Here is a 54,817-nt window from a genome sequence, read left to right as displayed (position 1 = left end):
CTATCCATGTTTTTTTTTCTTATGATAAGGGTGCCTGTTATGACATCTTCCTGGTATATTAAGAAAGAGAAGTGGCTAACAGCCACGACAGAGTGAAAGTTGACTGTCTCTGGTTATGTTCTCCTAGAACCTCAGACTCGTTGCCCCTAGCTGGCTGTAGGGAAAGCCTGGTAGGGAGAAGGCTGAACTATCTTCTCCCTGCACTAGCCGGAAGGTAACCTGACACTGGTTATCATTCTTACCTCATTGTCATTAACTAATTTCATATCTCCAGTTGAGTGTGTGAAAGACTGAGCCAGGTGAATCCAGCTTCTGAAGGTTTCCCCAGCAAAAGTCTATGCTGGGAGACAGAGGACAGGAATCTTGAGGGTGCTCCTGTCACCTGGCCACTGACTCTTCATGGACTAGGGCTCCTGTCTAGCCACCTACCTTCCTGATAGACCCCACACAGTATCCATTGATTATCCCTACTGTGATCCTGAAAGATGAAGAAGACACCAGTAGAAAGACTAGGCAGGTGTTTATTGGGAAAGGGTTATGAAGGTCACAGAAGAAGATACCCCAGTTGTCTCACAGTTCAGTAATAAATGTGCTCAGCACCTGGCAAAGGTGGTTACTCCAAACATTGGACTGCAGGATACAGAGGTTGAGAATATAATTCTATGGTCACAGGTTTTTCTCAACTATCAGTTGTCCATCTTACATGATGTGTTCTCTTGGGTGATTCCTCAACCACACTGATATGACATTCACTAACATGAATCTTGGGGTTATTCTGAGTGCTGAAACCTTGAGCACAGGGTTTAACATACTATATCCTCAAGAAATATTTACAAATGAATGCAAAGATGAATTTTTCTGGACATTTTATATAAATAGAGTCACACGCAATTTTTGGTTTTGGTGTCTAGGTTCTTCAACGTGTTTTTAGTTTTCTACACTGTAGCATGTTGTTATGGCTCAATAGTACTGTACTGTGGACTCTCAACTTATTGATTCCTTCTTTGGTTAATAGACTTAGAGTGTTTCCTTTTTGGCTATAAGGAATAAGGCTGTTATTTGTGTACCAGTTTTTGTATGACCCATATTTCCAATTCTCTAGAACTGGAATTGCCGAGTCACGTTGGAATCTATGCTTATCTTCAATGAAACTGACAAAAAAATTCTCCTAAAGCAACCACAACATTGGCATTGGACAGATTTCTATCTTCTAGTGTCTTTTCCAGCATCATTCTTTAGTGTCTTAAAAAGAGGTCCTTTTGCCTTCTTAGTAGATATGCTTAGAAGCTGTATCAGAAAACTCCTAGATCTAATAAATACTTTTATCAAAGTTGTAGGACATGAGACCAACATATACAGTTCAGTAATTTTCTTTATAACAATTCTAACTCACTTCAATGGGGTCAGGAAAAATGTCCCATCTATTCTTAGTTTCTCCAGGACTTACAGTCTTTAAATTTGTTTTTCTTTGTTTGCTTGTTTGTTTTATTGTTTGCACCTGTCTTTAATTTATTTACATAATGTGTTACATTTATTGGTTTGATATGATGATCTAACCTTACATCCCTGAGATCAATCAGCTTGGTCAATTTAAACCTTTTAAACTGTGTTTTAAAAGCTTATCTTTGAAATTTTTATTTCCTTCATACCATGTATTTTGATGTCTTTTCCTCTTTGAGCAACTCTTAGGTCCTCTTCACCTTTTTATTCACCCAATCTCATGATCTCTCTCTCTCTCTCTCTCTCTCTCTCTCTCTCTCTCTCTCTCTCTCTCTCTCTCTCTCCACACACACACACACATACACACACATCACACACACAATATTTTGTGAGGCCTTTTGAACCCAGGTTAGTTGGTTATGTGGGTTTTCTTGTGGTTTCCTTAACTCCATTGGGTCCTACAATCTTTCTCCATCTTTGGCAGGATTCCCTGAGGTCTGTTTAATGTTTGACTTAGGGTCTCTGTATCTGTTTCCATAAGTTGCTGGGTGAAGCCTCTCTGGTGACAGTGGGGTAGCATATCAATTTCTCTGGGTTTAGAGTTGGTCTTGGTGGAAGAGATTTGGGAGTGGGCAGGAGCTTCTCTTAAAGGCGCCTTTGCACACGTGTGGCAGCCATAGGCCCCTGGGCTGGCTAGGGTACTGACTGGGTTCATCCTGCCAGGTGACAGGGAAGGCCAGCATAATCCTAACACCTTCCCCACTGGGTTACTGGGAGGGTGCCTTAGGTGGTTCCTTCTATAGTACTTAAGGTGGGCCTAGGCTAGAGGAGGTATGTGAGAGGGTTAGATAAACCAGGGATTTGATTTGAAATGAAGTGTATCAGGGCTGAGGAGCTGGCTCCCATGGTAAAGCCCTTGCTGTGCAAACATCCCCAGAACCCACATGAAACCAGCGGTGGTAGTACGCATCTGCAATCCAGTACTCTTCATCCAAGATGAGATGTGGAAACAGGAGAATCCCTGGAAGCTCATTGGCCAGCTAGCTTACTGTATACCACAACAAACAACAAAGGGACCATGTTTCATACAGGGTAGTGGATGAGAAACAATGCATAAGGTGTTCCTCTGACCCCCATATGTGCACCACAGCACACACACACACCTTCACTTATACACACACACAAATGTGCACATCCATGCACACACATCATACATACACACATACTACAATTATACTGCGATAAAATTATACTAAGATAAAACGTTAATAGGAAATTGGAGGTGTGGTCAGGTCATCACAGGTAGTAGGTGCAGCATGTGGATGGTAGCCCAAGAGGTGAGACATGAATGAAAGAGGTGGATGGTTCTGGATTTTATGCACCCTAGGGAACACAGTTCCCATAGGGGCATGAAAGCCATGTATGTCAAAGCATCAAATGAACGGATTAAATTCCTGATTGATACAAGACTTTATTGGATCTCAGTGTTTATCTGTGATGTCTTCTTACCAGCTGAGAAATTGAGATTCACAGGGTCATGAGTACTCCTAACATCACCTTAGTCTATCTGGGGCTCCTGAATCCAGAGCTGGTGTTTGGCTACCAGCTCTCTGACAGCCTAGAATCTGTTTAGATTTTATCTTCTCTCTATACACATGATACTGTCAGAAGCCAAGAGCTGAGTGCAAAGCAGAGGAGGAGCCAGATTTAAAGTAGAGCATGTTTTGCTGCTGGTCACCCCATTCCCATCTTAGGAGGATTACATAAGCTGTTGGCAAGTTCGTGTTGTTCTTCTGTTACAATCACCTAGTAAAATTCGTTTGAGAAACAATTTTTTTCTGTCTCTTTTTTTTTCCGTTTATTTATTTATTAAAGATTTCTGTCTCTTCCCCGCCACCTCCTCCCATTTCCCTCCCCCTTCCCCAATCAAATTCCCCTCCCTTGTCAGCCCATAGAGCTACCAGGGTTCCCTGCCCAGTGGGAAGTCCAAGGACCACCCACCTCCATCCAGGTCTAGTAAGGCGAGCATCCAAACTGCCTAGGCTCCCACAAAGCCAGTATACGCAGTAGGATAAAAAAAACCACTGCCGTTGTTCTTGAGTTTGAGAAACAATTTAAAGGAATGTGACGCACCTCCAGCACACAGTGATTGCTCAAGACGCTGATATGTGCGCATTCCACACGATCTAAGTGGGAACTACTGTAGGTGGCCTTGGTCATAGCTCCCGCCTTAGCCAAACTTTTTGTGTTGAGTTTGGTTTCTACCCATTCTATCTCGGGGCAGGATTGGTGCTGGCTTCATGGAGGCCAAAACCAAGATCTGTTCAGACTCCCTCCACTTCCCTGAAGCTCTCAGCGTCGTTACCAACCTGTTCCGCTTCTCCCTGCACTTCTTCAGGGCTGAACCCTCGTCCTGATGCCCTAACAGAAATTCTTAGCCCCAGATGCGGCCATCTGCGCTTTCACAGCCCTTCCTCCTGTCACCTCACAGGGGCCCCTGCAGAGTAATCACAGGCGCAGGTCCCACCACATGCGCTGACCTTCACTTACCTCGTAGTGATTTCCATTTTCATAGCTTCTGACTTATGACATTGTCTTAGGACAGCTTACCTGCTTCTTCACAGCACCTGCCTTGAACTGATACCACGTCTTCTTCGTTTCCTGTGACTTCCACGGGGATCAGTCCTTCCTTTCTCGTTTGTATCTCTGCATTTATTTATAATGTTTCCTCCTCGTTATAAAAGTAGTCACACTACCATCATCCACAGGCATCCTTATATGTAAGTCATCCAGAGAATACCTCTCTAGGTGGCTTGATGATAGTTAACAACCAGGACAGGAAGGGAGCATTGGATTTAATCACCTGAATCATAGCTTTGTAGCCAAATTTACATAAAGATTTCCCAGTGTTAATGGCTGTTCTTCTTCATATAAATATATGTTTGACTTACAATGGGGTTATGTCCTGATAACCCAATAATCATAAAGCATGTCACTAAAACATAATTTAAGTATATATAAATGTCTTCCAAAAATTAAGTTAGTATTTTCTGATAATTAAGAGAAAACAACAGCAAGAGACAATTTCGATTTCCACAGTATTCTACTTCTCAATGCCATGTGCCCCAGATCCTGTTCTGGTTACTGTTTTCAGTACAGAGATTTAATAAAATGGGTTATTCTTCTGTTAGAAGGAATCCTGGAATCGTTTTCTATTCTGTCACACAATCACGTGAAGATGGAATTGATCATGAGAAGGTGTGTAAAGATATCCTGCCTCTTGACGGAGAGACACGGCTGATCATGAGAAGATGTGTAAAGATACCCTGCCTCTTGACGGAGAGACATGGCTGATCATGAGAAGATGTGTAAAGATACCCTGCCTCTTGACGGAGAGACATGGCTGATCATGAGAAGATGTGTAAAGATACCCTGCCTCTTGACGGAGAGACATGGCTGATCATGAGAAGGTGTGTAAGGGTGCCCAGCCTCCTGAAGGAGGGTCCAGCTGATTCCCTCAGTTCCCCACAGTAACTGAAGTGGGACAACAGAAGAAGCAGAGAGATGAGAAAGGCTTGCCCACTGTAAAAATGAGGGTAGTGGGGTGTATAGAAGGTCCTACTCTGGATGATCCAGCTCGCGTCCATGAAGGAATGTCTAGTACTTGTTTCCTTCACTCTACAATTGTTCTGCTTATTTGTCCCCTGGGTAAGAGGCAAGCCTGGAGCATGCAGCCCTCCTTTACAGCCACCTGCTCACTCCCGTGCATGATGAGACACAAAGCTGGAGGGGGGAGTTCGGAAGTCTTGCTGTTTTCATAACTGGCTCACTAGGGAACTAGCCTTAGCCCAGTGAGCTCAACACCCCCAAGGGCAGTGGACCCAGTGTCTTAATGCCATTTCACAGGACCTCACATTTTACAGGATCTGTTGCTCCATGATCCTTTTACATGTGCACATCCAAACTGTAACATCTTCCAGGTCAAAGATGCCAGGACCCCGCTCCAGTAATGGCTTGCATCTTAGAGGCCTCTGCTAGGCTCCTTCTCAGTGCATCCTGGTCCTTCAGTAATGGACCTCACCTGTCAATGTATTCTTCACTTGCTACACTTGCTTCTGGGCAGATTTGTGCGTTGTTCTCTCTGCTGTCCCAAACTTATGTAACAGTTTCAAAGTCTGTTTTGGGGAGTGCTCACAGTGCTCTCAGAGGTAGACTGAGTCACGCCAAGCTTCTCCTATTCCAGGCAGAGAGAACAGAACAAAACCTCCCTCCTTTTCCTGCAACTGCTGAGCAGGTGCTGGCCATTCCACTTCCTGTTTGCTCAACATAAAAGCCGTGGGAACATTTGGGACTCCTATTTTTTTTAACACTCAACATCTAATCAACCAACCAGTCCTTTTGACCCCACCTTCCAAACAAACTCTGTCCTCTCTTCATCTACGCCCTGCTCCACTCTAACCAGTCTTACAGTTTGGACTGGATTATTGTTATAGCCACTGTACATCTGCTTTGTTTTTAGTAAACCTTGTTACTTTTAAGTCATGTATTTTCTACAGAGCGGCCAGAGCGCTGTGAGAGACACAGGCTGAATCATATCTTGTTTCTGCAGACAGCTCCCACTCACTTTTAACGATAAAGAACTTACCAAGGCTCGCAGCACCTGCTCTGCCTGTGTCTGATACTAGCTACCCTCACACTTCTGTTCCCAGAGGTCTTTACACCTGCTGCTTCTTTGAACAGGAATAATATTTTATGATATTCATAAGCCTACATGCTCATTTATTTAGGTCCCTATTAATGACCTCAACTTCGAAAAAGCATCTCTTGGTCCTGCAATAGGAAAATATCACCCGCGGTCCCCATCCCTGCATCTTTTGTAAGCTGGTTTTGTCTTCAAATCCCTTTCATCTCTTGATACTAAAATTTCTTCGCTCCTGTTTCCTGTGTTCTGCTGTGTGAACTGAATACACTCAGAAGTTGAAGGGTTTGTCTGTCGTGTTTCCTCACTAACTCTTAGGCTACGCAGTTTCTAGAAGATGAGCGGAGAGTCCCAGATAGAGCGTTTCTAGAGAGACATAAGGTAGTGAAGACATGTGTCGGGAATTCAGGGCTCAGCTTGTTTCACTAAGAGCCCCCGCCTCTCCCTCGCTCTGAGAGTTCAGCCAGGATGCATCTACCTTCGCTCTGTTTCCTTGCAGCACAGGAGATAAACACAGCCTGGGGAACTGGGGTCATTTGGACCAGATGGCTGCACCACACTGGGTCCAGGACAACATTGCCAACTTTGGAGGAGACCCAGGCTCTGTGACAGTCTTCGAGAGTCAGCAGGAGGTGAAAGTGTCTCTGTTCTTATAAGTGTCCCGGTACCAGGCCTTATCCAGGCATGATAGCACTGCTAAGGTCCCTTGGAGATCAGTCAATATAGCCATGGGAACTTAACTTTTAGTATCTGGATTCAGGTTGATTTTTTTTATTTCTAAGCATTAGACAGTGGACAACTAAGAGCCAAACCCTCCTTGGCTCCTAGGAGGTACTTGTATGCCCTACCCTAAAAAGTTCCTGATGTGTATTTTCTCTTTTTTCACTTAACTGAATTCTCTTTCTCTTTGCTCATCACGCTAGTATAGAATCCACGGTTGGCAAGGAGTGTCGGGAATAAACCGCAGGTGGTAAGGGGAGGGGTGTGCATGCTGCAGAGCAGGTTCACTGTTTGGCCCAAGGCTAGACCTTCACAGAGGGAACTGGAGCAGTGGGAGCTGTCAGGGGGTCTTCTGAGATGGTCTCATGGCTCTGAAAACCCAACAAGAAGGTCAGCAGTATCTGGGACTGAGGGTCCAGCTGGGAAAGGAGAGATGGCTGTGAGGAAGGATGGACAGACATTGCCACAGGGAGAGTCAGGACAGAGAATGTGGGTCACAGACATGTTCTGATGGCCTGGGGAGTCTTCTTGGTGTGGAGATGAGGAGCAGAAGGCACCGAGGGAATCTATGGAGACTTCTGGGCGTCACGAGTGGTCCTCCAGCTCCCTGAAATTGGTCAGAGTGTCACCTCATCACCATATTTTCAGATGCGTTTGCTTACGAGCTCAATATTTTCCTTAGAGATAGGGAAAAAAGCAGATAAACCCAAGGAGGACATTGTGACATATACTTCCGTAGTATTCCCGCAAATGTTTATCAGTCTCTGCATGCTTCTATGATCTGGCTTCTGTCTACCTGCTATCTACCACCTCTCCTTTCACTGTGTGTGTGTGTGTGTGTGTGTGTGTGTGTTCTTGTTTCTCTTTTTCTTAGGTGTGTCCTATAACTCTTTTCAACTTTCCAATTTAGTTTGATTCTATTATGATTTTCCATACATAACAATTATAGAGTTATAACTTCTTTCTTCTACTGTAACTCTACAGCAAGCCTAAAATTGCCTTGAGCTTATGCATTCTCTAGTTGGATACTCCTGCAGATAGTGTATCTTTGGACACTTCTGCACATAGGGTCCTTTTGGATACGTCTGTATGTAAGGCTATTTTGTTCATTAACTGAAATGTTTTGCTTCTAAGAAAAGAACCCAAGGCCTCTTTCATGCTAGCTTCTTAATGAAATAACTAAATAATACAAATAATCTCATAATTTATACAAAAAAGTCATTGCAATTCATTTTCTTCCCTTGGTTCCTTGGTTTCAATGTTTTTCATATGATACATTGATTTCATGCTTACAATCTAACAACTTCAATTTCCTCCATATATGAGTTATAGCCTGATAATAAATTTAAATGGGTTTATGGACAAATTTAATTAACTTTACTATATTTGCATGCTTATTGATTTTGTAATATTTCTGTGCTCCTTAGGTTGAGATAATAACTTTAAATATTTATCATCGATTTCTACTTTTATTTCATTGATAACTCATTAGATCATATAGATAATTTCAATTTCTTTGCACTTTTTAAGGTTTGATTTGTGTACTATAGTGTGGTTGGTTTGGAGAAGGTTACAATTGCAGCAAAAAGGCATTTGTATTTCCTCTCTTTTGGATGTTTTGTTCTATATAAATTTGTTAAGTCCATATTAATCCATCCTATATTTTAACTCTGAAATTTCTTTGCTTATTTTTAGTTTGGAAGATATTTCTAAACATAAGAGGTGGGTGTGGAAGTCCTCCGATATTATTATATTATGTGCTAGATGGCTTTTTAAGCCTTTTAGCAATTGTTTCAGGCAATTGTGAGGCTCCATGATGACAATTAAGGTAGTCATCAATCTCATTACAGGGCAAGGCCAGTTCAGGCATCTTCTTCACTAGTGCTTAGGATCTTAGCTAGGGTCATCCTTGTGGATTCCTGGGAATTTCTCTGGTGCCAGGTTTCATGATAACCCCATAATGGCTCCCACAATCAAGATATCTCTTTCTTTGCTATCTTAATGGTCATCATAGCACCTTCATCCAGCAAATGATGAAAGCAGATGCAGAGATCCACAGCTAAGCACTGGGCTGAGATTCCAGAGACCAGTCCAAGAGAGGGAGGGGTGATAATATGAGCAAAGGGGTCAAGACCAGGATAGAGATACTCATGCAAACAACTGACCCGAGCTACTGGGAGCTCACTGACTCTGGACTGACTGTGGATGAACCTGCATAGGACCAAATTAGGCCTGAATGTGGGTGATGGATGTGTGGTTGGGGCAGTCTTCGTAGCCACTGGTGGTGGGACCAGAATTTACCCCTACTGCTTGAACTGGCTTTCTTGCGGTCATTCTTTTTGGAGGGATACCATACTCAGCATAACTGAGTACAGAGGGGAGGGCCTTGGTCCAGCCTCAAAGTGATGTGTCAGACTTTGTTAACTCCCCATGGGAAGCAGTACCCACTCTGAGGAGTGGATGAGGGTTAGAGTGCAGGGAAGGTGGAGGGAGCAGGAGGAGGGGAGGGAGTGGGAGTGAGAGAAGTATGTAAAATGAGAAAAGATCGTTTTAAAAAATAAATTAATTGATTTAATAAAAAAGAAATTATGAGACTCCAAATATTTGCTTCATAATTGCTGTATCTTCTAGATGAACTGCCCCCTTTATTAATATGCAGTGTTCTGCTATCTCTTCTCATTAGTTTTAGTTGAAGTATACTTCATCAGCTGTAAGGACAGCTATGCTTGATTGCTTACAGTTTCCATTTGCTTAGTGGTCTCTTTTCTCTGCTTTGACACTCAGTGTGCACACACCTGTCTGTTGGAATGGACTTGTCTTTGAGTTTTGTCTTCTTCTATTTAGATTTGTGACTCTTTCCAGAGGGAAGTCCAAATGAAGTTCAGCTATAGAGACAGAAACTATTTGGGCCACTGAAGTCATGCCATGATGGTTAGGAGCCAGCAGAACCAAGGTTGAGGCTTCATGCTGGTTATCAAGGTGATCAAATGGAGTTCAAACCTTGGTCCCAGAGAAGTCTATGAGTCGCTATGAGTCCTCTACTTTCCTCTACCAGGTGCTGTCTCCCTTGGCCAAGAATCTTTTCTGAAAGTGGAGTGGCCCTCACTGCAGGCCTGGTCAAGAAGAACACCAGGCCCTTGGCTGAGGTAAATTCCATGCTGGGCAGTTCCTGTGCCTGTTTGTCTTCTCTCTTCATGGATCTTTCTTGCCATGGGGAAGCAGTTGACAAGGTCAATAGATAGAATTTATTTGGGGCTCACATCTAGGCCAAGCTCTGGAAGTTCTGGAGTGATTTCATATGAATCGTGTTCTTTAGACACACTGCACTCTTGTGTAAGTTTTGGTGTGACATCAAGGGTCACTTTCCTGAGCACATCACATGTATAACTTCTCCTCATGGGATGGATACAATCCATACGTCGGTGGTAAAACTACCTGGCCAGAGCATGGGGAAGCGGCTCTACACCAGACGATAGAATTCTCTGGGTTTTCTTCACCATACTGCACTAGGCATCTTTTAACCTACCCACATTCACAAATCATTACCAAATGATTTGTTTCTGTTTTTTATGACAGGGTCTCGCTATGTAACCCTGGCTGTCCTGCAACTCACTCTGTAGACCCGACTGGCATAAAACTCACAGAGATCCAACTGCCTCTGCCTCTCATGTTCTGGGATTAAAGGTGCGCGCCACCATGCCCTGCTCCATTTGACAAATTATAAAGTTAACACAGGCTCCAATATTTAAATAGTCAGAATCAAATGCCAATTAGAAGCAGATGCAACACTCTGAGGAACCCAGAACCTACACCTTTTTTGGTATTGCATGTTTGGGCAACCATGTACCATCATTAGAAAGTGGGTATTGGATAGAACTCTGGGCTATATTGACAGAGGTATAAATACTACTGTTGACCTTTGCTGTGGTCTGTGATCTATTGAAGAAAATTGCTATTACAGCTGGTTATAAAAACACCACATCAGCTGCCATGGTTCACTGCCTTTGCCAGAAGACAGAAGAAGAGCTCTGGGAGACTGTACTGAAATTGGTAGGTATGTCTGTCCTAGTGGTCCCCAACATTACTTTACCCTAAATTTCATCTCTTCTATAGTTTTGAAGAAGCTCTCTGGGGCATTTTCTTGACTCTTGGAAACAGTATTAGCCTTCTAATATTATTGAGATTGTTTTTATCTCTCTCTTTTACAATGAAAAGTCAAGTGTCACAAAACATACAATAAAAGTATGATAAAAGTTGTATAATAATGCCCTAGTTCCTTCAAAATTTAATATGTGGTAGTCTTGTTTCCAAATGTATTTCAATAATTTAAAATTATACACTCACACATTACTGTTCTGAACATTGAGGATGGAGACAGTATATACAGAGATTTTATTTTTAACTTTTATTTTTAACTTACCTTGGATGATTACGGGCTATCTAAATTATAACAGTTACTATCTACTTTTCTGTTTTCAGAGACAAATTCTGTGAAGAGTCAAAGATAATTAACTACCTATCCATTTATTGCCTTCCGTCTATCCATCCCTCCATCCAATTCATTGAAACCATTCTCTTGGTCTAGTATAGAGCCACCAGAACTTGTTAATAACTTTCAATTTGATTATAATCTATGAGCCAGTCAGTCAGCATCTGTAACTTTTCACCCAATCATCTAAGTAGTTGTTGGTGAATCTTTACAACTCACCGATAACTCATATATCGGCCACATGCATCCACTAATTTTGGAAACACGGTGTCTGGGTAGGAGATGCAAGAATAAACTAAACATTCTCTCTGCTTACCAAGACAATCCAAAGAGAAAAACAACCACATACCAAGTGGGTTATGTATGTTGGAAATACAGAGAAGAGATGTATTCATTAGAGTCAGCCTGCTCAGAAAAAGTGATATTTGAGGACTGACTGAGCTTTTAGTAGTTTATTATCACATGTAACCTCATAAGGCATATACTTGAAAAATAGAGGATATAGGGATGTGGTAACTATTCCCTTTGTAAGGATAAGTACAGATGATTTATCAGGATTCAGCTGACAGTCTTTTCTCTTCATAAGGACGTTGTACACTAGAGTACACCCCTGGATCCCCATAGACTACCTCTACCATTCTGTTCTTGTATATTCAGAAGTTGAGTCTAACATGACCTTGGGTATCATATTATAGTTCATCAAAATATAATGAAGTTCAAACATTTCAGAGGTAAGAACAGCTGTTTTCTTTTCTCTTTGGATTTATGAGATGGCCTCACTATGTGCCTGTCTGACTCCTCAATTCTCTTGTTTCACCATCTTCAGTGGTGGGATTATAGGTTTTCTCCTTGATATCTGTTTCACAGATGTGTTCGTATGTATACCCAGAATGGAAAAATATTTCCTCCATCCATAGGAATACCCATCACATACAAGATTACTTTCTATCTTTAGGAAACTCCAGAGAACCTAAGATCATATCACATATTCCTAAGAGTTTTGAAGACGATGTTAGAAGAAGAAGAAGAAGAAGAAGAAGAAGAAGAAGAGGAGGAGGAGGAGGAGGAGGAGGAGGAGGAGGAGGAGGAGGAGGAGGAGGAGGAGAGAGCCTGAGAAAGTGCGTAAGATCCTTGGATGGTAGAGCTATAATTTATTTTTTCTTTCTTTTTCTTTTTTTATTTATTAAAGATTTCTGTTTCTTCCCTACCACTGCCTCCCATTTCCCTCCCTCCCCCCCAATCAAGTCCCCCTCCCTTGTCAGCCCAAAGAGCAATCAGGGTTCCCTGCCCTGTGGGAAGTCCAAAGACCACCCACCTCCATCCAGGTCTAGTAAGGTGAGCATCCAAACTGCCTAGGCTCCCACAAAGCCAGTACGTGCAGTAGGATCAAAAACCCATTGCCATTGTTCTTGAGTTCTCAGTAGTCCTCATTGTCCGCTATGTTCAGCGAGTGATCCTAGAAAAGCTAAATAAGAAGGAGAACCCAAAGAAAAACATATAGGCATCCTCCTGAATATTAACCTTCATCAGGCGATGAAAAGAGACAGAGACAGAGACCCACGTTGGAGCACCGGACAGAAATCTCAAGGTCCAAATCAGGAGCAGAAGGAGAGAGAGCACGAGCAAGGAACTCAGGACCGCGAGGGGTGCACCCACACACTGAGACAATGGGGATGTTCTATCGGGAACCCCCCAGGCCAGCTGGCCTGGGTCTGAAACAAGCATGGGATAAAACCGGACTCGCTGAACATAGAGCTATAATTTATAACAGAGTTGCTTTCCATACATGGGTCAGATCCATTAGCTAAGTTGTCACATGTAATCGCTTTAAAGATGATGAATGTACAGCACAGGGAAGTATGGGGTAGAATGACTTACGTGAGCACAGGCTTCAGAGCTATACTTATGGACGATATGGTGTATTTGCTATTGGATTGTCCTTATAATGTCTTTGTCTTATTTTAGTTTGAAGGTAATGCTGTCCTGGAACTACTCTCACTTTCTTGATTTTTAAAGAAATTTGGGGAGATTGTTTGGCTGACACTAGCTTTTCTCTGTGGTGTCATCTGTGAAGTCATCAGAAAGTGGGCTGTTTATTCATAGATAGGAGGCTTACATCATCACTGTGAAATTATCAGAATTTGGGTTGTTTGTTCATAATTAGATCATAGATAAAAGGCTTATGTCATCACTGTGAAGTCTTCAGAATGTGGGCTGTTTATTCATAGATAGGAGGCTTACGTCATCCCTAAATTAGCCTATTTGTAGTGTTAGGGTGTGTGCACGCACACATATGTTACAAGTGCTGTAAAGGTCAGAAATGTGTACTGGATCTCTTGAAGCTGTGGTTGCTGATGGTTGTGAGCTTCCGATGCTATGAAAAAACTCTGGTCCTCAGGAAGAGCATCATTCTTCCACCTAGCCACTGGTCTAATTCTCCAAACCTACTTCATTCTCGGTAGACTATACCGGTTGGAAAACATCTTTTTGTCTCTTAGGTAATCCAGGCTGTGTGTATAAAACAGTCTGAATACTCTCTTACTCTCCACTGACTTCTGTGGTGGCATTTACAACACCAGGTCTTTCATTTCTTTCCTGTATGTAAGTCTTCTCTTTTTCTTCGTTTGACTGAAGTTTTGTTAGTTTTGCTTTTATTTAAAAAAGAAAATGAAAAAACTATTTCTTTTATCCTATTTTATAGTTTCAGAAATCACTTTTTAAAAATTTTCTTATTTAGTTAGTTTTATGTTTGTGGGCGTTTTGCCTTCATGCATGTCTGTGCACCATGTGTGTGCCTTGTGCCCACAGAAGCCAGAGGAGGCACTGGATGCCCTGGAGCTGTGTATGCTTATTGTGAGCCTCCATGTGGGAAGCTGAGAATTGGATGCTGAGAATTGAAGGCAGGTCCTCTAGAAGAGCAGCCAGTACTCTTAACTGATGAGCCATCTCTCCAGGCCTTGGCTTTTTATCTAATCCTGATTATTTCTCTTCCTGTTATCCTTGGGTTCACTTTGTTATTCTTTTAAATCCCTTTTGTATAACTGTGGGTCATTTGGTACTTTGCCTCTTTCTAGATGTCCTTGTTTAATGTTTTGAATGTTTTTCATGCAACTTCTTTTGCTATAACCCATAACTTTTGGTAAGCTGAGATTCCATTTTTGTACACACATACACACACACACTCATGCACACACACAAAACTCCATGAATGTTCATATGTGTGTGGACACACACTTGCGTGTGTGAATGTAAAGACCAGACTTCTTTGGCTCTCCATCTTGTATATTGAGAAAGGGCCTCTGGCTTGAACTCAGTGACTGACAATTCAGCTTGTATTGTAGTGTGCTTGCTCTGGAGTTTCCCTGGCTCTGCCTCCAGCCCTCTAGGGTTACACTGTCTGTAATGCCACAGGCGTGCTGTATTTGCATGCATGCTGGGCATCCAAACACTTGTCCACCCTCATGTGTGGCCAATGCTTCCCCCACCGAACCATCTCTCCAGCCCCGTTTCAATATGCTTTATTTTTTCCACTTGTTTCATAACAGACATATTAGAGACTCAGGACCATGTTTCTTTTCATGAGTCTATGAGTTTTCTAAAATTCCTTCTGTTGTTGATGTTCAGTTTCAATCCAACTGTTGGATCAGAACAGTTACGATCTTGTTCTAATTCCAGTCCTCTCGTATCAGATGATGATTGTGTTGTGTCTCACATGGGACCCGTTTGACAGAATGATCTGTGAGTGCTTGGAAGTGATAGGTATTTTGTTGGCGTTGGGTGGAATATTATCTAGATTGCTATTACATTGACTTTTCAAAATACTGATCAGGATCACGCTTCCTTAGGAACTTTCTGTCTGAATGTTCCATCATTAATAGCGCTCTTGTACCGAAGACCCCTTTATTACTGTATTACAACCTACTTCTCTGGCCCTTCAGATCTTCTAACACTTGATTTATATACTTAGATGCTCTGGTGTAGAATATCGAGAACAATTTTAATTGCTGGAACGACTCCATATTTCACACCCCTCTACTTATGACTCTAAAGCCATAATATAAATCACTTTGTGATGAAAATATTTTGACGATTGCTATCATTTGACTTAGTTATGTTCTTATAATACTTTTGTTTGGTCCCTGTACTGGGAGCAAGATTGCTATGGACATGCTAGATGTTCTGTATAGTATTATGTTGTTCTCTATCATTAACTTCTGTGCTTTCATTTGTCTCCTGTTACCCATCATTATCTTTCTGCTTAAATTACAAAAACTCTAAGGGTTCCTGTAAGGCATGTCTAGAGTGGTGAGTTTCGGAAGATTTGATTTGTCTCAGAAAGCTGCCATTCCCTCACATCTGAAGGACAGTTTTCTCCAGCGTTGTATTCCTGAGACAAAAGTGACCAGTGTCCATGTCTGCATGTATTTGTTTTCAGACAAGTATCTTAGAAGTCCCTTACATTTTTCTGAATAGGTGAGAAAACCACGTAGAATGCTTAAAGCAGGCTGAATGGAGGGCACTCATCAAGTTGCAGATCTTTAAACAAACGAACACTGGTGAATTATCAGTGAACAGTTCGTGCTTACTGGATGCAGTACATTCACAAATCGTTTCCCTCGCGTGAACATCACTTTTACTTCCACAAGCTGCACAGGGCTAAACACATCAAGAAGCTTTGGTTAAACCATTTCTCTGTGGCACTGATGGTCAGAGGTCTCCTGCATTACAGAGCCCTTGATACCATCCAGGCTTGTGTCTGGCAACTTGAACTGTGTGTGAATCCATGTCTTCCCCGATACTGGAGCCCCCACCTATATGTATGAGTTTCAATATCACCCAAGCTTCTTACCAGAAATGAAACCCAGTACCGTGATAGGAGACCATGGAGATGAAGTCTACTCTGGCTTCGGTACCCTGATTTTAAGAGGTAAGGTAATAATGGAGCTTTGCAGCCTGTGAGTTTACGGTCAGGAAGTCTGGGTTCCTGTCTTGCTCCTGTAGACTTGAGCACATTTCTCTTCCTCTCTTGATGTTCATTTCCCAACTCAGGGTAACAGGTCTGAACTCAATTGTCACGTGTCAAGCCTTTCTCCCACTCCAGCATATATGAGAAAGGCACACACTCATGGGAAGCCAGCAGACTTCTATTGGAACCTTGACCAGTAATAGCACCAAGAGAAATGGGTCATTTGAGTGTCTACTTGAAAGACAAAATGCCATTGTTGCTTAATTTCCTGCTCAAAATGACACATTAGAATGTGAGTGAGGATGAGGCCAAGCTGTTCCTCACTGTGAGCCAGTTGTCATGTGCATCTGTCTACCCATATGCGTACCTAGCCACATGTGATACTTTGCCTATATTATAATTAATAATATGATATCTAAAGAAAACCATTCGGAACGTCTTCAGTACCCTGACTTCCAACAGCTGCTGTGATTCATGACTGATCGTGATCCACCTTCTGGCTATTTATGACACACTCTGTACAGCTCTCAAGAATATGTCCTAAGGCTATTGGACATCTAAGTGTGGGTTTGTGGGGAATACTAAGGAAAAATGTAAGGTCCAGAAATCCTGAGAATCCCATGATCCACTAAAGTCTACGTCTGTGGCATTTCCAAATCAAGGAGATTAACAATGGGTCTGGATCACCACCAAGAGAATGCACGACATGTCTGTGGTGTCCTAGATAAGTAATTCTCAAACTGAAATAGTACACCAAATAAGCACACTCTCCTAGCAACAGAGATTTTGATTAGGTGTGAAAGCCCAAATTCTACTTCTCTAATAATCTCCTAAGTGATACTGCTTGTTAGCTCATGAATCATGAACTGACTCAAACAGATTATTCTTATTGCTCACAGGTGGTGCCTCAGAAGAGATCAGTCTCAGCAAGATGGTGATGAAATTCTGGGCCAACTTTGCTCAGAATGGGTGAGTCTGGTGGTCCAAGATGGGGCCAGATTGGTGAGTGAGATGAGACAATAAGGGTACCCAATACGAAGGGGTGGCTTTTAAATTTTAAGTGATCAGCTCTAACCCTGAGACCACAGGACTCAGAAAAGGCTGCTCTCATCTCTGTGGTGCCCAAATCTTTGGAAGGGATAGACCAGGGATTCCCACACATATGATAGGAACCCAGAGCAATTTTAATGAATTCTATTTGATTCTGTTCCTAGGAATCCCAATGGGAAGGGGCTGCCCATTGGCCAGAGTATGACCAGAAGGAAGGGTACCTGCAGATTGGAGCTACCATCCAGGAAGCCCAGAGGTTAAAAGACAAGGAAGTGGGTTTGTGGACTGAGCTCCTGGCTAAGAAGCTACCATGGACAGGACACACTGAACTGTGAATGGACAGCTCTGCCAGTCTCAGAGGACCAGGGGACCCCAAATGTGGCTACTCCACAGTAGACTATTTTGGCTAATGACGAGTTACAGGGGAGACTAGGGAATTGTGTGATAGAAGTTGGCAGAGGCGGGGTGTGGGAGACTCCCTGGATCGGATTTGCCCATCCTTTTATGCTTGGCTTCTTCTGCTGTTCTGATCTGTCAAATACTAACCCTGTAAGGAATTATTGCCCCATTGTACCTGTGTTCTGAATATTCTGGATTTTCTGCATGTTGCAGTTAAGGACTTTCCACCTGCATGGTCAGGTTGCCTAGTAAGTTTCCTAGTTACCCAGTCACACAAGAAGAATTTCCTCCTTTCCCTTACCCTATATTTACCTTGCTTATTCCCTTGAATAAACAAGACTTGATCAGAATCTCTTGTCTCTATCTCTTGTATCTCTTGTCCCTTTCAATTCTCATTCCCCCCAACCCAGGGTCTCCGTTGACTTACCCGCGGGTCAGGGCAGCTTGGGAGAGAATATTTGTGCATGTGGACTCAACTTGGGTACTATTTTGTAAATCAAATAGAGGTTGATATTCTGGATTGGAGATGAGTCTATGCTCCTCAGAGAGTGACAACATCATAGGAGACATCTCTGCAGAGAATGCCTTCAGGGAATGATTACCCAGAAATCTAAAGAAAGGCAAGAATGAAGGTGGGGGTCCTGGTTCACCTTCCTTCTACTGCTGAGTGTTGACATCATCAACACATGAAGAAGTTAAAGGGATTAGTGTAGTAATGAGGAGAAGTGAAGTCTAACAGGAGAATATGTAAGTCCTGGAACCACAGATCCAGGAGGAGCCATGCATACACTGACTTCTCTAGTCAAGTACACATAGTGGCATCCACATAAAGACCTCCTCTAATTTCTTTATCCTGATGAATGACATCCATAAGGAAAAGTATAAGGCTTTCTTTCCTCTGAAGGCATGCTAAAAACTTAAAGGGGCTGAAGAAAAAAGAATATATAGACATACCTGGGGAGAGTGGGAGGAAACTGTCCTGGGTGGTGTTATTAGCAGTGATATTCAGGAAGGACAAGGTCACAGAAAAATCTGCATTCCAGTGTCCAGGAACATTGGGTCCTCTAAGAATTCTGGAAAGTGGTTTCTATGTCAAATTCAAGTGAGCAGCAGCTGGATACCAAGTATGAGAAACCTGACTGATTAGGGTGTGAAAGAAATTACTGTGAAGGAAATTTGCACAGGTCAGGCTGAAAGCTGAGCACTGAGCAAGGCATAAATAAGCCCTTCAGAATCAGACCTTGCATAAGCATTAACGAAGCACGGGCTAACATTAGCATATAGTGTAAACAATGCACTGGCTAACATTAGCATAAAGCGTAAACAAAGCACTGGCCAACATTAGTATATAGTGTAAACAAAGTACTGGATAATATTAGCATATAGTGTAAATAAATCACTGGCTAACATTAGCATACAGTGTAAACAAGGCACTGGATAACATTAGCATAGTCTGGAGGAAGTAGGTCTGTGTTAGGTAAAGAGAGAACAGAAAAAAAAACAAGCCTCATTTTTATCCTATACTAGAAAAATTCAAGCCATTTAACACACACACACACACTCACACACACAAGCAAAGAATTGGGGTTCCATCAGACTGACAGAAAAACAAGCATGCCCATTTTTATTCACAAATGCCATCTACTTCAGTTTATTTCATTTTTTTGTAGACACTGTATCAAATATTAAATGCAAAAGTTACAGCCACAGAAAAGAAGACCTGGTTAACAAGAGACAGAATAAATGAGCAGCTAATCTAGACAGAGTAATATTGCAGGTGTTAAATTGAGTAGACTAGGGATTGTAAATAATAATTCAGAAGACTCACAAGTTCATGGGGGTACTGTTAGCGGAGACCTGGTCATCTTAAGAAAGAAGCAGAGTCTAAGACTGTTTCTCTAGAAGAAATACTTTCAGCATTTCCACAGCTCCACGAACCCACAGCAAATTTCTGTTGGCAGACTGACAAGTCAGCCTTGAGAGCTTGTTTTGCTGTGAGAACGTCAGTGGTCACGGGATTGTGTGGGCAGCTGTCCAGTATCACGCGGTGGTGGGGGGAGGAGACAGTTTCAATCTACCACTCCACCCCAAACCTTCAGTGTGTGTGTTGTAACAGCAGAGCGTATCACAACACACAGTGCACTCAACCCAGTCAGCAAAACAAATGTGCGCTAACAACATGGCGCATGCCACCATCAGTTCAACCCAGGCTTGGCTGTGAAGGCAACACCGGCGCTGCCCACCCCTGCTCATTCTGGTGATCAGAGTATCTGAAGAGTTACAAGTGGCTCCACTCATAAAGTATCTTGCTGGGAGCCGGGCAGGGGTGGCACATGGCTTTAATCCCAGCACTCAGGAGGCAGAGGCAGGTGGATCTCTGTGAGTTCAAGGCCAGCCTGGTCTGCAAGAGTTCCAGGACAGGCTCCAAAGCTACAGAGAAACCTTGTCTCCAAAAACAAAACAAACAAAAAAAAAACAAAAGAAAGAAAGAAAGGAAGGAAGGAAGGAAGGAAGGAAGGAAGGAAGGAAGAAAAATAAAGAAAGAAAGAAAAGAAAAGAAAAGAAAAGAAAAGAAAAGGTACCCTGCTTGCTGGTTATGATAAGCAATACAAATACAATTTATATAAGTCTGTCCTCTCCCTCCAGGGTGCGTGTCTCGAAATGGGATGAGGTCGTCAGGCAGCAAGGGGCTGTACCTACTGAGTCATCACACAAGGCCTTATTTTGCTGTTTAATTATATTTTCCCTTCCCTTCTTTCACAATTCTCTCTTTTGCATATTTTCTGTTTTATTAGTTATTTATTTGTAAACATTTTTTATTTCTAGCATTTTAGTACATTCTGTTACTGTCCCTTTTTTTCAATTGCCAAACACAAATAACAACCCATCTAGATTACTTATACCAACAAAGCTATCCTTTAAAATTGAAGTAGAGAACAAAAGCCTTCAAAATACATAATTACAGGAATTTGTGAGTGCTAACCCAGCATTAGAGAAGTAAGATAAAAATCAACCATGACAACGGGAGAAAGATTAAGTCACAAGGAAAAAGAAAATAGCAAATGAGGGTCGAGAAAAATTAAACATTGTTAAATCAGTGAGTAGCCAAACCTCTGGAAAACAGAAGAGAAAGAGGCAGGCATAACCCACTCAAAACTACTAGAAGAAAATAATAAACAGCAAAACTAGTGCACAAAGAACGTAAACAGTCTTATTTCTTAAGTGAAAAGATACAGGTTAGCTGATTAGATTGCTAAAAATGGACTCAACAGTTTGTTGCTTGCAAGAAACTCGCCTCACCATGAAAACATCAACAGAGGGGGGAAAAAAGGATATCTAAACAAATAATATAAAAGCAAACAAGAGAAACTATAATCATACTGAACTCAAGAGGCTTCATCGCAGAATGAGTCAGAAGAGACATTAATAAATACACAAACCCAACCCAAAATATAATGATTACAAATACATAGAATGTTAGGGTACCGACACAGTAGCAGTAATGTCAGGACCTCTTGCACAAACACAATGGGTGGTTTCAATACCTTCCTCTTACTAATAGGGAGATCATCAAAATAAAAAAGTCAATAAATAGTAGAATTAAATTACCCACCACATCATACGGACTTCACAGAAATTTACAGAGTCTTCCATAACAGATGCAAAATCCGCACTCATTTCGTCATCTTGTGGACGGTTACCCAGCAGGTCAGTTTAGACAATAAAGTCTTAGCAAACATAAAGCATTTACAAATATGAATAGGAAAGGTGCAATAGCTTCTTTCACTGTGTCAGATCATAGAGAATGAAATTATAACGAAATCAGACAAGTATGAATAATGAAGACTGCACAATATAATTTGCAATGAACAATGATTCATTAAAGAAACAGAACAAAGAGGGAGCAGATTACAAAATTCCTTACGTGAAATGAAAATGGAAACACGACTTACGGGACTCAGGACAAAGGAGTTCTGTCATGACCGCCTGCATTTTAGAAAGACATAGATATGTGTCAATGGATTTCAATTTAAAGAATAGTCCCTTGCGGGACTATAGAGTATCTATTATTTTATCAGTTCATGAACATTTTCCAAAATGAATGAGTTGAAATTTCCTGTTTTTAAGTAATTAAAGATTCTTAAAATCAAATGAAAATGGAAACACAAACAACCTAGTGATGTATCTCAAAGACTTAAAAATAAATGGCTAAGTAAGATACACCAAATACACAACAATAAGATGAAAAGAAGTACCTAGACATGAAAGCATGAAAAGCGATGGACGTTCTTGAAACAGGCTAGAGCCAGCAACTCTAGAGACGCACCACCTTCCGCCACCTGCTGTTGTGCGCTCCTATGAAAGGAGAGGCCAAGCAACTCGGCAAATGTTTGAAGAAACCATATATACATAGACTCTTAGAGGCAAGAATTTCAATGGAGCTCATTCACTGTATGAACATTGTGTTCAAAGGGCCTTGTTCCCAAGAGTAGATTTCCTTGACCCTGAAGGTGCCATGTGGTGGGCCAGGTCACTTCGAGCAAATCCTGCAAAGATTCTGAAGGTTGAGAGCATGGATTCTAGAAAATGCCAGTCCAGGGAGACTGAGCAATGTGTCCTCACTTCCCAGCTGAACAGTGTGAGGATGTTCTAACAATTTTTTTGATTTGTATAAGGACCTCAGACCAAAACATGCCCCTACCTGCAGGCACCTGCCTGCTGCTGCCTTCTCCTAAGAGTCCAAGGTTCATTGAGGTTAGAGCGAGAGCATTATAGGGAGAAGCACTTACATAAGAAGCTGTTGGATGGGATTCTTCTGGCTGTTTGTAATCTGAGTATTGGGTACTGGCTGTTCAGATAAAAGTGGGTAAACTCTTAGTGGGCGTGGCTTGGAGGTCCCAACTGACACAGAGGGAGCTCTTTGGAAGAGGAGAGCTTTTGTGTCATCTTAGCTTACATAACTGGACTGGTTGAGCAAGACTTGGGGGGGGGGCGGGCCCTGGGGAGGCAGGTCCCTGGGTCCACAGTAGAAGCATTGCTAGCTAGAACAGCAGGTACCTCACAGACCCGCGGAGTCCTGTCCATCCACAATGTGGCTCTACCCTCTGGTCTGGCTTTCTCTTGTTGCTTGCACAGCTTGGGGTAAGTTCTTTCAGATTATAAATGTTTGGGTATACATTTTCAGTCTTTGTTCTGGGCACGATGACATTTGCAGGGCAAGGACAAAATAGTCCTGGTTGCTCGGTGATTTTTTGCTTTCCTGAAGCAGTGCAGTGAAGCGCAAAGAACCTCAGTCTCTCAGAGACATGGGGGAGGACAGATACCGGATACCCAGCTGCAGGCAGCTGGCGCAAGGAGGCTGGAGAAAGGTTAATCTGTTTCCCTGGGATTCTTAGTCAGTCTGCACGCAGGTCATAGAGAGGCTGAGCAAAATGTTGGAAATATAAATTCAGGAGCCAGACACAAGGCTCACTCCCAGTCAACAACTCCAAGTCTATATCCAACTCTAAGCCTATATCCTTAACTTGGAGGTGGCTAAATGGTGCAGTGTCCAGATGATTCCCCCCCCCCCTTCTACAGTAGAGATGCCAGGGCCTCCTCTTTCACTGAAGACAAAATAGGTGGTTGCTTCTACAGCACTTAGGATGGCCCTAGGTCTAGAGATACGCAAGAGGTTTGGGTGAAAACTTAATGCATTAGTACAAATTTTGAACTGGTTGCATCAGACCATTGAAATGATGATTTTGTACTCAAGCTCCCAAGGGACAGGGACAGATCACAGGGATGGTGTAGAAGAGGAAGCAGCCAGATCAGTCTGGAGCCAGGGCAGTGGTGGGACGAGGCAAGGACAATCACTGTAGTCTCACTTGGAAAAAAGGAGAGGGGAAGTGAGGTGGGCTAGAGATGGCAACCTGGAGCTCTTGAGGAGGTCTGGGAATTATATGACTGTCGTCTGAATGTTGGTGGAGATCAGGACAGGTGGGGTAGTCCAGGTAAGAAACTCAGATAAAATAGGAAACATTGGGGTGGGGCCTGTATTACTTAGGCCCTGGGGGGTCACAGGTCCCTCAGGATATGCAGAGCCTCATACACCAAAGCAACAGATATAGAAAGTAAAATCCACCATCAGTACTGAGGTGAATGAGGGGTCTTGGCATATGCCTGTGTCCCTACATGGAGGAAAGACTGAGGCAACCTGGGAACTCAGCTCCCTAATGTCACAGATGTCCAAGTCTATTTTTGACTCTGGAGTCTAGCCCAGTGCTCGGCCATCAGAACCCTGAAAGCTCTGTCTAGATTCATATCTTCTTTCTGTCTGTGTAACAGTGCAAGGCTTGAACCAAACTGCAAGGCAGAGTAAGAACAGACAGAAATTCCGAGTGGAAATTTCCCTCGCTGCTGGCTACCCTGCAATACCATCTCATTTTCGTCTTTAGGTAATGGGTACATGTTGTTTAAAATCTTGTCTGCTCACCTGTTGAGTAGGCAGCTGGCAAGGCTTCTTTGAGGAACTGTGTAAAGAGACTGACGGTGCTCGGCACACAAGAAGTGTTCAGTAACGCACGTAATGTATTACACAATTTTTAAATACACAATTATATAATATTTGGGCCATTGTTGTGTATCCACTTGACATGAGGCATTTGACCCTGGCTAATCTTTCTCTAACCACTCCAGGGTAGAAGTCATTGCCAAGCTAACACAGGCCCCAGGCTCTTTCTGTTCAGACTTTACCCTCTTTCACCTCTTTGAACTGCTGGAGATGCTTGCCAGCCTCTCACCCATTCTCCATGGTCTTCCAGAATATCCTAAGGTAGAGGCTGTTTGTACATATCTACCAGAAAGCTCATCTCAGCTGTGTTTCATATTAACTAGTTAACAACACCATGAATATTCACAATCTGCAATTAGCTATTGATAGCCGAAGACAGGGTAACTGGATTCCCACCAGGAGTCTCCAGTTCTATTAGCCATTTTTTCACTAAATCTGGGAATTTCCCTGTATTTTTTGGCCACACACATTGAGGAAGATAACATGTTGCCTATATTCAAAGGAAAGCAGATGAAGAATGAGAGAACAGGGCCTGTCCAGTGAGGGATGTTCTGACAAACTGAAGACCCTGAGGTCAGACAAGAGTAGACATCAGGGCGGCCATGACCAAGTGTCTGTAAGTCCACCAGTCGTGTAAGAAAAGAGCAGCCTGGCTTGTTCAGGTCCCACAATGGGTAGAAATAGGAGAGGTGAGGAAGCTGCCGAAACTGTCTCTTCTACAAGAATGGAGACAACGGGACAGATGACTTGATGCACAGTCCTTCCCCTGTGGAAGAGTGTGCTCAGAACCATAAAAAGAATATTCTAGAAGCTTGTTGTCTGCTTTACCACAGAACTATTTCTGCTGTTTATTTGTCCTCTAATTAAAACTCTTTTTCAGGTCATTCAGGGCCTTCCCCGGCAGGCACTTTCTCATCCAGGATTATCTTTCCTGAGGGCAGGCATAGGGCACCCACCCTTCCCAGCCAGGTGCTATGCTTTCTGTGAGCCACAGCACTTTCTCCTTCCTGTTCTATCAGCCCCACCCCCACCACCTTCCCCTTTTCACTCATCCCCATGCTCTAAGTCACAGCTCTCCCGTGACCAATCAGGAGGCCTCACTCCCTCTTCCATCTCAGGACACAACCTCATGCACTCAGCAGTAAATTCAATATGTCTGCTGCCCTCCTACCAGGTGAGCCCTCCTGCGGGCAGGGACCACTGTAGTCCATCTTCGCACCCAGTCTGCAGCTCTGCACCAGGATCCCAATAGATGGACATTTCTAGTGGAAACCAAAGCTCATATTCATGCCCAGTACCTCTCTTTCTCTTCTTCCTTCTTTCCTTCCTTCCTTCCTTCCTTCCTTCCTTCCTTCCTTCCTTCCTTTCTTTCTTTCTGCAGTGATTTTGGCTGGATGCTTTTTTTTTTCTCAGACTGGGTTTCTTAGTGTAGCTCTGGCTGTCCTGAAACTCTCTGTAGACCAAGCCGACCTTGAATTCACAGATGTCGTTCTGCCTCCGCCTCCCAAGTGCTAGGATTAAAGGCGTGTTCCAGAAGGGTTCAAATGATTTTATCAATGCCATCAGTCCTAAAGTGACAAACTCACCAGGAATGCAGGTCTGCCTTTTCCTTACTGGTGTGTTCCCATTTTCTCTTGTCCAGCAGGGCACCCTTCCTCACCACCCGTGGTGAACACTGTTCATGGCAAAGTCCTGGGGAAGTACGTCAGTTTAAAAGGATTTGCGCAGCCTGTGGCCGTCTTCCTGGGAGTCCCCTTTGCCAAGCCTCCTCTTGGATCCCTGAGGTTTGCTCCACCACAGCCTGCAGAGCCCTGGAGCTTTGTGAAGAACACCACCTCCTACCCTCCTATGTAAGCCTCTGGGGTAGGCTTCTTTCAAAGTAGAGGGAATGAAGTAAGGTACCTTGTTCTCCTGTCTAGACCCTTGGTGTTGCTTGAGAGTGGGTGGGCGGGGCTGTATGGGTGAGGAGTGACGGCAAATTCTCACACCCAGGTCTGCACAGCCACCTAGTCACAGCTGTGCAGTAGTTAGTGTCCCTCAACCAACGTAGGAACCAAGTGGAAAAGCCCACGGAGTCCAGACAGCTTCCTAAATATGTCAGTGCAGACAGTATTTGTGCCCTCAGCAAGGGAGTGTTGAGGTTTTCCAAGATTCCACTTCTAGCTGTCTCCTTATCATTGCATTCATTTCTTCTAAAAATATTACTTTCTATTTTTCCCATTCTGATTGTAAATACAAGACATAAATACTGAAAACTGAAGTCAGGGGGAAACACAGAAGCAAATGTAAACAAAGTTAAAAATTATGTACAAATCAGCTATACAGAATTACTGCTAGCATTTGAGGTTGTATTTCCAGTCTGTTTGTGTTTGTCCTCATTTATACAGGGATAATAAATACAGAAAATTTGGATGACATAACATTGACATTGTTCTGCATTATAAATTTAGCAAGCAATGTTTAGTTGTTATGTTAACTAGATATGAAACTAGACTTTATGCCTCTAATGTTTTATTTGGGTTAAGTTCTTTTAATGTCCTTGACAGTTAACAACACTGTGACATGTTTGCTGTAACCAAATCTTTGCACACAATCATGGGAATTGGGAAAAAGTTCAAGAAGTAAGATTTCTAAATCAAAGAGTAGGAATTTGATCAGTTTGTCTCCAGAAATATCTAATCTGCACACTCTTTTCCCATGGAAATAGGAAAACTTCCATTCAAAGGAACTTTCTCCAGGTTTTTCCTTGCTCAAAAACAATGTATTTATTAGATAAGCAGCAAAGCATTGTAAAAATAAAAATAATGTTGGTCTCTTCATTCGTAAGTTCTAAACACTAATGAAGTTGAACTTGTCATCGCTCATTGGATATTCATTTTCTGTTTCTGTGAATTGTGCTTCTTTCTCCCGCTGGGTGGGGAAATTATTTAGGCTGGAGACGTTTTGTAAGCCACCTTTCCTTTTCCATTTCTATCACGGCACAGCTATGGAGGCATGTGATCTGAGCACCTCCAGTTTCTATTTGACAAACCGGAAGCCAGACACCATCTGGGAAACGGGATACTGGACACTTGGGGCTGATGAGCGTCTCGAATGACTTCCTGCTCAAGGCCATTCCACTCTACACTGGACTGTGGGACCCTTGATCAGGGCAGCCCACGATGGTTATTGCTGGGAAAGGAAGATGAAAGAACCTTTAGCAAGCCAGATGGTGAGGTGATTAGAGACAGCACTCACTTCACCTGGCCATGGCAGGCTAAAGCCAGGGCAAGCAATTTAGACAAGATTAGCCAGTATATCAGCAGTAGAGACAGAACCAGAAGGATGTCTTCCTGTGGTGTCCTCCAAAGATAGCATCCCTGACTTGTAACAGGCTGGCTGTCACTGCAGGTCATTTTCCTGTTTCATAGAAGATTCCCAAGAAAGAGCATGTTTACCTACATTGTCATCTCACAACCCAGTGAGCAAACCTTGTTCAACAGTGCAGGGAACTCCACTGTCTCAGGCAGTCAGCATATGAGTGTCTCTCTTCATGGACCACCTCGAAGGCTCCAAGAAGGGAGAGATACAAAGTGCTGCTTCTGCAGTCTTGGGAGAATCTAGCATCTCAGAAGTCCCACCAGGAACCTATTAAAGACTCTCTTATCCCTGACAATGACTCCAGTCCCATGTGGACAACTTCAGTTATATGCTCAAAATGCCAAGTACAAGGTCAGCTCCGGGGTATTAAGTCGAAACTTCAATCTAGTGGAACTTCAGATAGTCTCTCTCCCCTCCCAGGTGCTCCCAAGATGCAGTTGGAGGACAGGTGCTCTCAGAACTTTTCACCAACAGAAAGGAGAACATCCCTCTACAGTTCTCTGAAGACTGTCTCTATTTGAATATATACACTCCTGCCGACTTGACAAAGAACAGCCGGCTGCCTGTAAGTATGGGGAACACTAGACCAGATGCCAGTAAGTGTGGGGACCACTGGGCCAGAGAGCTGAGTTCCAACCTCCAGCTCTTCTAGGCAACCAGAATGGTAGAGGTGACTGAGAGGCCAGGGATGATTCCAGATCCAAAGTTTTCGTTTTCACATAATCGTCCACCATCCTTTGGCTCAGCCTTCACTCTTAGATGACATCGACTCAGTCTCTCCTGAGGCTGCAGGGATGCCCAGGGGAGGAGACAGGCTTGAGGGCACCATGACAGGAGATATCCTGGGAGATCCTCCAGCGGTGGACATGGGTTTTAGAGCCATAGGGTCTGTGCTTTTCAGAGGATGAAAGAGCAGAGCTGTTTCTTAACCTCAGCCTGTTTCCTCACATGGGAACTGACTGTCCTGTGAAAGCTCAATGACTCGAAAGCTGCATCTCCTAAGTGCTCACAGCTGTGCCGACATACTAGGCATCCCTGCAGGACAGTCTGGGTCCTGGCAACTCGGCATCCAGGGGTTGGGGCCGTGTGGAAGCTTTGCCTCCACCTCTGTTTTCTGTGATATCTTGGCAAAGAGGAACACTTCTTACCTGTCACATAAGAAAATACTTTCCTTGCCATGTGGGTAGGTTAGTTCTAGTGCGTAGGACAATTCTGGATCTATGTGCTAATTTTGATTTTCATTACTATTATCTGGATATTATTTTCACGCACTCACATCTTCTCTTATTGATGTACTCTTGAAATAAAAAACATGAATTATGCCTCCTCTTGAGCTTAAGTGTATTAGAGGGGCTGGTATATGCTCAGTACAGAGATAATGAAGACTGAAGACTTTCTAGAAAAAGCAAGTATGATATGGGATTGGCAGGGTAGGGGGACTTGGGTGTGCATAAAGAGGCACATTAGAAAGGAGTGCTATCAGGATATATGTGTCTCATCAGAAAAAAATCACTTACCTGTGGGAAAGTCTAGTACAGCACCGAGGAGTTACCTGGGATGAGATGAAGCAGAAATACAAAAGCTGACACTTTCATCTTCACTGCGGCATAGAGCGATAAGACCTCACCGAAGATGAGAGAATCAATATTTACCTTTGAGCTGTTCTCATAACGATGCTCTCAGTTAGAGAATCTTGCGAGCATTTGAGAAATGAGAAATACAAGGGAGTACTGAGTTTACATTCTGGGCAGGAGCTGAGAGAGTTTACAAAAGAGAGATACCTATTATAGCCTTGATGGGCATTGCCGTAGTTCACATGACAGCCATAGTGAGCAAAACATAAAGGTTGATGACCAAACCAAAGAGCATTCACTGTGTTCCCAAGTCTGCTACCTATGACCCGACTCCCCAGCAGCACCAAAAGCAGGCTCTCTGCACTGAAGCTATGGATTGCAAACTTGGTTATGCTCTTGTCCAGGTGATGGTGTGGATCCACGGAGGAGGACTGGTAGTGGGTGGGGCATCCACCTATGATGGACTGGCCCTCTCTGCCCACGAAAATGTGGTGGTGGTGACCATTCAGTACCGCCTTGGCATCTGGGGATTCTTCAGGTAAGATACTGTACTTTCTTGTCTCCACATTAGCCATTCCATTGGTCTGTTTACTGTTAATAAGACAAAATACTTGAAGCGAGTTAATTACAAAGAAATTTTCTTTAACACAAGGGGCTGAAAATGGAATATTGGCTAGCTTCATCAGCCAGGCTACTGTTGACGGCCCTTAGATGAAAAATAAAGCATTGTAGAAGAACAGAATGTTCATGTAAAGACCACATGACGAGGTGGAAAGCCAGGGGTAGGGGAGATCTGGCTATTTCCAAAAATTTTAAAGATGTGCTCATTTTTATTCCATGCGTATGGGTTTTTGCCTGCATGTATGCTTGTAAACCAAGTAACTGATTGCTGCAGAGGCCAGAAGAGGGTTTCAGATCCCTGGAACTGGAGTTATGGTTGATTATGAGATGCCACTGGCTGCTGAAAATTGACACTGGATACTTGATAGGGGTAGTAAGTGTTGTTATGCACTGAGCCATTGCTCCAGTCGAGATCTTGCTATTTTTATAACAAAATTCTTTCTAATGAACTAGGTCCCATGAGTTCTCTACAGACCCCTCTCACAGTGCCCTATGTGACATAATCACCTTGTCTTTGATCTCATCAATTACATGCTCTTTCACAGATAAATAATTCCATACCACAGTAGAGACGAGAATCCTAACAGTGAACTACTGGTGAACAGCTCTTCTCCATGCCACAGCAACCACTGCGACCCCTGCTGCCACTCTAATCAAAGCTCTGAGTCTTTTCAGTGATTGCAACCTCTGCTGCCACTCTAATCAAAGCTCTGAGTCTTTTCAGTGATTGCAACCTCTGCTGCAACTCTAATCAAAGCTCTGAGTCTTTTCAGTGATTGCAACCTCTGCTGCAACTCTAATCAAAGCTCTGAGTCTTTTCAGTGATTGCAACCTCTGCTGCAACTCTAATCAAAGCTCTGAGTCTGCACAGCCACTGCGACCTTCTGCTGCAACTCTAATCAGAGCTCTGGGTCTGTACATCCATTGTGACCCTCTGCTGCAACTCTAATCAATGCTCTGGGTTTGTGGCAGGGATCATTATTAGAATAATTTATTATTATATACCTGCCATTTTAATATGACAGTCGTTTTGCTTGGAGTGTTCTCTGAGACAGGAAGGCCTGTGCTGTCTCTTAGCAGTGTGTCCATGTCCCTTACAATGACACAAAGGCACTTTCTAAGGCTCACAGCAGCCATGTCTACACTATTGTCCCCAACCCTGGAATCTTTGCTCGTGTTGCTTCTTCTAAGTCTAACTCCACTCCTTGGACAGTCCCAAGGCTTCTGTCCTCATTTTATTCAGGTCTCCACCCAAGCCAGTGTCTCAAAGAGGCCTTTCCAGTGAAAAGAAATAAAACATCACCCCACAGGCCACATCTGCCATGGTGTTTGCCTGATTTTCTTTTTCTATCTGGAATCATTCTCTTTTCAGCTGCCGGTTCATGGTCTGCAGTGTGAGCTGAATGTAGTCAGAGATTTGAGGTTTCTTCCCAGCTGTGCTCTAGCTCAGATCAGTGCTGGACACATGCTGGTTCTTTGGTACAGAGCTGCTGGAAGATAAGCGTAGAGCCCCACATAGAGCGGTGTTGTAAAGTGAGATCCAGTTAGACTTCTGTGTCAGGACTGAAGTGTACAGTCCCCAGCCCATTTGAGGTATTGAGATCTTTGCGAGCTTTGCCATGACATCTCTGCCTAAACACTAATCTGTTCTCTTGCAGCACAGGCGATGAACACAGCCGGGGCAACTGGGGTCACTTGGACCAGGTGGCTGCACTGCACTGGGTCCAGGACAACATTGCCAAGTTTGGGGGCAACCCAGGCTCTGTGACCATCTTTGGAGAGTCAGCAGGAGGTTTCAGTGTCTCTGCTCTTGTAAGTGTCCCTGCATTTATGTGTCTGCATCTCCTGAAAACCATCCACTGTCCAATCCAGCCATGAGCATCTTGGCTTACAAAATTGTACTCACAGAATATCATCAGATGGCAGAGACCTAAGGATCAATGCCCCACACACACACACTTACACACACACACACACACACACACACACACACACACACTTGCTTAGTTTCATATACAGGGAGTCAAGAACTTTCAGTTTCTACACACTCACACACATAACTTTTTCTAGAATGTAGTGATGGGTAAAAAATACAAACAGGAGTGTGAGTTCCAGCATGAGTTAGATCAGGTGTCCTTGTTTGGCTTCCAGCAAGAACTACTCCCAAAGAAAACTTAAGGTCCAAAGCAGAATGGAGCTTCCCTTGAGGTCTGACAGCTTTGCATGTCCAAGAAGGAGGCAGCCAACTGTGAAGAACCTGGATGTCCTGGGGAAGTAGGTGTGAGAGTGGAGGGATAGGTAGAATGGGGAAGGTGGAACAGAGACATGGGTCACAGGTATAGACAGGGGATGTGAAGCATCCTGGTGTGTGAGACTGAGCCAGAGTGATATCTAGAGAATATATAGAAAGTTCTGTGAGTTCGAGGCCAGCCTGATCTACAAGAGCTAGTTCCAGGACAGTCTACAAAGCTACAGAGAAACCCTGTCTCAAAAGAACAAAAAGAAAAAAAAAAGAAAAAAGAAAAAAAATAAAGTAGAAAATTAATGTTAATGTATTTTTCTCTATTTTTCAAACATATATTGTTTTCATACTCAGAAGGGGAAATGCTTGAGTAAAGAAAAGAGAGAATACAGATTAACCCAAAGAAGACAGCTGTCCACCTCCCTGTCACCTAGGGATTATACTGTCATATTCTTATCTTTATTTCTCTAATCTTAACCCACAATTTTGTTTATCTGTCTATATCATCTATCTGACTTCTTCCATACGTGCATAATGTCTCTTTTTTCTATCTATTTCATGCATAATCATTTTCCTTTTTTCTTTTTCTTCCAAGTATATATCTACAATTGGTCTTTAATTCTTTTATCCTAAATAAACTTTAATGTGTAATACAACATACCCATAAAATACTTCTTTAGCAATATCTTTATAATTGCAGAGTATTTCATGGTAAGAATAAATCCTTATTGCCAAATTTTGTAATATTAGGATCTTGAGTTGTTTCCAAATTTTACTATGACAAAGAATTAGCACTGTAAAATTTTTGCAGGCCTCCATGATCTTATTCCCAGGATATATTCTGACAAATTGGGATGATAAGACAGGCCCTGTGGCACAGATCTAGCAAACTGTCTTTCCAGTGGCCCTTTTGAGTACCTGCCACACGATTCTTTCTCTGTCTCTTACTCTGGTCTCTGTCTCCATCCCACTGATGTTCTCTTGGGGATGTCAAACCAAAGAGATGTCAGGGAAGCAGACCGGGAGATATGATGTCTGCCATGTCCACAGAGGAATGGCCAGGGCAGAGGAGCAGCTGGAGGAAACCCTAAAGAGTAACTGACCACCTTGGTAAGCATATATATCCTCCTCTTCTTCTCTCCCCTTCCAGGTGCTTTCTCCTCTGGCCAAGAACCTCTTCCACAGGGCCATTTCCGAGAGTGCTGTGGTCCTCACGTCTGCTATGTTTACAGAAAATGTCAAGCCCATTGCTGAGGTATGTACCACTCTGAACAGCATCTGTGCCCTTTGCTTTTTTGGGGTCCTCGGGGATTTTTCTTTCCATGGGGTTCATCTTAAATGCTCAATGGATGCCTGAAGTGAGAATGGGAGGACGGCTATGACCCCATCTGCACCACACTATGCAGGCTCCAAGGCCCCTTTGTGTGAACAATATTGTGTAGATGCCCTGAGATCCCGCACATGTCTTAGGATGGACGTCACATCATATACGTCAGATCTCCTTAAACATTTGGAAAAACTGAGGCAAAAAGAGATTCTGTGGCATACTTACAGTCAACTATTTGAGAAGAGAAGGAAGTGATATTTGAAACCTCCATAACAAATGATCTCCTTAGGAGCACTGAAATCCAAGAGCATTGTGTATATTTTGTGGTATTAGAGATAAGTATATTAATAGGGATAATTGACAGGAATGGAGAATACTGCTTGTGCATTCAACTCATTTGACTATTGCAATTAGTAGCAGAGGCAACACTCGGTAGGATCAACAGCCAGACTTCACGGGCTAGAGTACTGTCTTAGGTAGAACTGCTATTTCTGTGAAAAGACACCATACCATGGCAACTCTTATAAAGGAAAACATTTCACTGGGGATGGCTTACAGTTCAGAGGTCTAGTCCATTATCATCGTGGCCGGAAGCATAATGGCCATGACATGGTGTTGGAGAGGTAGTTGAGAGTTATACATATCGATCCCCAGGCATCCAAAGGAGACTGTGTGTCCCACACTGAGCATAACTTGAACATCTGAGACCTCAAAGCCCACCCCCAGTGACACACTTTCTCCAACAAGGCCACACCTACTCCAACAAAGCCACACCTCCTAATAGTGCCACCCCCTGTGGGCCTATAGGGGACATATTTATTCACACCACCACAAGTACATTTTTAAAACTTGTCTTTAGAATTTGGTTGTGGAACCTGAGCATAGTGACTCATGCCTATAATACCAGTTCTTTGAGGAGCAGAGGCAGGAGAATTACTATCAATTTTAGACAAACCTAATCCATATAGCAAACTCAAGACCAACCAGAACTGCATGATTTGAGAGAGAGAGAGAGAGAGAGAGAGAGAGAGAGAGAGAGAGAGAGAGAGAGAATGAATATGAGATAGAATCCATTACATACATTAGTGGAGGGTATAGTCATTGCCTTTGACCTCTGCTATTGGCTGTGATCTTTGGCAGCTGGTTGCTACTCTTTCTGGATGTAAAACAACCACATCAGCTGTTATGGTTCATTGCCTTCGCCAGAAGACAGAGGAAGAACTCATGGAGACCTCACAAAAAATGGTAAGTATATCCATTCTACAGTCTGGTCGCCATCACTCTATGTGCTTGACTCCAATCTTCATCTGCTCAGCTGTCCTCTTGTCCTCCACAAACTGCACGGAACAGTTTTTCGCCTTTTAAATCTGTTGTTCTCAGACCTTAGTTGTGAGTTTCATTTTCCCTTTCTTATTATTAAATAACTCATATGCTAAAGGTATTCTAATAATAACATGATGAAAAATTGTATGACAACCCTCTAAACTTATGAAGCTTACTTTTTGAACATTCTTGCTTTTGGATGTATCCTGAATTAATGGAGCTGAGAGTATTCAATATGGTCTTTGGAAGTGTGTCATCATCACAATATTATTTGATACAGAAGCTAAGTTATAACATAATTTTATAGCCTAATTTTCTAGAATTTCTTATTCTGCCTCAATAGTATATTAAGATAGTCAGCTATCTCCCCATTTGTTCATGTATTATCAATCAATTCATCCTTTGCTCATCCTATACGTTAATATTCTTTCATCAAAAGTTAGCAATGTATTCCTAATTTTTCATTAATCGACTTTTCAATGTTTCCATAATCTATAAACCAGCCAGCCAGTTTATATCTATAGTTCTTTCCCAATCCTTCCCAGTCCTACTTGTGTTGACTAACCTCAACCATCCACCCATCAAACTACCTATCATCTGCCAATCATCATCCATCCATTCATTCAATGTATGTGGAAATAATGCAAACAAAAATGGACATTATTCTGTCTTGCATAAAACTACTCATAAAAAACCAAATACATATACTATGTGAGAAATGGACATTATTCTGTCTTGCATAAAACTACTCATAAAAAACCAAATACATATACTATGTGAGTTAAAAGGCACAGTAAAGAGAGAGAATACATTCAACATAATTACAGGGAATAGTTCTTGGAGAAGTGACATTTGAGGATTTATGAACAGTCATGGGAATTTTCCATTATAAGAAAACATAGCAGAACAAACATCCAGAGAAAAATAGCATGCAAGGTCATAAGAACTACCACCTTTGTAGAGGGAATGTTAATCTAAATAAGCACAAGAATCACCTGAGCTCTTGGCCTCTCTATCCGGACAATGGACCTTCCAGGATACTCCTAGGCAACCCCTAACAGGCTTCTCCCTATTTGTCCATGAGTTGAATCAATATGGCCTTGGTAATTTGGTCATTAAGTTCATAAAAAGAGTAAATGAGGTTCAGAAAATTTAGATAGCTATATTCTAACACTAGAAGAAAGAAAATATTTCAAGCATTATCTGTGTGATACAAGAGGACCAGACTATTCAGAAATAGCTGGTGACTTAGGAAAACCCAGAGGACCTAAAATTCAAGGACACCTCAAGATGATCTGAAATCTTAAGGAAGGGCACCCATGATTATCCATTACTCCAGCATATATGCACACATGTTCAAACACATATACAGTGTTCCCTTCACTAATAGAGGCATGTCATACAGTGTAGCAGTCTTCCCAGATACTTCTCCATGGAGGGGATACATAGTAGCTACAGCGTAGTAGTCTTACCAGTTGTTGGGATCAGTAAGGCGTGTCCAAGCTATTAGACTCTTATTTAAAGAATTGAAATGCAGGCCCTTACAGATTTCATAGTAGCAAGGAAGGGAATTTTTCAAAGGTGAAATAGTAATGTAGATCAGAAAGAAATAACATTGTCAAGAGTGACAATGAACCCCATCAAATGGGTTACTTAATGTTTGAGGCTTCCTTTCATGAGGACCAAAAGGAAGAATTCAGTTGCTAAGAGACATAGTGTGGGTACTTCCCTGTTTCAATTGATAGGCTTAGACTATCTATGCCTTTTCTTACAGTGCATGTCCCATCCCATGAAGCCTTTGATTTTTATTCTATGCATGCCCAAGAATGTTTGAGCATAAGATGACACACAGAAAGTTTCGACTAAAAGTTAACTCAAAGAGCACAGTTCATCATATTGCATATGCACCAAAAACTAGTTCAGGCCTGATCAACCCCTACTTTCTATACCTAGATATGTTCGGAAATATGCTTGAATAGAAGCTGTCCATGAGAGGGCAAATTTTATTGTGGTTAGGGATAGAAAAGATTTATTCCATTGTTTGGAGTGGTTTATGTCTGCAGCCAGTTTAATGTAGGTGGGGGTCCTAGGCTGCCAATCAATTGTAGTTATTTTGTTAGATGAGGAGTATATGCACCAAGTACTTGTAAGTAAGAATCGTAGGTTGTCATGTGCATGTAGTTAGAAGAGGCATGCATCCATAGCCCAAGCCAAGCAAAGTCACAGGTTGTTAAACTATTTCTTATGCTTCTCTGCCTTGGGATTATGACCACAACAATCTTGGTGACCACAGCAGAGAAAAGAGTGGGCTGGAGGAACGCCATTGAGATTGTGGGCATCAGGATTTTCTGGTGCAAGGATTCTAGATTAGAAAAGAAGAATGGTTGAAATGGAATCTTCAGGTAACTGAGATGTTCTGAATAGAGATTCAAGACATGGCTGGTTCCAGAGTTTACAAAGACATCATTGAGAATATGTCTGTCTCTACATCTCAGTTCTCCATTCTTTGCTGTCTTCTATCGAGATAATTCTGTCTCTTAAGGAAGGAAAAGACAATAGAACTCTAACCTTATATTCTATTTGCTTAGAGACCATCTCTTTCCCAAATGTCGCAATGGATGTGTAGAACTCTCTTGGATGGACACTACCCTATAGCCATTCTTGAATGGCTCTCTACATTCAGGGACATGGACTTACACACAAATATCCGAAATCTTGAATTGGGAAATGAGGGAGAAGGAAACAACCTGTCCTTCTGGTCCATCCCACATCCATCCCAGCTCCCTTGAGATCACCCAGTCTGCACCATGACTTTTCCATCATTCTACTGTTTCCTTGAGGAAACTTGAGGCATTGTTACCAGAAGGACAAGCAGGGGAAGAGAGTGAAAAGGAATATAGACAGTGGCAGCAGACATCCTCTCCAGGGCTCCACCAGTCCTGACTCTGGGTCCTATGGCCTTTCCCACTTGCTTCTGATATCCCTCACCATGTTCCATACTATGCTCATCCTCAGATAACATAGGCAGGGAAGAGCTGGGGGATGGGGAACCCCGGTACCTTGGAGGCACAGTTCAAATGACCAACTTTTGTACAAAGAAGGCTTTTAACACATCTTCTGCCTTTTTCTTCACAGAATCTTTTCAAACTGGACTTAGTTGGAAACCCAAAAGAGGTAAGGACTTTTTCTTCCCCACAATTACAAATGTTGAATCTTAACAGTGTTTGACGCCAATTAACTGTGAATGCAAAATCTCCAGTTGTGATATTACAGTCATGTCTTGTGTGTCCTGAGAGGGGAAGTCACCTGTTGTAGTAACACAGACAGGAAGACCAGAGTTATGGTTGTACTGACTCCCAATGGAGTAATCCTGAGAATGTCAGACTCCTCCTAGTATCTAGGAAACTCCAGCAGTGTGCTCCCTCTCCTTCCTCCTTCCTACCTCTCAGCAGGGGTTGGCATTTAGTGGCATTAGCTATGTGGTCTCTACAGTCCTGTTCTGGGCTTTCTCCCTGGGTATCCCAGATATTTCCTGCAAACCCTGTGAGAATCAAATGAGACTTAGCCACCCATCCAGATTTTACCATTTGGCAAGAGATGATTTACCGGCTGGGACACAGCAGTGGCACAGATGATGCTCTGTGCCTTTTTTGGATTCTTTCATTCCAAGAGGACAACAGAAGGTCAAGTAAAATATGGGGTGTGTCAGATTGTAGTCAGACAAGGAGTTAGAGGATAGCTTTGGAGATGGGGATAGAGTTGGCTATTAGTTTGATATATCCAGCCAACACAAGATGGCTTGATTAGGAAGAAAACCAGATGTTAGGAAACTTGGAGACAGTGTTGCTGACAGGGGGAAGAGCTGCTGCAAAACCTGCTGCGGGAAGCCAGAGTGCTAGGAGGGGAGGATGTTGAGGGAAACACGGGCTTCAGGCTGAGGAAGCGAGGAAAGCACAAGTAGCTTTTTGAAAGGCTTGGGTTTTGATTAAACAAGAGATGGGTGTTTGGTGGGCTTCAAAAAGTAAGCTTAGATATTTATAGTATTGTCTGAGTTATGTTTCTATTGCTGTAAGAGACACCATGACAATGGCAAGTCTTACAAAAGAAAACACTTAAACAGGACTGGCTTACAGCCCTGAGGTTTAGTCCATTATTGTCATGACAAGGAGTATGGTGGCCTACAGGCAGACATGGAGCTAGAGAAGGATCTGAGAGTTCTACATCTTGATCTGCAGGCAGCAGGAGGAGACAGTGAGTCACTAGGCCTGGCTTGAGCTTCTGAAACCTTAAAGCCCTCCCCCTAGTAACACTTTCTCCAACAAGGTCACACCTACTCCTCAAGACCACACCTCTTAATAGTGCCACTCCCTATGAGCCTACGGGGGCCATTTCAATTCTAACCACCACAGGTATCTTGTTTTTTATTTACTTTGATTTGAATCACAGCCCTACTATAAAGGCTAGGCTGTCCTTGAACTTGGGATGCTTTTGTGTCAGCTTTTCAAGTCCCGGGATTACAAGTATAGGGCATCATGTCTAGCTTTGCAGTCCCATTTGGGCAGCAGTGTAGACATTCACTGTAGAAGCCAGGGGCAGAGCAGGTTTAGGAGGATCAGGTAGGAAGAGTTTACACTGCAGAGGAGTGGTTAGGTATGATTAGAGTTGGAATACTTTTGAAGGAATTTGAGAGGACTTGCTAAACACTAATGAGAAGGAGGAAAGACTCCATTGGCCTCTAACTTAAGCAGGCGCTGCGCTTGGCCTCACAGAGAAGGTTTTGGTTTTCTTGGGTGTTTTAGCAATTACTATGTGTTTGTGGTTTCTGATCCCCATCACTCATGCATTTGCTGCTCCACAAGGTCTTTGCTGTTTGGCCTTTGCACTTTTGCTATTTTCTTCCTCATAGTCTCTATTCACTCTGATTCCTCGTGAGGTTCCCAGACCTGTCCCTGGGAACACATAGTAAAATATGTCATTTTCCTTCTGATAAAATCTTGACTTTGCTTAGAGACCCAAAAGAGGTAAGGGGCTTGGCTTTTTGGATTACAAATGTTGAGTAAAAATAAACACCTTTCCTTCGTGGAACTAGTACTTGAAGACACTTTTGAATATCAGAGATGGGCCATATATTAGAGAGAAAAAGTTCTCTGCCCTCTGACCTCTAACCCTGCCACAGAGCAGGCTCCAAGTCCAGGACTCTGTGACCACCGTGACTTAGCTCAGAACCCTTCCCCCTGTGGAAATGCTGCCTTTTCTTTACATCTATATAGAGTGTCGTTGTTCCAATCCTGCTTCAGATGGAAAATGACAAGCTCCATGTGGCCCAGTGTATCTTCCTTCAGATGAGCAGTTCTCCACGGAGCCTTCTGCACCGCCTGGCTTTTCTAAGGCTGCAGTAATTAAGCCCAGGACAGATTCTATTTGGTCAACCTATTTGATTATGGCTCCATACTTGTGAATTTTTTCTTTGAATAGTGAATGAGGTCTCAGTTTAGACATCTTGAGAAAAGAGCTAATGACTTCTAAACACTGGCTTTGTATTCCATAGCACTGAGGTTTAGATTGGTTTAGGTTTTACACATACAGTATACCTTCATTAGTCATAGATTCTCTGCTTGTGAAGTCACTTGCTAAAATGTACTTGCAATCCCAATCCAACCCTTTTAACACAGCTGGGTCTTTTACACCACATGTTCTGGGCAGCAAGAAGCTCAAATCACATCATGCCCAGGTCCCCATCTCAAGTCAAATCGAGGCAATACTCGATCTTCTTGACTCCTCTCCCATATTCAGAAGTGACCTCTTCATGATGTGTGCAATGTGACATCTTGACGGTTATTTACTGTTTGCATTAATTTCCCTATTTAAGCTGCTCTTCCAGCATACTAATGAAGAGCTGTCCAGTGTCCCCAAGCACAGGTGGACATGAGGCACATTCCAGAGAAAACACATGTGATCAATGAGCTCCCTTCAGCTTTAGTTTGTTGGGTTTTTGGTCTTTAATTCAGTATTGATGAGGCAACATCTCAGTGCGTCCAAAAGAGAAAACAGAGATGGGGGAGAAGGGGCGTCCTTCTGGAGATCGTCTTGTGTGTTATTCAGATTGGGGAGGATGGGAAAGGAAAAGAAGGGCATAGTAGAAAGCAGGATTTTGAGACAGAAATCAAATCCATACCCACCTGAACTAGGATCAGAAGCATGTTAAGTCTTTCCCCAAACAGTGCTTTGTTATAAATGAATTCAATTTTTACCCAGTAATTTTAAGACAGGTGATTATATAAGGTATCACTAAATAGAAACTGACTCATAAAAGAAGGATGATTTTAAAAACAGTTGTGACCAGAGGCTCCCAGGAACTAACTCTCAAACTCCCTTGGAAAAATGCCTTGACATTTGCTAGTTCATTGCTTTCAGCAATGTTATAAACTTATCTATAATAATTAACCCAAGTTAGCATATAAATGGGTATTTTAGATTCAATATTAGCCTGAACTTTGACACACATTTTTGTGCAGTATGTATTCTGCTTGGGTTGAAAATTGGCCTCCTTATCTCCCTACCACCATCATCTGGCCAGTGCCAGCCCCTTAGAGAGTCCTAGACTTAGTCCTCTTAAGGCACTGGGTTTCTGTGGCCATAGACACAGGAGTCCTTGTGCTGGCCAAGCCATTAGAAAGCAAGAGAGGGCATTGGATGTAACAGGGCAGAAACACAACAGAGGCTACATTTCTGTCTTCTCTAGACCTATCCCTTCCTCCCTACTGTGGTTGATGGAGTGTTCCTGCCAAAGACTCCAGAAGAGGTCCTGGCTGAGAAGAGCTTCAACACTGTCCCCTACATGGTGGGCATCAACAAGCAAGAGTTTGGCTGGATCATTCCAATGGTGAGAATGTATAGACCACTTACATGCACTCCACAGGGGATCAAGCATCTTCCTCCCTGCTCTGATCAAGGGTTATGCACCCAGATTCAAAGAAGCTTAAAACTTTCCAAGTAAATTTGCACTGAGAATCCCTGGTGAGGCCCTTTAGAGTGCCAATTTATATCACATGGGGCAGAGGAGCCATTAGTGATTGCAGGCTTTCTAAAGAAATTCTCAAGAGGGACTCAGGCTCCTGGATGCCCACCAAACATTCTATTGGCAGTGTGGAGCTCTCTCAAGTAAGCATTTTAGGGCCCTGTTATCAGCCTGGGATGTGACTTTCAGTACTAGAAGACACACTAAAGCCAGACCAATGCTCTGAGTACAAAATTGGATGTGGTAAACACATCCCAGAGTTCTTCAGCTTTCTTGCGGACTTCACAGAGCATCACAGGAATGCAGACACGCAGACACAATGCTTGGTTTTGTTTCCCGTTACCCGAGTCTGGGAGTGTGTGGCCTATGCCTTCCATTCCTGAGCCCTTGATTTCTATATGGCCACAGTCTGGATGTTCCCTCACTGCCTAAAGGAACATGAGGCCCTGATGTGATCAATACCTTCAAGTGTCCTCTCTGTGTTGCTTGTATTCATTCATATGTGCCCATGGGTTTTGCTGATTTTATTTCTCAAAAACTTAAACTCCCATGCCTGTCAAGTCCCCCCAAACTCTACCTTATTCCATTTTGGTTTGCTTCATTGGCTTTTTTTGCTTTTGTTATTTCCCCGTGATTATTAATGCTTAATCATCTGTTTAACAGCTTATGGGCTATCCACTCTCTGACGGCAAACTGGACCAGAAGACAGCCAATTCCCTCTTGTGGCAGTCCTACCCAATGCTTGTAAGGCTCTAGGGAATCATGGGCATTGGTTGAGAGAGAAAGAAGGTTGGTGACTTTCTCTAATCACAGACTAAGTTGATGGTGGAAAACCTAAGTTTAAGCTCCTATGGTTTTGATTTTCCCACTTTACCATCCCAGTGTGTCGAACCCATACTTGTGACTTTCCCATCAAAATCCCATTGAGTTCAGAGTAAGTTTTAGAGGAAAAGGTTTATTTAAAGCCAGCAACACCAAGACCATGGAGACCATCAGAAACAAAGACCAGTGCAGCTAGGGCCTGGAGGCACAAGACTTCCTCATGGAGTTCTTAGGATACAAATCAGATAGGTGGACACCAAGTCAGTTAAAAACTTTTGGGGTGGGGTTAGGGCTGAATGTGGTGCCCTTAATCCCAGCATTCAGGAGGCAGAGGCAGGTAAATCACTATGAGTTCGACACCAGCCCAGTCTACAAAGCAACTTCTGAAACAGCCAGACTGTTATATAGAGAAAATTTTTCTTAAAACACCAAAAAAAAGAAAAAGATTTGTTTATAGGTTAATAGATAGTGTAGACTCTGTAAATTTAAAGAAAAATTGCTAACTAGCAAATCATATGACCCATATCTTTTTTCATTCCAATTTTTAAGAAATGCTAATTCTGAACTTCATTGTGAGGATATAAATGTCTTTTCCCCCAGAGAACAGGGGAAAACACCAAGAAATTACTTTTCTCTAAAAGACCAGGAACAAGAAAAAAGATGACACTTTTTTTCTGTAGGGACAGCTGAAGAGAGTATTCACTGGAGAACAGTTTTTAATCTATGAGGTCTCTTAATGTGTATGGGTCTCTTCCACCAAAGCCAGTGGGACAGTAATAACATATGACTCGGATACCTGAACCCACAGAATAATTAATTAAAATAATTAAAAGAAAGTTAATCTAAAAAATTTTAAAGAGAAAGTGAATCTAGAGAGTTTATTCTAGTCTTTCATGGGCAACACGAGGAGGGTTCAGTGAGCACTGAAGTAGTTTAGAATCAGAGAAGCCTTCTTAACTGACTGCAGAAGCCCCATTGCTCACCCGGCTGGGTGGTCACCTTCTGATCCATTTCAGAGAATCCCTGAGAACCTGGTTCAAATGGCCACTGAGAAGTATTTAGGAGGGACAGATGACCCTGCCAAAAAGAAAGACCTGTTCCTGGACTTGATTGCAGATGTGATATTCGGCGTCCCATCAGTGATGGTGTCTCGTAGCCACAGAGGTGAGTTCCAGGTGTTGGATGACCGATGGATACAAGTTCACCTGCTAGGTCTCTGGCCTGCCCACCTCTTGATATAGATAGATACTAAATCTGTTGAGAGCAGGACTCAACAGTTGATTCCATATGGCCTGAAAGGTTGTTTTGCTTTTTCTACTAGTAAGGATCTATGAGAAAAGGGTGCACATGCAGTTTAACTTAGAAAAGAATCCCAGAAAACACCTTTGGGAGGTAAGAAAGTGACACAGAGACAAGATGGACGCTAATCTGGAGAGCTGCCTAGCATGTCTCTGTCTTAGCTACACCTGAAAACTCCAGGGAACAAGGAACACCTTAGAGATTTCTTTTCCAAGAGGTAAGGGAGCTGTGCATTAACCCACCAAGAGCCACATCACATCAATTGAACGCTTCTCTAAGATATTGTTAGCTTTGTGGCGCCTTTATCTACTGCGAGCATGAACAGAGCTGTGTGTAACAACCAGGATGGGAAAGGGGAGCAAGAGCTAATGGTGCTGCATGTGGCTGCCAGGCTGGCCTGCCCTAGAACAAGGGCTACAGTTAAGTAACTCCCAGAGTTACTTTGCTCAGTGCTGTAACAGAGAACCTGACACAAACCACCTAAGTAACAAAGGTCTGCTTTGGTAGGAGGTCCTTCTGTCTTTGTGTTGCTCTCATTGGTTAATGAATAATGAAAACTGCTTTGGCATGATAGGGCAGAACTTAGGTAGGCAGAGAAGACAGAACTGAATTCCAGGAGGAAGAAAGCAGAGTCAGGGAGAGCCACCATGGAGCCACCAGAGTCAGACATGTTGAATCTTTCCTGGTAAGCCACTGCCATGTGGCAATATACAGATGAATAGAAATGGGTTAAATTAAGATGTGAAAGTTAGCCAATAAGAAGCTAGAGCTAATGGGCCAAGCAGTGTTTTAATTAATACATTTTCTTTGGGGCTAAGCTAACTGGGCAGCTGGGACAAGCAAGCAGCCTCTCTCCTCAACAATTGGCACCCAACGCGGTTGACTATCTCCTACAACATGTTTCAGCTTAGAGTCTCTGAGGTTTCAGTCTGTGGTGTCAGGATAGTATAAAAGGGCATATGACATCATAGGGAGCAATAAAACCATGTAGAGCAGCAACAGAAATAGGCTCAGGGCATAAAATAGCCACCAGGTCCTTGCCATCCGCAGCCTGCTTTCAAAAAACAGGCTCCACCTTCTATAATTCTACCGCCTCCTAGGGCTGTGTTAGAATTTTGAATCTGTCAATCAATTTAATCGCTTAATAGATCAGAGTTTTCATGATATAACTGTTTCTATAAATAACTTCACAAATGTACCCAGAGACATCCATGACAAATCTAGGTATTTCTTAGTTTAACCGAGGTGACAGTTGAGAATAACCATTTAAAGGCACCAGCAGTTTCTGTTGCAGATGCTCTCTTGCTGAAGGTATGGTGGCAAGTGGAACTAGAATGCCACTATGGGAAGAGGGGTCGTTGGGAAATCTTGGAAGGTTGACAATAGCAGAACAACTGCTAAGGACCAGCAAAGCCATGGAAAGAGGCAGGATTTAGTAGCGTGTGTGTAGTACACAAGTTTCATGATGTGCTCATATAGGCCACAGGACAAAGATTTGGTTCTCTCCTCCACCTTACATGGGTTCTAGAGGTTGAACTCAGCTCATAAGGTGTGTGCAGCAAGCGCCTCTACCTACTGAGCTATCATGACAACCCCTCTCTGATACTTTTTTACACTTTTAATATTACAGTTTAATGTTCTGGGTTTTTTCTACAGTTTAGCAGGATAGCGGATGAGTTTGAGACTATCATTTTTCCCAGGGGCCCCTTCTATGTGTTTATCTTTCTCTTAGGTCTTAAGTACTCCTTCAAGGGCCCTTTGCAGAAAGAAGTAGTTCAGTGCTCCTTTACTCCTTTAGCCTGCTTTTGTAATGGAAAGGTTTTGGTTCCCCTTTAACAGATGTTTGTTGAATTTGCAAGTGTGATCTTTCAGAACTGGGCAAGCATCTTTCCAAGCCCTTTTGAATTGAAAAGATTCTGTTAAGTAATCAGCTATAAGACCTCCTGGCCTTGAATCTTTTCTGTATTTATGTTGTGTTTCTACTAAATCTTTTTCCTCCCTTTCTACCATCAGTCTTACATGGAACCTATTATACTTTCACCAGCCTATATTAAGCTAGCAATGGTGTCACTTCGATTCTGCCCCTCAACACACACACACACACACACACACACACACATACACACAAACACACACACACACATACACACACACACACACTTTGTGTGTGCTTGATGTCAGAATTTGCATTGTCTGGATGGCAGTTTATTGGAAGTCTAGTTGATGATCTGTCCAGCTATAATCACTAGCAGGAGTGTTCTGCTGACACCTTGCACTGTGCAAGATAAAATTCTGTCTATATCATCACTACAGTCCTAGAGTGTCCTGCCTGTGGCTCATTTGGCATCACTGACTTCCACAGGCCTCAGTGTTACTCATCACTACCTTGAAGTTTTAGTTTAAAGAACACTCTTTAGCCATCCCTGTGAGGCAGGTCTGGAGGCAGGGAGTTCCACAGCTTCTGTCTGGGAAAACTGCTCTGTCTCCCTCAAAAAAGGCCCTGTTTCTGAGCACCGTGCTTCATACTGGGGCTACATTCCTCCAGTACTCTGCCTCTATCGCCTGTTCTTCCAGACCATGGGATTTCCTCTCAGACACTGGCTGTAGGTAGCGCACTTCCTTGATTGTGAAGCTTTTATCTCCGATGCCCCTGGGGTTCTCCCTTCTCTTTCACTGTTGATGCTGTGATTGTTTTGTGTCTTGGCTAAACTCAAGTAGTAGCTGCTGTGCTTCCTGACCTAATGCTGGGAATCTGTCCCATACTGGGAGCATTTTCAGTCCCAATCTCTTGAAATAAACCCTCTGTCCTTTAGTTTCCTTCCCCATGTAAGTTCTTTCATTGAAATGTTTAGCCTTGAGACAGTACCCACATTGTCTTTGCTTTTCTTGACGTTCCAGCTTGAACTATTCATAAACTATTTGCAATTGTTTAGAAGAATTTTTATAAATATTAGAGTTTCAAACAAAACAATGTCTTGAGCAGGATACCATGCAAATGAGTTCTTTCATTTATGGAAGTTCTGCAGAGCTGAGGTCTGAATTCCTTGCTAAAATGAGTGAGTGGCAGAGGCACACCTGCTTGACCCTGCCGCACATGCTTCTTAGGTGAACCAACCACCTCTGTGGTTGTAGGGATGAACTCTGTGAGAGGAAATGAGACCGATTATTCTACACCCTATGGCATAAATCACTTAACGCCCTTGTGGTGACTCAGCGGGCAAAACATTTGTTGCACAATACCCACAACCTGATGAATTCTATGGCTCCTGTTAGGGTGAGAGGGGAGAACTGACTCCAGAAGTCATCCACTGTCCTTCACATGTACACCCACATACAACCAACACACGCACACACAATAATATAAATAACATTTTAACTTGTGAATCTGTAACTTTATCTGTGAAACAACGATAGTAGTGCATGAAATGTACATACAATGATCATAAATGTGTGGAGATGCAAAGGATTATGCTGTGATATAGAAGACACTTTCTTACAGCTAAGCATTTTTTCCTTTTTTCATGTTTTTTTTTTAATTTCTTACTATGCGCATAGAGGCAAGGCTCCAAAATCTCCCCACTTTACTGCTATGGGACCTGACACTTTTGCCTCTAAGTTACTCTGCTGTAGGAACTGTCTCTCCTCCTCCTTGTGAATGCTGCAAAGGGCGGCATTTCCAAGGTTGGGAGCACGGAACGGGACAGACCATAAGAAGCAATAGTTGGCAGCCACAGTGCTCTGTCAGCAAGAGATCTGGCATCTTCACACACGGACAGGACATGCTGGTGGCGAGAAAGGAAGCAGAGGAGAGGAGGGTGGGCTGGAGGCAAGTTCTTTCTCCCTTAACTCACCTCTCTTTGGTGCTACCTCGCCATCTTAAGAACTTAACAGTCCCTGAACAAGGAGAAAACAGGGTATGAAACACAAACTTGAAATAAGAGATCCTTGTTCATTTCTATGTCTATCTGTGGTTTTTACTGTCTTTATTCCAAGTCAGCTAGTTGTGCAGCCCTGAGCAAGCCCTTCTTTGAAATCGTGTTTCTCCCCTTACAGGGACCTCCATGCAGTTTGAAGCCTTAGCACCACACAGTAGTGTATAGTGGGCAAAGTGAACTCTATCTGAATCCATGTCTCCGCAGATGCTGGGGCTCCCACCTACATGTATGAGTTTGAGTATCGCCCAAGCTTTGTATCAAACATGAGACCCAAGACAGTGATAGGAGACCACGGTGATGAAATCTTCTCAGTATTTGGATCTCCGTTTTTAAAAGGTAATGTCTCTGCTGCCTGTGGCCTCGGCAATCAGAGGTCTGGATCTGGGCTCTGGTTTGATATTCTTATGCAAGTTTCTCCTTTTCTCTCCAGTTTGCTTTCCTGCTACTCTGTAACAGGGTTGAGCTATACCAGAAGTCAGTCCTAAGATTCACACACATGAAGGAGGCATGTGTTCATGTGTCCCCAGCCATAGTCTTTCTCAGAACCAGTGAGAGAAATGCTAGATTGGTCATGGGCTCCACTTTGGGGCTAGAAGACCACGGATTGATTTTCCTTCCATACAAGCATACTGGGATATGAGTGAGGGAAATGCTAATTTCTAACTAATCCTAAAGAAGGTCTATGATGTTTTACACATATGTGTCTACATATGTGCTTATATTTTGCAATGTGGTATTTAAGGGAAACTTTCACAGTGGTCTTCAAAAGCACTGCTTTTCAGCAGTAGTACACAACTAGCCATCAAACATGTGTCTCTCAGGACATCAGTGTCTCTGGACCTCTCTGTGTTTGGTGATGTCTTAGAAACTTTGGAGAGAGAGAGAGAGAGAGAGAGAGAGAGAGAGAGAGAGAGAGAGAGAGATTAAGAAAAGACCCAAGAACCAGCAGTCCTATTAAGACTGAGGAAACTCAGAGTTGTCTTTGGATCAGGCATACGAGCATGGATGACAAAGGAGGCCAGTGTATGGAAAGCTATTATTAAATTGAAGTGTAGATTATTAACCATCTTATAAAGGTTAGGGCCAAGACTTTGAATTTCTAATAAGCTCCCAAGATAATGATGGTCAGAGTCACTCCTGTGGGGCAGCTGCTAAACTCAGAAGCCACTCAGTGAGCAGCTGAAGCTTATTCTTTCTTCCCCACAGATGGCGCCTCAGAAGAGGAGATCAATCTCAGCAAGACGGTGATGAAATTCTGGGCCAACTTTGCTAGGAATGGGTGAGGCTGGTAGCAAAGACGGGACAGATCTGGGTGTGATGTTGCTTTATTAGTTGGGAGGGAGTGCTTTCTAATGTTTGATGTAGTCAACCTCCAGTCCCTGTGACCATAGCTCTCTTAACAAAGACAACAAGAGTAATCAGATTTGTAGGGGGCTTCTGAGATGGTTCAGCTTAAAGGAGGGGGCATATATTTTGGCTCACGGATTTAGTGGGTTCAATTGTTGGTCATTTGACCTACTTGTTCTGATTGTTTGTCAGTCTGGAACATGGTGGGATAATGTGATGGCTAAATCCCTTCCTTTCTCTATCTCACTGGTGGTCAGGCAAGAGAGAGAGAGGAAAAACTAGGGTCCCAGTATTCATCAGGGGCATGTCTGTTAGGATCAACTTTCTCCAACTACTCCTACCTTTTAGAGTTCACATATGCCCCAGGGGCACTTTCATTGGTTGATTAGCCCAATAGGCTTAATCCCTGAGGCTCCATGTCAAGCATCCAGAAATCTGTTGGTTGATTTGGGTTCTGAAAAGCCTAGGAAATCCTTTTCCCAAAGCCTTGCTGCCGTCAGCCCCAAGGGCCTCTCATGGGGAGGTTGTGCTCACGTCCTAAACAGATCCTAGGGAAGAGGTCCAGGTTCTGGCACTCTCTAACTAATACTCTCCATGGCAACATCAGCATCACTCCCACAGTTTGAAGCCTCATGCTTTTTATCATTGTCAGCAGGGGTTCAAACCTTCCACACACTTGTGCTGACCTCCAGCTCTTTCATTCACAATCTATGTAGAAGCCTTGATGACCCCCTTGCCCTTGCATTCTGCACGCCTGCAAAACCACACCCGTGCAGACAACACCAAGATTTACCTATGGCTTCAGATGTCACCCGACTCTATGAGCCATCAGCTGCAATAAATAGCCTCTGAGTATCTGAACATAAGAAAACAAATACCAGTAAATCTTTCTTCGGGGCACCCTATTGGTAGGGACATCTAGCAACACTTTCTCAACCCAACATCCTTGGAACAAGTTTATGCCTTCACACCCTTATGCCTATGATGGTTGTGTTTTGAAAGCCAAGAAACAGCTCAAGTATGAATGACCAAGAGAAAGGCAAGGGCAAAGATGGCTGAAGAGTAAGGACTAGGGTGAAACTAGAGGCTTTTTGGTTATTTCAAGTCTCTGAACCTCGTGCTCTTATGAACTTCTGAGATGTGAGCCTCTAGGCAGCTTGCATTTTGATCTGGAGCGTGAACGATGGCTTCTCCTAATGAAGTACTCTTTACCATTCACACTCTCCTTGTACTCAAGCTAACTCACATCCTTGGTGGTGGTGGTGGTGAGGAGGAGGAGGAGGAGGAGGAGGAGGAGGAGGAGGAGGAGGAGGAGGAGATTGGTTTTTTTATGCTTTTATTTTTTATTTTTTGGTAAGATTAAGCTTGTGATCTAATTGTAAATATGATTTAAAATGAAATGAATCAAAACAAAACAGAACCCTCCACAACTACCTGGATGCTATGCTACCTTTGAATCTCTTCGACCAAAAAAAATGCTCTATCAGCTTTAAACTCAGGACCCAAAAAAAATATCAGAATGGACAAATATAAGCAAATTCATTTCCCGACTGGAGAATGAATGAACTCTAATCTAGGCCCCCTTAGAGGCTTCCTTCTCATTTGAGCCATCATGAGCTTTGCTTCTCTTGTTCCTAGTGGAGCCTGCTGGAACCTCCCATATGCCTCACTCACCGCAGTCTGCATTCCCTACAGCCCACTCCAAACATTTCCAAACTCCTCCATAAACCAGTAAAAAACTTCTTCAGATCCACATCATTGGGTTAAGCACAGAAAGCTCCACTTCTTAGTAATATTTATAGGTAACAATTATTATATAATAAGTTCCTGAAGCAAAATACCTGAGGTTCATCAATTTAGCGAATAAAGATTTTACTGGGGCTCTTTGATATTTTCCCTTTGAGCCTGTGACTAAGAGGCATGTGGTGGAGAAGGAACATTAAGTGGGAACCAGATCCCATTTCTTGGCAGTCAGGAAGCAGTGAAATGGAGGGGTGGAGGCCCAAGTGGTGCAAAGCAGGCTGTCGGGGACCTGCCTCTTCCAAGTAGGAAAACCTCTTCATTCTTCCATTAGCCTTACAAAATCACTAGCTGAGCATCAGCCTTCAATACTTGAGGGTTCAGAGAAGAGTTAGGATCTAAATAATAGGAGGAAATTTCTAAACATGTGCAGCTGTCCCCAGAGGTGGAGAAGGGCACAGGTGTGGAAGGAGGCTCCTCAGCAGAGATAGGCCAAGGCATCCTCGCAAATCTTGGGACATCGTGGGGACAGCTCAGTTGCTTTGTTGAGATTCTTCGTTTTTAAATTCTATTCACAGGAACCCTAATGGGGGAGGGCTACCCCATTGGCCAGAATATGACCAGAAGGAAGGATACATGAAGCTCGGCGCCTCAATCCAGGCAGCCCACAGACTGAAAGAGAAGGAAGTGGTTTTTTGGACTGAACTCAGGGCCAAGGAGGCAGCAGAAAGGGCAACACACAGAGAGCATGCTGAGCTCTGATCAAGGAGTTCCAGCCATGTTTGAGAGTCTGGAGCCAAGAAACGTGTATGCCACAGATGATTCTGCAGAGGAACAAGGCTTCTTATCTTTGAGGCTATACAACTGTATGTTATTTTATACAAATGCATTAATGAGGGTCCTTACTGCTTCAACTTGTAAAAATAAAACATTGTTTTGGAAATCAAAATTGGATCAGTGTTCATTCTGGTTGGGTTCTTGTTGTTATTGTTGTTTGTGCTTGTTTGTTTTTTGGGGTGTGTGTGTGTGTGTGTGTGCCTCAGTATGTGTGTGTGTGTGTGTGTGTGTGTGTGTGTGTGTGTGTGTACTTGACACAAACTAGAGTTATCTGGGAAGACTGAGAAAATGCCTCAACCAGATTGCCTATAGGCAAGTTTATGGGACTTCTTTTGATTAATGATGGATGTAGGAGGGACCAGCCCACTATGGGTGGTGCTACCCCTGGGCTGATGGTCCTGGGTTGTATAAGAAAGCAAGCTGGGCGCCCCATGGGGAGCAAGACAGAAAGCAACACTTGCCTATGGCTTTTGCTTCACTCCCTGCTTCAGGGGTCTTACCATGAGTTCTTGCCTTCACTTCACCCAACTCAGGATATGTAAGCCAAACCTTTTCCTCATCAAATTATTTCTGGTCATGGCCTTTATCACACTAATAGATACTAACTAATACATTATCTTTTGCTCATGATTAATCCATGTGCCTCAGAGAAGAAAAGATGAAGAGAGAAGGAAACATCAAAAGAGATGTCTCTACAGGAGATGACTGGAGAAATCTTAGCCTGAAAACTGAAGAAGACGATCATGAAGGACACATGGAATGTTGTGTTCAATCTTCTATGGGACACATGAACAAGCATCTACACACCCAGAAAGAACAAGAATGAAGGTAACAAGAATTGATTCTCTCGAGCCCACCTTGACTGACCAGTGAGTGTCTCTGGCTCATTGACAGGAACACAGGTGAGGGGTTACTAGCAAAGTTACTTAGAAAGCAGCTGTGCCACCAAAATGCCCTACCAATCATGGATGAAGACTTCTCTATCGCTGCATAGGTGCAATCCCTCCTCTGCTTAACTGTTCACCCTGTGTATAATCTAGCACATCTAAAGACCTGGTGCAATCTGGGCAGAATTACAGAGAGACTGTATGAGGACAGAGAGAGTGGCTAGAATCGTGGGTGAGAGAGAAGGGAGAAAAAGAGGATTGTGGAGAGCTTGGGGGGGGTAGGATGGTTGAGATGGAGGAAGGACGGATATGGGAGCAGGGAAGAAGATATCTTAATTAATGGAGCCATTTTGGGGTTGGCAAGAGGCTTGGCTCTAGAGGCGTTCCCAGGTGTCCACGGGGATGTCCCCAGCTAGGACCCTGGGCAGCGGAGGAGAGGGTGCCTGAACTGGCCTTGTCTTGGAGTCAGACTGATGACTATCTTGAATATCACCATAGAACCTTTGTCCAGCGACAGATGGAGATAGAGACAGAGACCCACATTGGAGCACTGGACTGAGCTCCCAAGGTCCAGTTGAAGAGCAGAAGAAGGGAGAAGATGAGCAAGGAAGTCAGGACTGCAAGGGGTTGGTCCACCCACTGAGACAGTGTGCCTGATCTAATGGGAGCTCACCAAAGCCAGCTGGACTGGGACTGAACGAGCATGGGATCAAACTGGACCCTCTGAATGTGGCTGACAATTGGGACAAACTGAGGAGCCAATGATAATGGCACTGGGATTTGTCTCTACTGCATGTACTGGCTTTTTGGGATCCTATTTTATTTAGATGAACACCTTCCTAAGCCTGGACGGAGTGGGGGAGGGCCTTGGACTTCTCACAGGGCAGGGTACCCTGCCCTCTCTTAGGACTGGAGAAAGAGGGAGGGAGGGTGATTGAGGGAGCTGGACGAAAATGGGAGGAGGGAGGAAGTGGAAATTTTTAATGGTATTATTTATAAAGCATTAAATTTTTTTTTAAAAGAGTGTTTTCCGGACATTCTTAGGCACTCTGATCAAGAGAGTTAGGGCTCTTGTGTTCAGGGAACAATTTTTCACAGCAGATGTGAACATGTCTAATCTCTTCTCTCCAGGGAGATATTTTTATAAATACAAAGAAAATGACTAAAGAGTTTTCTAAATGCTAAGGCCAGTGTGTGCTCTAAATAAAAATGCAAGATTGTTGGAAACCACAGACCCAAAGGAGGAGCTTGCACCCAGCACAGACTTTTCCACAGATATCTAATAGGTATTCATGTAAGTCTGGGGACATGTAACAGACTGAGATAAAATGTGTCCTTGGCATTCAGACAGAAAAACGCAGCATTGTCCCATTTCCGTGAAGGAACAGCACTCCAAAAACATTGGGGAATGCTTAGATACCACATGAAGGCCTCTTGCTGCCGAGGAAAAACATAAAGTTCTGTAATTCATCATGTGGACAGGACACAGTAGTGGACCAAGTAATCAGAGAGTCTTTGCTGATGATGAGAAACAGGGCCACTTTAAAGGCTTAGTCTCTAAGACCGACCCACCCAGGGTTCTAAGGCTGAGACAAGACAATGACCAGAGAACCCACTCGGGACTGGCGAGGAGTCAGTACAGACCCTGTGCGGATTACCAGAAGTCAGCTGGTGGGAATGCCGGTGGGGAAAGACCCTCTGGAGGTGGGAAAGCTAGGAAGACAGAAAAGCAGCAAAGGCGTGAGGCATAAAGTGTACTACTTTATCTCAAGTTTGTAAAACTTCTTGTGATAGTGCAGTTACAGCACAACAGATATGGAGTTTCAGTGTGACATTGAAGATGGCCTTGAATGCTCAAGACAAGTATTAACGCTTCAATCTTTGTAACATCTTTCTGCATCTGCCTTATTTCACTTCTTTGATTTCATATTTTGCAAAGCACATAATTTTATTGTTATATATGAAAACCACTCCATCTATATGATGTGTATATATTCCATATTTTCATTTTGAAATCCGAGGGGGCCAGGTTGAGTGAGAAGTGAATGTATGGTTGAAGGGGTGACTCCTCTCCTTCTGGAGACCACAGTAGGGCAGGCTGTATAATCTGGAAACAAGTGAAAACTTCCATGAGGCAAGAGAATTCTAGACCAACATCATTTATACTGC

The 54,817-nt window shown here is 43.1% G+C and overlaps 1 protein-coding gene across 2 annotated transcripts; it reads left to right on the top strand.

The window, feature by feature from the left end:
• The first annotated feature begins 22,769 nt into the window (after window positions 1–22,769).
• LOC142852268 (carboxylesterase 1D) lies at window positions 22,770–51,873 on the top strand. Of its 2 annotated transcripts, none has more exons than XM_075976883.1 (14): window positions 22,770–22,905; window positions 25,959–26,166; window positions 28,097–28,241; window positions 29,655–29,788; window positions 31,530–31,683; window positions 33,264–33,368; window positions 34,581–34,685; window positions 37,899–37,937; window positions 41,506–41,646; window positions 42,445–42,525; window positions 43,620–43,767; window positions 48,042–48,173; window positions 49,044–49,116; window positions 51,503–51,873. In XM_075976883.1, the coding sequence occupies exons 1-14, from the start codon at window positions 22,854–22,856 to the stop codon at window positions 51,684–51,686; spliced, it is 1,701 nt and encodes a 566-aa protein (XP_075832998.1). In that variant the 5' UTR covers window positions 22,770–22,853; the 3' UTR covers window positions 51,687–51,873. The 2 variants fall into 2 exon arrangements, with proteins under 2 accessions (XP_075832998.1, XP_075833000.1); XM_075976885.1 differs by having other exon boundaries at window positions 22,782–22,905; window positions 25,962–26,166.
• Window positions 51,874–54,817: the final 2,944 nt, after the last annotated feature.

Source organism: Microtus pennsylvanicus, chromosome 6, assembly GCF_037038515.1.
Source record: "Microtus pennsylvanicus isolate mMicPen1 chromosome 6, mMicPen1.hap1, whole genome shotgun sequence".
Lineage (NCBI taxonomy): Eukaryota > Metazoa > Chordata > Mammalia > Rodentia > Cricetidae > Microtus > Microtus pennsylvanicus.
The sequence above is the reverse complement of the archived record's forward strand: the minus strand, read 5'-3'. Positions and strand labels throughout refer to the sequence as shown.

Excerpts from the sequence above, each read along its gene's own strand:
- LOC142852268 (XM_075976883.1), top strand. The coding sequence starts at position 22,854 with ATGTGGCTCTACCCTCTGGTCTGGCTTTCTCTTGTTGCTTGCACAGCT. Across the intron at positions 26,167-28,096 it reads ACCACCTCCTACCCTCCTAT|GTGCTCCCAAGATGCAGTTG; the intron begins GTAAGCCTCTGG and ends CTCCCCTCCCAG. Across the intron at positions 33,369-34,580 it reads ATGTCAAGCCCATTGCTGAG|CTGGTTGCTACTCTTTCTGG; the intron begins GTATGTACCACT and ends GATCTTTGGCAG.